We start from the raw sequence: 72,089 nt of genomic DNA, 5'->3' as shown, positions 1-72,089 counted from the left end.
GCTCCGCAACAAGAGAGGCCGCGATAGTAACAGGCCCATGCACCGCGATGAAGAGTGGCCCCACTTGCCGCAACTAGAGAAAGCCCTCGCACAGAAACGAAGACCCAACACAGCCATAAATAAATAAATAAATAAAAATTTAAATAAAAAAAAAAAAAAAGAAGAAGAGGAAGAAGGAAAAAGAGATGATTACATTATTTATGACATTTATGGGACAACTGGAAATTTGAACACTGGATATTTTATACATTAAGGAATTTTATTGTTACTTTTAAGCGTGGTCAAGGTAATGTGGTTATGGGTTTTTTTTGTAAAAAAAAAAAAAAAAGTATCCAGATACATGCTGAAATATTTACAGATGAAATGATGTCTGGGATTTGCTTCATAATAATATGGGGGGTAGCAGGTGATAAAATAAATGAAACAAGACTGGTTATGAATTGATAGTTGTTGAAGCTGGTGATGGATTTGCATGGTTTCATTATACTATTTTCTCTGATTTTTGTGTATGTTTGAAATTGTCAAGAACTCAGATACTTTTTGTCTATAACCAACATATCTTTATATTTGTCTATCTCCACCCTCCCCCTTTGCAAGCAAGGAAGAAAGAAATAAAAAAAAAGAGAGAGAGGAAGGAAGGAAGGAAGGGAGGGAGGGAGGGAGGGAAGACAGTATAAAGGTATTACCAGTAACCAGGAAAAAATAAAATTAGTCATGGCAGGTTAACCTTCCTCAAAAAACAGAAACTTTGCCTGTAAAAAATACGTTTAACGACTTCAAAAACAGACTTTTTATAGAAGAGGAAGAAGGAAAGAAAAAAATGGCAAAAAAAAATCGAGTTGTGGTTTTATGTGAAACTGCCACTCCTTCCAGACAAAATCACCTGCTCATCTTCCTTGTCAATCTCCATTGTCACCCCTGATCATTTCCAGGAGCTGCCACCAGTCTGTTCCTCCGGGAGTAGAAGATCCAGTAAATTTCGTTATTTTCTTGATCACCGCCAAGGCTCCAGGACTTATGGGACAGGCAGAATTGGTGGGATCTTCTGTCCGGTGTGTGCTTGACCTGGCAGATAAAATCAGCAAGGAAGATATGCATATGCCCAAACAATCAGTCCCCACAATGGGTTCTCACTTTGTGCTTAGTATGTGCTGGCTTTGTATGGGATGTAGTGGTGATTTTATTCCTAGCCTCAAGGAACCCACGATCTAGTAGGATGGTGTGGTGAATACACACAGAATTAATGCCTTAGCCCATAGAATAGGGCTTTTGAGCTTACCAAGTGTTTTCACAGATACGGTTTCATTTGATCCTTACAACAGGTCCTGAAAGCAGCACAGAGTGACTATAGCAAAGTCAATTCCAAACTTGGAGTTATAAAATGACCTTGTGATAAACTAGAAGAAAATCCCCCTGAATTTTTTTTTATTGAAGTATAGTTGATTTACAATGTTGTGTTAGTTTCTGGTGTACAGAAAAGTGATATATATATATATATTCTTTTTCAGATTCTTTTCCATTATAGGTTATTAAACGATAGTGAATATAGTTCCCTGTGCTATATAGTAGGTCCTTGTTTTTATCTATTTTATATACAGTAGTGTGTATCTGTTAATCCCAAGCCCTTTATTTATCCCTCCACCTCCACCCCCTTTCCCCTTTGGTAACCATAAGTTTGTTTTCTATGTCTGTGGGTCTGTTTTTTGTTTCATAAATAAGTTCATTTGTATCACTTTTATAGATTCCACATATAAGTGATATCATATTATATTTATCTTTCTCTGACTTGCTTCACTTAATGCGATCATCTCTAGGTCCACCCATGTTGCTGCAAATGGCATTGTTTCATTCTTCTTTATGGCTGAGTACTATTCCACTGTATGTATGTACCACATCTCCCTGACTTATAATCATTCATTGGGTGCTAAGAGATGGGTGTCTATCTGGGGTAGGCAAGAAAGGATTCTGACTACACTTAAGAGAGCTTAAATCCAACCAGTTACACAAGATATGATATGAAAAAAAATGCTTCTAAAATATGTTTTTTTAAACTGACTCCCACTTAATATGTGCTGTTTTCTCTGTAAGACATACTGATCTCACTAAACACTTCTGGCTGGCAGTCTTTTACACCTACTGATTATGTTGTAGGCTTTCCTAGAGTCAGTTAGTTGGGTTTGTTCCCAAACCTGTTTATGCCAGTTGTGCTATTTCATAATTATGCAGTTAAAAAGAATATTATGTTAACCCATGAAATAATGAGTACAAAAAATAATGGGATTTTTTTAATGAAAATTAATTTGGGTGCCATGGAAGAACTTGACAAAAGTATTTTTATTAAATAAAGTTCCTATTGAATAATATGTAAAGGAGACAACTTTGTGATGAAAATTGTAAAAATCTAGATGGATTCTGCTCTCAGATTGCTTTGTAGCTGTCTTTATGTTGTTGCTCTACTTTAAAAAAAACTAAACTGGAAATTGTAGATGATACCTTATGAGTGGGCTTTACGCAAGGGAAAGGAGGTCTATTTTAAAGAAAACGTCTTTGTCCTGTATCAAAAAATTGGCACACAGGGTCCAGTGGTTAGGATGCTGCGCTTCCACCACAGGTGGCCCAGGTTCCATCCCTGGTCAGGGGACTAAGATCCCACAAGCCACGCGGCTCAGCCAAGAAAAAAAATTGGCACACAAAGGCACATTTCAATGTTTTAGAATAAATGCTAAATGCATTCTTTTTTATGATTTCCTCAGTTTTTTCAATGAATTTGGTTTTTTAAAAATGTATTTATTTTATTTATTTTATCTTTGGCTGCGTTGGGTCTTCGTTGCTGCGTGCGGGCTTTCTCTAGTTGCGGCGAGCGGGCTACTCTTTGTTGTGGCGCGCAGGCTTCTCATTGCGGTGGCTTCTCTTTGTTGTGGAGCACGGGCTCTAGGCACCCGGGCTTCAGTAGTTGTGGCTCGTGGACTCTACAGCACAGGCTCAGTAGTTGTGGTGCACGGGCTTTGTTGCTCTGTGGTGTGTGGGATCTTCCTGGACCAGGGCTTGAACCTGTGTCCCCTGCATTAGCAGGCGGATTCTTAACCACTGCACCACCAGGGAAGCCCCAGTGAACTTGTTTTCAATTTACTTTTTAAACATATTGTCCTAACAAACTACCTTTCTCAATTTGGTTAGATAAGAGGGCTTGTACTGAACTACATCTGCATGGAGCCTAAACAAAGAAGAAGAGTCAAGGAGAGTCAAGGAGAATGAAAAGTTGATGGTGTTCTCCAGGGCTGTCCGCGAGAGAGAAGAGCAGACTCATGTAACTACTCCTTGGAGTTCTCTCCGAGTGGAGGGCATGGGTGGTTGAGCTCATCTAGATTGATGTCATTGGCCACTGGGGTTGTTTAACATCCCCCTTGTTCTGATTTCCTCTTCACCAAGAAATCCTCTGTCTACGATCTGGCCATCCATGTACATTTCCTCCTAGAAGAGAACGTGCTGATGAGAGAAGACTTGAGTCCTGATTCCTGAAGCTGTTAACATTTTTCATTGTAAATTAGCGAAGTATTACAGTGGTATATAATTTATAGGAGACAGTACTGCCTCTTCTGCTACTTCTAGTGAAAACATACCTTGAAGCAGGTGGAAGTCATCCAACAGTGTTAATATATCTGCCAATTTTAAAATATTGACAACAGATTCAAAATGTTTCAATACCCCCTGTGACCTAAATGAAACTGCAGTTTGCAATCCATGCCCCAGAATCCATGATGCAGAAGAAGGAGACATTCTTTTTGTGGTTGTTGTTTTGCTATTCAACTTAGAGTCTGGGTCTCTTTGTATCAGCAAATGTGTTTATTTGCCATGGATTGAGGACCTACTATGCATAAGACACTGTTCCAGGTGACTTACATACATTCAAATAATCCTCATAATCTAGCAAAATTTTCATTTTATAGATGAAGAAGCAGATAGAGAAGTTAGTTAACTTTCCCAAGCATGCACAGCTAAATAGAGCTGATATCAGAGGTCAGGTTTCTCTTGCTTCAGCATTCTTCTTTTTCACTGAAAAATATCACATTATTAAATTCATCAGTGTTCTCTTTTTCTGCAATTAAAAATTTTCTGTCACTCTAACTGTGAATTTTTTTTTTTTTTGCTTCATTTGATAAACAATTACCACAAGTTAAGACTTCCAGGAGAAATAAATACTCCATATTATCAGGAGACATTCTGAAAGAAGCCAAGGTCAGCCGCATGGCTAAATAAATGGGCAGCATCAATGGGTTCTGTGCTTGTGTGACCCCCCCGCAATGCAGAGGTGCTAACATCAGGTTACACAGCAGACAGTTGCCCCAAGGAGAGTTAAACTTGTGACATTTCAACAGCCAACACATCGAAATTGATTATTAGCTGTTTACCATGTGCCATGTACTGTGCTAAGAATTTGGAATGCCTTTAATTCTTACAGCAAACCTATGAAGAATTTGAGGTGCAGAGATGTGAGGTAACTTGCCCAAGGTCACATAATAGTAAATTGAAGAGACCAGATTCTAGTTCAGGTTTAGTCTGGCTCCAAAGTCCATGCCATTAATCACCTTGAGAGTCTATCTTCCAGTTATATTAACCATTTGTTGGATGAACATTTCGTGCCTGGCACTGTGCTCATGATAGACACCCATAGTCTTTCATGACTTACCTTCTCTTTTCCTTTAATTTTTTGGGTGGCATAAGGCAGGCAGTTTATGCTACATAGTCTGGCCCCTCCTTGAAGATGCTCAAATAACTTATTTTTTGAGGAATCTAGCAACTGTTATGCTAAAGAGAGTAAATTAAGGACTACATGGTACCATGATGATGATAATTACAGTTTACTGAGTGCTTACTCTGTGCCAGGCATCTTACTAAGCACTTTATATGTAATATCCTGTTTTATTACTTTGCACCAATGCTATGAGGCAGATACAAAGTAACCAAATATCTCCAAGAGCCCTTAGCCAAGGTAAGGATAAAGGCATGACTTCCCTACACTGATTGAGACACAGTTGGCAAGAAGCTATAGAAGGGAGGGATTTTGAGTAGTGAAACCAATGGAACAGAATAGATCTCAGAAGACATTCTCATGCACGAGTGGAAACGTCATCGACAACAGAGTTGGCATTGCAGATTATTGGAAAAATTAGAGACCATTCAATAGTTGGTGTAAGGGAAATCAGATGTACATGTGGAAAAAAAACTGGATACCTACCTCACACCATATACAACAACCAATGAAATGTGCAAAGAAAAGCTTCAAAACCTTTAGTAGAAAATATAGGAGAATATCGGTGTGATCTCAATGTAGGAAAGAATATTCTAAACAAAGAACAAAAGTGCAAGTCATGAAGGAAAGTTTTGTCAAACTCAGCGCCATTAAAATTAAGAAATTCTGTTTATCAAAAGGTGGCAGAACGAATGTGAAAGACAAGCTACAATCTGGGAAAAGAAATTTGCAAAACATATAACCAACAAAAAAAATTTATCCAGAAAGTATGTTTTATAATATATATATTGTATATGTAAAACACATATATGCACTTATAGCAAACATATCTATAACACACATCTTAGAAATTAATTTTTAGAAAGGCAAAATCTAACAGAAAGGCATTTGACTGAAGAGAAACCGTGAATGTCCAATAAATACATGCAACCATGCTCAATCTCATTTATAATTAGGAAAATGGAAATTAAACCTGAATGAGATACCATTTTACAGCATCCAAACTGATAAAACATTTTTAAAACATGTTGGTGAGGCAACTGTGGAATAACATAAATTCTTAAATACTGTTGATGGGAATGTAAATTATTCCAACCACTTTGAAAATAATTTGGCATTATTTAGTGAAGTTGAACATACACATAAAATGTTCCGTTACCCAGCAATCCCAGGGATGTGTACGCACACGCACACGCACACACGCACTTACCCCAGATCAACTCTTACACGTACGTGTACAACACAAGGCATGTACAAATATGTCCATAATAGCGTTTTCTTTGTAGTAGCAAAACAATAAGAAACAGTTTAAATGGCTACCAAGAGAAGAATGGGTCATTTCTGCCATACTTACACAATACCTTACTGCAATGAAAAAGAATGAACTTTAGCTATATGTATCAATATAAATGCATATTTCAAACAAAATGCCAAGTGAAAAAATCACATTGCAGGAGAATACATGCAATATGATAACATTTATGTAAAGTGCAGAAACAGGCAAAACTGAACTGTATGTTGCTAAGGCAGGTGTGGAAGTCTATATATTTTTTTTTTTTTGAGTGATGGAATCATATACCCAAACTTTAGAGCTGTGCTTACTTTGGGAGAAGGAAGGTCAGGAGAATGGCATGAAGATGGGGCACAGAGGGGATTTCAACAGAACTGGGAACGTTCTCTTTCATGAGCAGAGTGGTAAATCCATGAGGGTTCATGTTATTATTATTATTATTAAATTCCTTATACATTTTTGAAAGTTTGAAATAAGGTAGAATGGAGATAAGAGATGAGAAGATGACTGGAATTGTTGGCTACATATTTAATAACACAAGGAAATAATATCTCTTGGAGATACCAACCCAATATTCTCTTTTATCTTCTCTATCAACCTTTGCCATCCCTCTTACCTCCTCCTGCCAAAAAAGAAAACAAAAACTAAACAAATTAGTGAATGAATAACCCATAATTAGAGTGAAACCAGTTATTTATTTTATTTTTTTGAAATAACACATGGAAATACAATAGTTTGGTACAGTGCCTGGTACGAGGTAACTGATCAGTAAATGTTACTTTTTTATTATTAAATTTATTTATTTTTGGCTGCGTTGGGTCTTCATTGCTGCGTGCGGGCTTTCTCTAGTTGGGGAGAGCAGGGGCTACTCTTCGTTGCTGTGCGCGGGCTTATTGCAGTGGCTTCTCTTGTAGCAGAGCACAGGCTCTAGGCGCACGGGCTTCAGTAGCTGTGGCACGCAGGCTCAGTAGTTGTAGCTCATGGGCTCTAGAGTGCAGGCTCAGTAGTTGTGGCCCACAGGCTTAGTTGCTCCACAGCATGTGGGATCTTCCCGGACCAGGGCTCGAACCCGTGTCCCCTGCATTGGCAGGCAGATTTTTAACCACTGCGCCACCAGGGAAGTCCTAAACCAGTTATCTAAAAAGCAAACCCAATAAAAAACTGATTGGTGAAATGAAGATACCAAAGATATTCTCATAAAGGCAGAGGGACAGGAATTTCCTGGTGGTCCAGTGGTTAGGACTCTGTGCTTCCACTGCAGGGGGCACAGGTTCCATCCCTGGTTGGAGAACTAAACCCCTCATGACGCGCAGCCAAAAAAAAAAAATGCTGAGGGAGGTGTTCTGTCATGATATTTGGTCTTCAGACTTTTAATTTTTTTTCTGTGAACTTTAAAAAAAATTTTTAAAACTAGGTACAGCTCATAATTTTTATGTTTACATCTAAAACTTTTCATAAGTTTAAGAAGAAGACAATTCCCTATTTATTAGTAATACTGACATTTTAGAACAAGCTTTGTATAATTTTAAAAATGTTTCCAGTGAAATCTATGTACTATAGTAATTTGATATATAATCATCCATTTAAAATATACAAGAACAAGCTCTCTTAAAATACTGACATTTAAAACAAGACTTTAATATATTTTTAAAAATGCTTCCAATGGAATCTATGTACCATAGTGATTTGATATCATTATCCGTTTAGAAATGGTAGAATAAGCTCTTCTAAATGTTGCATCATTCTTTCTTCTCTTTGATTCATATTTTCATTCCATTACCTTACAGAACTTTACCCTTATGAAACATACTTTGTGTCATATTTTTCTACAACAAAAAGATGTATATAAACTTAGAGTCCTTAAGTATCTAAGTGCTAAAAAATTTCTTCTGGATTGAGTCATACAGTGGTTAATGGTATACAATGGATAAAAACACAAATATACGTTTTGGTAGTTATTATTATTAAACACAATTTTTATTGGAAATGAATCTCTTCATGAGATGGATCAATTTTTTTCTTTTTTTAAAAAATATTTATTTATTTATTTATTTGGCTGCATTGGCTCTTACTCATGTCATGCAGGATCTTTTGTTGCAGTGCACGGGCTTCTCTCTAGTTGTGGCACACGGGCTCAGTAGTTGTGGCACGCGGGCTTAGTTGCCCCGCGGCAAGTGGGATCCTAGTTCCCCAACCAGGGACTGAACCCACGTCCCCTGTATCGAAAGGCAGATTCTTTACCACTGGACCACCAGGGAAATCCCCAGTTTTTTTTTCTTTCCTTTGTTCTACTTCTTAAAGACAATAAAATAATATATCCATGTTGACAATTACTTACTGCTAAAGTGGAATAGGATTCAGCAATGTCAAACAATACTCAGCAAAGAATAATTTGTGATCTTAAGATATGCAATTCAGGAGACACAGATTCTGGTAAAACCAAAAGAATGTTCCAAGGGAGAGTGTCAGGGGCTTATAAAGGCAAAAGCCGCAAGGTTGTTAGCTGTCTGGCAGGACTTACGATTGACTCTGATGTAGGAGAGGAAATATTTGTCCTTAAGGGATAGGCTGTCATGAGTTATTTTAAGGTAAGGGTCCAATAAGTAGCTTGAGTTTCTGGATCATTGGGCAGGTGTTCTGGATGCCTGCATTAAGAAAATAAGTGGTCAAAGTTCAGATTCTATCAGGAGTAAGACGTGCATAAGTCCCACTTCCTCACTGGCCTCCTAACTCCATTTTAGAGAGCTCTCTTAGCAATACCAACTCCATTTTGATTTTCCTTTCACAAAATCAATACTCACCCTATTTTTTCCTTTTTTAGTAGATGTAAACGCTGAGAAATTTTGTTCCTGTTTAAACAGTGGGATTGGAAGTTTTGTTATAGAAATGTCATTTAATTCTTTGAATTCTTTTTGCATAAATGCTAAAAATCACTTAGTGGTTTTTTCCTCAAAATTATTTTAAAATAACTACCAGTGGATAATTCACATCTCCTTCAACTTTGTTGGGAGCAATGAATCAACAACATTTGACTTGTGAAAATATTTGTAACCAGTTATTAGAGTTAGTGACTTTCTCAACAATAACTCCAATATTTCAAATTGTTTCTTTTCTTGGGAATCGGGTGGTTTTTGCACCCTGAAGCAATGCACCAGTGTAAGATTTGAGATGGAAGAGAGGAGAGAAGAAAAGTAGAAAGAAGTCTACGGTAAAGGGGATCATATAGCTTTGGTCTGACTCTTTCTTAGACAGATTTTAGGAAACAGTGAAAATGGGTTTTGAGCATCTGGAAATTGATTCCTTTAAAACTTCTCAAGACTCTACATGGAAAGTTTTCCAGACTCTTCTTGGAGTGTAGTCTGTGTACGAGCAACATTGGCATGGCTGGGAGCTGGTTAGAAATGCAGAATCTCAGCCCCTCTCCAGACCTAAAGAAACAGAATCTGCATTTAACAGAAATCTCGGGGTGATTCATTAACACATTAAAGTTTGAGATGCACTGGACTAGACCATTACCACTCCCCCGTCCCCCAGACCTCATAGTTCATGCATTGGCTCTTGTGTGGGTTCCTTCCAAGTGTAGGCAGGGACTTCCCTGGTGGCACAGTGGTTAAGAATCCGCCTGCCAATGCAGGGGACACGGGTTCAAGCCCTGGTCCGGGAAGATCCCACATGCCGCAGAGCAACTAAGCCCGTGCACCACAACTACTGAGCCTGTGCTCTAGAGCCTGCAAGCCACAACTACTGAGCCCACGTGCCACAACTACTGAAGCCTGCGTGTCTAGAGCCCGTGCTCCGCAACAAGAGAAGCCACTGCAATGATAAGCCCCGCAACGAAGAGTAGCCCCCGCTCGCCGCAACTAGAGAAAGCCCGCGCGCATCAATGAAGACCCAACGCAGCCAAACAAACAAACAAAAAAAGTGTAGGCAATCCTTTAAATCCCTCTCCAGCATCTGCTGCTCATGATTCTGCCTTTAGTTCTCCAAGAAGTCCCATTGTTCAGTTTCCAGCCACCTCTGAGACTGAGCTGGGCTTCCTGACTGCAAATAATTTAAAGACTATTTATGAAAAACCAGATGGTCCCTAAGGGACCCCTGGTAATAAGTGGCAGCTGATGGTCTCACTTCCTTCTCATTAATGATCAGATTTGGGAAAGAGATTCGTTTTCCTCTCTGAGTGTCACTTGGGCCTGTGATTTTGAATTACGGGATGTTAAGATTGGCAAGACCCGCCTGTGTCACAGAGAGGTTTCCTCCTATCATCCCTGTGAACATCGTGACCTTGTCATTAGTAGAGTTACAAATAGTTGGGGTTTTTTTTAAGGAAAATAAAAGCCTATTCAAATAGAGGGTCAAAAGCTACTGGCTCTAGCAAGAAGAAAATGGCAGTGATTGTATCTTTGAAATGTTTTTGCCTTTCCCTGTAAGTATTTCTGCTGTGTTGACAGTTGTGCCATCCAAGCTTGGCCTGGTCCCCCACCCGCCCCTGGGCTCTGCGTTCACTTTTCATGTGTGTGAGATTCCAGATCTATAAACAAAGGGGCCCGGTGCCAAGGTCTCCCTCTTGGGCGCCAACACCCAAGTGTCAGTGGTGTTTGGAAGCAGACAAGCCGTCCGTGGCAGGAAGCATTTCCCTGGCATCATTCTCGCTTTGCCCCTGCAGCGGGAAAGCCTGCGTTACGCTGGACAGAGCAAGAACGGCTCAGAGTTCAAACCCTGCTCCATCACTCATTGGCTGGGTGATGTGGGCAAGTGACCTAAACTTTCTGAAGTTTGAAAATGGCATCAACTCAAATGGTTTCAGGAGAATTAAATGAGACTTAGAACACAAAGTACGTAAGTGGATGCTCTATAAAAGTTACTTTTCTCCTCCTCCCAAAACAAATGGATGGTGTTGCTTAAAACCATTGCTTCATAAAGTCATGGGATCTTAGGCTGGAGCAATTCTTAAAAATATCTTATTTGCTCTTGAAGAAACTGGAGGGAAAAATAATCTGCGTGGATGAGCCAAGATTCAGATTTTACAAAAGGGCTAATTGTGCTAATGATAATTTAAGATGACGGTGGCCAAGAAGGGACACATTTCGCTACAGCTGGTTGGCCACAGAGCTGTGCTGTGGGTTACGAGAACTAAGTCAGAATGCGAATAGACAAGAAGAGAGAGGAGACAGGAGGGCAGAAGGAGCACAGCCCTGAGAGTCCTCCAATGCACTGTATTTGCTGCTTTGAACAGCATTTTGAGTAGTGAAAGTAGGTGTTAATATCAGTGGTTCTCAAAGCTTGGTCCCTAATCAGCAGCACCAGCATCACCTGGGAACGTGTTAGAAATACAAATTCTCTGGCCCCAGCCCAGACCTACTGAATCAGAAACCCTGGTGGTGGGCCCAGCAGTGTTTTAGCAAACCTGACATGTGATTCAGCTGTATTATACACTAGAGGTTGGGAATTACTGGTTTACATTATAGCACATTATCATCTTTTCTAAAGCAAAGTAAAATAACATCATAAATGTCTTAGCATTTGAAATTCCTCACCTCCTTGACATATGCTGTGAAAATTCCCAGATATTATTGTCTGCTGATTCTTGCACAGTCACCAGATATAACTTCCTCCACTGCCTTGGGTGGGATTTGTTTAATCAGGAAACAGTAAAAAAAAAAATAAAACAACAATGATTTTGAAAATTAAGCAAACGAATCTGATCTCACTTCTATTCTCTAGAAATACCTTTCCTCTGCTGTTACAATATATTTATAACTTTATTGCAAATTATACAAATCACCCAGTTTTCATTTCCACACCGTAACAATCCCATCTCTAGAAGCAGTCACGATGAAGCCCTGTGTTGTCTGGAACGTGGCGACATCTGTGATGATGTTGTGGTGACCCACAGGCAGAGACTCTGGGCCCCTCCGAGGGGCGTCATCACTCGGTCCCACCTTCTGCTTATTCAGAATTTCCTGTTTGGTGGTTAATAGTCGAGGAAAAAGCCAGAAGTTAAAGGCTGTAACACATTCCACCTCTTTTCATATTCTGTCATCATCGGCTGTTTACCGATGTGTCTCTTGTCATGTGTTTGCCTCAATCCCCCGGATGGGGGCTCCTCAAGGGGAAGAGTCATCTTCTAATCCCCTTCTACAGAGCAGGAGTGAAACAGACGTTCATGAACGTGTCTGAAACAGATGCCCAGCGAGGCCAGGAGGCTCTCCCAAGGCTTGGGACTCTTCTGAGTGCCCACGGCTATTCCCTATGGCTCCCTTTGTTACCCCACCTCTATTTATTCTGTGGGTGTTTATTACGTTATTTCCACGTGGCGTTCTCTAGAGACTTTGTAAATGATTGACTGCGTTCATCCCCCCAACTCTGCAGAGATCAGGCTCTGTAAATACATTGGAAGCCGGCGATTCACAGCTAAAAGCTTTCTAATGAGGACAACTCCAACATGTTATTTTCAACATTCAACTCCCCAGTTTGAATAATTCATGGGGAAAAAAAAAAAATCTGTTGAACTAGAAGTGACTGGGCTATTTTAATGAAAGTCGAGATTCGGAATGTTTTAGAGCTGGAGATTCTATGAGGGGACTGAAGGCAGGAAGTGATTGCCCTGCACCCAGTGAACTGGTGAACCCAGGTCTTCTCTGGCCGACACCCTCGCCGGCCAAGGTCTCACAGTGGCTGGTCGTCAGCCCAAAAGCAGCACTCAGATCTGAAGATGCACACGCCCAGCGCTTGGCCTCAAGCCCGGCAGCCTGCCACACAACGCCAGAGGTCAGGTCCAAGGGCCTTCTCCCTCGCCTTGCTGGGCCACAGAAGAAGACCCAGGGAGATTGTATGTCCTTTTCCATCTTCAATCTAGCCCAGTTGGTCTCAACTGGCTGCACATTAGAACCCCCTGGGGAGCTTTTGAAAAATTGGATGCCCAGAACCTACCCCAGACCAATTACATCAGTCTCTGGAGGTAGGGGTGGGGCTGGGACCTCAGTCTTTGTAAAGCCTCCCAGCTGATTCCAACCTGAAGCCGAGTTTGAGAAGGGTTGAATCCAGCCCTTCCTCTTGTCTCGTATTCTCCTGAAGGCCAGGACCCTCCTCTTGTTCCTTCTGTTTTCTTTTGCTAATCCTCGGGCTTTAACACCGTAAGCACACAGTTTACATTATGGGAGCCCGGGCTGGGCAGCAAGCTCCAGGGAGGCTGCTCCTAGGATGATTGGTCCCAGAGGGAATAATTTTTGCAGCAGCTCTTCTTTTGTTCTTGCTGGCTAAGTGTGTGGGCGTGCAGCAGGCATTTGCTGGGGAACGTCGGCAAAAAATAAAACTTTTCAAGCTTCAGTTCTGTAGACAGATTGAGAGGCCTCCCAACAGTTCAGAATTGCCGAATCTGGATCCATCCACCCACTTACCCCCCAGGAAGTGGTAGGTCGAGTTCGATGTGTTTTGATTTGTTAACAGTGGCCTAGCTTATGGGACTTTACATCAGAAGGGTGATGCTTGAAGATAAACCAGTCAACAGGTGATTTTTGAACACTCGCTGCATGCAGAGCACTGTGCTAGGCACTGATAAAACCAAGGGGGAATTCACCTCTGCTCAAGGAACTTTATGGGCCTTGGCCATGGGGAGGAGTCGAGGTTCGGGGGAGGCAGCAGTCAGTCTGAAGGTCAAGTAGAACAGAGGCCTGAGCTGCAGCCCCTGACTGGGCAGGGACAGGAAGAAAGTAAAAAGAGCCATAAAAGGGGGAGGGGGTGGAGATGGCAAGATGACAAGTATGTGTTTAACTTCCCAGGATTTAAAGTCCTGCAACTGTTTGCCTAACCTATGCTCACCAACCATACTGCAGCCTCCACATTGTTTCAATCTTGCCGTTTTGACCCCTAGCACATTCGGACCCTGCAGAGAGCTCAGCAAACACTATCTCGAGACAGCTGCAGCTTCCTTCCCAAGTTATCTCTCTCCCTCTGCGTGTGTGTCTCTTCCTCATTCTCTGGCTCCCACCATGCCTCTCCCTTGCAATCTCTTAGATACAGAACATTTTTTTTTCCTTGGATAAGTAGAGAAATAAATCCAAGCTCGAAGCCTTTTATCAGAGTGAGAATGAATACAACTGGTAGAAATAATCAATACAAAATAAGGTTAACAACAGCTAACACTACATACAGGGGAAAAAAATAGCTATTGAGTGAAAACTACCTGAAGAATCAAACCTTGACGAAATGTAGACATCCAAATCTGTTTGGGAACAGTTAGATTTGGTCGAAGTAATGGCCACAAAATGAAACTCACAAAGGCAGATGTTATAATGGATAAAATTGGACCTGGACAAAAACCTGAAAGTGAATCAAATTTCACTGTAAAATTTAAACAGGAAAAGAATCGACGCCAATGACGATAATTCTAACAAACTTTAATAAAAATGGTAAAAGCTGGAAACTAATTGTGCTGTAGGGAAAACTGATCAATGAATTTCATTACTTAATGACACTTGTTCTAGAAGTTCCTTTCTTGATGGAAATCTATCAATGTTGGCATAATTCTGATTAAAATGTGTAAGGCCAAACTTCCATTGGGGTTTAAATAACAATCAAAAATTATCGTGACCCCCCAGAGGCAGCAAGGTGGGAGCTAAACCACCACTCCAGGGTGGGGCATTGGAATCTGCATTTCAGAAAGAATATTCCACATTTTGAACCTTAATTTAAACAAACCAACTGTTAAAAAAATGTATTGGGGGGCAACTCTGGAAGTTTGAACATGGACAGGATATTGGATGGTATTAAGCAATTGTTTCTATTATTTTTAGGCAGAATGATGTTATGAGCATGTTTGTTAAACATGGACAGAACTGTCTTTTCCCAAAATTCATATGCTGAAGCCCTAACCCCTAATGTGACTGTATTTGGAGATAGGACCCTTAAAGGAGCAAATTAAGGTTAAATAAGGTCATAACGGGGGGGGGGGGGCCTGATCCAATAGGACTGGAGTCTTTATAAGAAGACGAAGAGAGGGACTTCTCTGGTGGCACAGTGGCTAAGAATCTACCTGCCAATGCAGGGAACATGGGTTCGATCCCTGGTCCAGGAAGATCCCACATGCTGCGGAGCAACTAAGCCCGTGCGCCACAACTACTGAGCCTGTGCCCTGGAGCCCGCAAGCCACAACTACTGAGCCCAAGTGCCACAACTACTGAAGCCTGTGCACCCAGAGCCCGTGCTCTACAACGAGAGAAGCCACCGCAACGAGCACACCACAACGAAGAGTAGCCCCCGCTCGCCGCAACTAGAGAAAGCTCACACGTTACAACGAAGATCCAAAGCAGCCAAAAATAAATAAATAAATAAATAAATAAAAAGAAGGGGAAGAGACACTGTGAGTGCACGGTACAGAGAAAAGGCTGTACCACAAAAAGCCAAGGAGAGAGGCCTCAGGAGAAACCAAACCTCTCCGCGCCCTAGACTTCCAGCCTCCAGAACTGTGAGAAAATGAATTTCTGTTGTTTAGGCTACTGAGTTTACGGCATTTTGTTATGGCAGCCCTGGCAAACTAAGACAAGTCTTTACATAGTAGAGATACCTACTGAATTATTTATGAGTGGAGCAATATGAGATTTGCTTTAAAATACTCCAGAAATAAAAATAGACAGTAAGGGAGGATAGATGAAACAAGACTGGCTAAAAATTGACAATTACTGGAGCTGGGTAACAGGTACAGAGAGGTTCATTACACTCTCCTCTTCTACTGGAGAGCATGTTTAAAAATATCCAAATAAGTTAAAAAAATTGCCATGGACAATTGTAAGGTGATTTTGATGCACATCCAAGTAGATAATTACTGAAAGGGTTTCTCATTATCTTGTGTTCTAACCTGGGTTGATATGGCCTGGAATAAATGTGTTACTAACATGTATTTATAAATAACATTTTAACTAAATATAATAAGGCAGTAGGGAAAGGAATGAAAGTGCCAACTGCAGGCAGTGGAACTGTGGGCAAGGGAGAGCAAGCAGGGAAAAAGGAGTCAGCATTTACTGAGTACCTAATGCACACTGGGTGCTTTGCAAACGTTAACTTTGGATGCTCATACTGGTTTAGGAAGTAGACTTTTAAATTTTTTAATCTTTTAAAAAAGCTGTAACATGAAGAAACGAAGGCCCAGAGAGGATGAATGAATTTCCAAGATCACATGCAAGGAAGTGACTCAGCTGGGACTTGAATCCCATCTGTTTGCCTCCAAAGCACACATTCTTTTCCCTGGCCATTACCTCCTCCCTAGATGTTGCCAAATGACAGATCATAAAGGGCAGAGGAGTTCTGACGAGGATGAGATCAGGAAGACGTGGGTCCAGTACACACTAACAAAGGACTTGAGCTTGGAGGTAGGTCCTGGAGGTGGAGTGAAGAACACGAGGGCATCCCTGGAGTGAGGAGGGACAGCAAGATACAAGAACCTGGTAGCGGATAGAGAATGAGAGGCCACTGTGGCTCCTGTGGACATGTGGTGAGGGCAGGAGTGGGGCATGGGCAGTGGACTCGAAAGAGAAGCTGTCCCAGGACTTGGACCTGGACAAGATTGGTAAACATAACAGATCTCAAAACGAGGTGGGAAAATGAAGCCACCATCAACAGGTCAGGGAAGCCAGGAGTAAGTTGTTTCAGGTGGGGAGAGGAGAAAGGGATTAATTCAGTTTAGACATGTAGAATTGGAGATGAGAGTGGAACATCCTAGTGGAGAAGGCCAGATGGCAGTTGGGTTGACAGAATGTTGGATTTGAAAAATCATCTGGTCTACCTCTTCGATCAAGAAATGGGAATACAAGAAGTAACCAGGGAGTGCCCTGGGATACACAGAAGATTTTGGCTCCTTAAGTCTGTCTTACACCGTGGTACAGAATGTAATCATCTGTTCTTTGCTCGCCTATGTGTTCCAGGCACTGTTCTGGGTGTCGGGGTGCAGCAAGCCTGGAGGGACGTAGATGCCTGGATTATTACAAAGGACTATTGACTGGTCTTCCTGCTTCCACCCTGGCATCCCCTCCATTTTTTTCTCAGACAGTAGCCATTAGGGTTTCTATGTTACTCGGAATAGTCTATGTAAATGGGCTAAATGTAAAAGGAACCTCCTAGATGGTGGTGGAGTGCACACCCTGTGCATCTACACGAGACGATCCTGGGAAAGTGATCCTGTAAAAAGTCAGATCCCGTCACTCTTCTGCTCAGAATGATCCAGGAGCTCCTCTCTCTATTCCCTGAACACATAAGCCACACTCTAGCCTTAGAACCTTTGCATTGGCACTGCCCTCTCCCTAGAAATCTCTTCTGCCATATATCCGTCCACAGCTCCCTCAAGGCCTTACTCAAATGCCACCATCTCAATGAGGCCTTCTTTGACCTTCTGTTTTAAATGGCAACTCTCTGTATCTTCCCCGCTACATTCCTAATTTCCTATACCCTGCTCTGATTTTTGGGGGGGTCCTTATTATTTTTTTCTTTTTAATGTCGTGTGTATTTTAACAAAAAATTTGACTGTCTACTCTCATTGGAATAGAAACTAGACAAGGGCAGGGGTCTGTGTCCCATCTGTTCACTGCTCTAACCCCTGATCAAGAACAGTGCCTGGCACATAGCAGGTGCTTAATGAATGAATTACAGCCTAACAGGGTGATTGATAGAATAAAGACATGGACAAAGTGCCGGGAAATTAAAAAGTGGCGCCAATTCCACCTACCTTAGCGTGTCAGGGAAAGTTTCCCAGAAGAGGTGACAATTGAGCTTGGACTTGAAAGAGAGGTAGGTGGGTCAGGGCAGATGTGGTCGGCTGAGTAATGGCCCCCAAAGATATCCAGGTCCTAATCCCTGGAGCCTGTGAATGTTACCTCATAGGATAAAAAAGGTTTACAGATGTGATTAAGTATCTTGAGATGGGGAGATTATCCTGTATTATCCTGGTGGACCCTAAATGCAATCACAAGTGTCCTTATAGGAAGTTGATGTAGCAGCAGCAGAAGTCAGTGTGACAAGGAAACAAGGCACTTTGCTGCCGCCTCTGAAGATGGGGGACAGAATCACAAGCCAAGGATGGCAGAGAATGCAGCTCTAGAGGCTGGAAAAGAGGAGGGAACCAGCTCTTCCCCAGAGCTTTCTGAGGGAGCATGGCCCTGCTGACACCTTGACTTTGGCTTAGTGAAACTGATGTCGGACTTCTGAGCCCCAGACCTGTAAGAGAATAAAGATGTGTGTTGTTTTAAGCCACCAAGTTTTGTGATAATTTGTTACAGAAGCCATAGGAAACTAATATAGCAGGTAAAGGCATCCTAGTAAGAGGGTAAGAGCATGTACAAATCATGAAAGTGGCAGCACACTCAAGATGTCCCTGAGAAGTTTAATGTGTCTGGGTTAGGCAATAGGGAATGGAGAAAGATGGAGCTGGAGAGGTAGCAGGGGCTAGAGTGTGGATCCCCGATCAGGACTGGAGAGTTTATTCTCTCAGCTTCAGGGAGTGCTGCTGACAGACAGCCCTTACTGTCAGCCCTCCTCCACTTTTTCTGAAGATAACCACCTTGTCCAAGCTCACACCAGCTTCCTGGGGCAGCCTACATCGAATGATTGGTCTGCACAGGAACATAAAGACTCTGTCCAGCTCACTCTATTTCGGGAGAATTCTGAAGTGTCACCCAGCTTCAGAACCACCCCTTCCCCCCACCTCAGGGATTAGCTGAAGGTCTGTTGTGATGATTTCTCCTGTGTTCAATCCTGCCTCCTTCCCTCCCTTCCACAGGTGTTAATTTCAAGATCCTCCCCAATAGACATCCCACATGCTGGTCCTTGCGTCATTCTGCTTCCCTGGGAACTCAACCTGCCAGTGTGAGCTAAGAGGTCTTTAAGGGAGAGAATAAAAAGTAAGATGGGTTGGGGTGGTGGTGGTGATAACTCAGACTAGGTTGGGAGGAGAGGTCGGTTAGGAAACTGGAGCAAAATTCCAGGTGAGAGACAGTGACGTCCTGGATGAGTGTGGAGGCCAAGGGAACTGTGTGTGTGCTCATCAGCTTCTCCATAACAGCCGCATGGAGAGAAGGTCAATATTCCTGGAGAGGCCTCGTCCACTGCATGGACTTAAAAGAAGTCCTTCCTCATGATATGGCCCAAATCATTGCATTCTTGCCCTTCGTTTCTAATCTGATTTTATAGAACGAGTCTGCTTTCTTACCAAAAATATGTTCTCTGTTTCCCTGGTGAGCAATCAGCTTTGGGAAGCAACAGATTTGATCAATCATTCTTCCCCAAACAAGAGACCCACTGTCCTGGGAAGCCTACCCTAGGAAGTGTTCTTTCCATTTTTCCTTGAATACCTCCAACACCAAGGGCTCATGACCTTCTTGCAAAACAGTATATTCTCACTCTTAGCAGAGATCCTTATGTTAAGCCTGAAACTGCCCAGAGCTTTCACTTGGTTCTGGTTCTGAGGCCTGATTATTGGCATGGAATAAAGTGTTTTGTGGCCCTAGGTTTGGAGTCAAACAGAACTGGGTTTAAATCCAAACTCTGCTCCTTTCAGTGACCTCCATCCCTTTATCTCACCTAGTTTGCTCAACAGTAAAATGGGGATAAAAATACAATCTACCTTATGAGGTTGAGAAAAAAATGTTGAAAGCATACCTGGCACATGGTAAGTGCTTAATAAAGATAGATATTATGGATGTTAGATGTCAATAGAATATATCTCTTCAAAAAGCACTATATGGTACTTCCCTGGTGGCACAGTGGTTAAGACTCCACGCTCCTAATGCAGGGGGCCTGGGTTCGATCCCTGGTCAGGGAACTAGATCCCACATGCATGCCACAACTAAGGAGCCAGCGAGCCGCAGCTAAGACCCGGCGCAACCAAATAAATAAATTAAAAAAAAAAAAAAAAAAACACTACATGATGACATGTGCCCTCTTCAGAGGAGAGAGAAAGAGATAGAGTTGTGTTGCCATTGAGTTGTGAGTGGATGTGGACCGGGCCTTTTTGAATTAAATGTATGTTAAGCACAGATATGGTGCGTGGACTCTCGTCAGGACATGTGGAGGGTATAATCAAGGTGTCTCCCAGGGCTTATTTCTGCCTACTTAGAAGAAGAAAGTATTTGCTTTCCATTTACCAAACAGCAGGCTAGCATAATAAGGGATTGATTTTCTCAGCATTCCATTAGCTCGAGTCTTTAAAGAGAGCATAATGCACTCCAGTGGGAAGAGGAATTGCATCATCCCGGAGCAGGAATGGGATATGGAGAGGAATCTGGCTAGTGTTGCAGCTTTCAAAGGGGATAATCCTACTCTTCTCCACATTTCCAGTATATGTTTTTTTAAAAAATTCTTTAAAGTCCGGCAGTTTATACCCACATTTCCGATCCAGACACACGTTTCATAACCAGCTCAGCTGCTGACCAGTTAAATAATAATGAGTGATTTTCATAAATCTAAACTTTCCCTCAGAAGAACCCAGTGGAAGAGTCTGCAGGGTGGTGGTTGGGGACAAGTCATCAGCAGTGGTGTCAAAACCCATTTAATTGATGGCATTAAACACCAGCTGTCTGCACACTATCAAACCACTGGTGGGAGAGAAAGAAAAATCCAGTTACTCCTCTGGTTGTTTTGTCCACCTGGAATTTACACAAGTGAATGTTAGAAACTGGGAGAAGGAAATTCTGCTTTCTGGAGAATTCAGTGATTTTTTTTCCCCTATTGAAGAAAGGCTGCTTACTGAAGGTTTTTGTAGGAAATATAGTATAACCAGTTGGCAAATGTATAACAACACACAGGGGAGGGGCGGTGGTAGGGTTGGGGAACGGGGTGTCCTGATTTGTAGAAGTTGCTCATTTCTGTTGTGTAGATACTTTCACATAGCCTATATGAAACTATCAACTTGACATCACTGAATGTGATCTTGGGAAGAGATGGCACGCCATTTTATAGGGTTTCCACCATCCAGATACAATAGATGTAAACAAACTCAAGAGCATAGATAATAGTGAAATGTAGTAAAATAATTGGGAAGTGGAAATTTTGAGTACTTATTATCTTTTTAAAAATATGTTTATTTAAGTGTAAGTTTATATAACTTTTTTTTAAAATTAAAGTATAGTTGATTTACAATGTTGTGTTATTTCAGGTGTATAGCAAAGTGATTCAGTTATACATATATATTCTTTTTCATATTCTCTTCCATTATGGTTTATTACAGGATATTGAATATAGCTCCCTGTGCTATACAGAGGTCCTTGTTGTTTATCTATTTTATATATACTAGTGTGTATCTGTTAATCCCAAACTCCTAACTTATCCCTCCCCCCAATAATTTAATTTTTAATTATGGCTGTGTTTAATAGCCAGCTCTCAGAATTCCTGAAATTATAACAACTACTAGTTCCTATGAACCCATACAAGTGGCTCCAGCTCACCATGACCCTTGTGGCACTTGAAGACAAAAGAACACATATTCCTTGGGGATCGGGGATGCAGGCATGTCAGCTTCTCTCAGGTCCAACCCCGTGCCTAATCACTCACTCACTCACTCATTCATTTTCTGTTTATTCAACAAATATCTACTGAGCATGTGTTGGACACTGCAAATCCTGACATGACCAAGAGGAGCTCGGCGTGGACAAGGGAGCTGATTCCAAGAGAGTGTAATGAGATATGTGGCAGAGATGGAAATGGGCAAGGCAACAGGAAGGAAGAGTGGGCTCCTGGACTGGAGCCCGGGGGAATACCGGTTTGACCTCTGAGCCATTCTAACACAGTGGATCTTTCCCCTTATTGATACACTCTTCTCCCTCAGCTCCCAGAACACTGCCCTCTCCTGGTTTTCCTGATGCCTTGTTAGCTGCTCTTCCTTAGTCTCCTTTGCTGGCTCCTCCTCACCTCCACGACCTCCAAATGTTACAGTGTCCCAGATTCTAATGCTTGCACTTCTTCTCTTTCCTACCTCCCCTCCTCAATGGTAATTTATCCAGTGTCATGGCTGTAGAGCACCCACTTCCAGCTCTGACCCCTCCTCTAAACTCCAGGCTCATCTCTCCAATTGCCCACTTGAAAACCCTACTGGATGGCTTATAGATAAGTCAAACTGACCATGCTGCACCCCTGACCTTCTGTCCTCTAAAACTTGTTCCTCTCCATCCCCCCATCCCAGGAAATGGCAACTCTAGACTTCTAGTTGTTCAGGAGCTCAAAACCTGTAAGACATTCTTGACGGCTCTCTTTCTTTAATCCCCCAAATCCAATCCATTGGCCAAGATTGGAGACTCTACCTTCAAAACACCCAAAATGCAACCACGTCTTAGCACCTCTACCACCTTCACTGTGGACCAAGCCATCATCATCTCTCACCTGGATATTGCAATAGCCTCCTAATAAAGTCTCCCACTTTTCACTATTGTTCACCCCCCACCCCATCACCTACAGTCTAATCTCAACATAGCAGCCAGAGTGGTCCTGTTGAAAAAAAAAGATCATTTCATTTACCTCATAGAATTTTCATGCATATTACAGTGTTTGGCATATAGCACACATTTGATTTTTAGTAACTATTATTGTTGCATTTAAATTCACAGGCTACCATATGATTTCATGATTTCTAATACAGGCACACCACAGAGATATTGCGGGTTCAGTTTCAGACCACTGCAATAAAGCAAATATCTCAATTAAGTGATTCACACAAATTATTTTTGTTTCCCACTGCATATAAAACTTACGTTAACATTACACTGTAGCCTATTAAGTGTGCAACAGCATTATCTCTAAAAAATGTACATGCCTGAATTTAAAAACATTTTATTGCTAAAAAATGCTAACTATAATCTGAGCCTTCAGTGAGTCGTAGTCTTTTTGCTGTTGGAGGGTCTGGCCTTGCTGGCTGCTGACTGATCAGGGTGGTGGCTGCTGAGGGCGGGGGTGGCTGGCAGTTTCTTAAAATTAGACAACAATAAATTTTGCCACATCAACTGACTCATCCTTTCATGAACGATTCCTCTGTAGCATGCAATGCTGTTTGATAGCATTTTACCCACAGTAGAACTTCTTTCAAAATTGAAGTCACTCTTCTCAAACCCTGCCAGTGCTTCATCAACTAAATTTATATAATATTCTAAATCCTCTGTTGTCATTTCAACAAGCTTCACAGCATCTTCACCAGGAGTAGTTTCCATCTCAAGAAATCATTTTCTCTGCTCATCCATAAGAAGCAACTCCTCATCCATTCAAGTTTTATCATGGGATTGCAGCAATTCAGCCACATCTTCAGGCTCCACGTCTAATTCTAGTTCTCTTGCTGTTTCCACCACATCTGCAATTACTTCCTCCACTGAAGTCTTGAACCCCTCAAAGACATCCATGAGGTTTGGAATCAACTTCTTCCAAACTCCTGTTAGTGTTGGTATTTTGACCTCGTCCCATGAATCATGAATGTTCTTAACATCATCTAGAATGGTGAATCATCTCCAGAAAGTTTTCAGTTGACTTCACCCAGGTCCATCAGAGGGATCACTCTCTATGGCACCTATAGCCTTAGGAAATGTCTTTCTTAAATAATAAGACTTGAAAGTTGAAATTACTCCTTGGTCCCTGGGCTGCAGAATGGGTGTTTTGTTGGCAAGTATGGAAACAACATGAATCTCACTGTGCATCTCCCTCAGAGCTCTTGGGTGACCAGGTCCATTGTCACTGAACAGTCATATTTTGAAAGGAATCTTTTTTCTTCTGAGCAATAGGTCTCAACAGTGGGCTTAAAATATTCATTCAGTAAATCATGTTGTAAGTAGATGTGCTGTCATCCAAGCTTTGTTTTTCCATTTATAGAACACAGGCAGAGTAAATTTAGCATAATTCTTAAGGGTCCTAGGATTTTAGGAATGATAAATGAGCACTGGCTTCAACTTCAAGTCACCAGCTGCATCAGCCCCTAAGAAGAGAGTCAGCCTGTCCCTTGAAGCTTTGAAGACAGGCATTGACTTCTCCTCTCTAGCTACGAAAGACCTAGATGGTATCTTCTTCCAGTGGAATGCTGTTTCATCCACATTGAAAATCTGTTGTTTAATGTGGCTACCTTCATTAATGATCTTAGCTGGATCTTCTGGATAACTTGCTGTAGCTTCTACGTCAGCACTCACTGCTTCACCTTTTACTCTGATGTCACAGATATGGCTTCTTTCCTTAAACCTCATGAACCAACCTCTGCTAAGCTTCACACTTTTCTTCTGCAGCTTCCTTGCCTCTCTCAGCCTTCATAGAATTGAAGAGAGTTAGGGCCTTGCTCTGGTTTAGGCTTTGGTTTAAGGCAATGTGGTGGCTGGTTTGGTCTTCTATCCAGACCACTCAGACATTCTCCATATCAGCAATAAGGCTGTTTCACTTTCTTACCATTCGTGTGTACACTGGAGTAACACTTTTAATTTCCTTCAAGAATTTTTCCTTTGCATCCATTCACAACTTGGCTAATTGTTTGGTTCAAAGGGCCTAGCTTTTGGCCAAACTGGGCTGTTGACGTGCCTTCCTCACTAAGCTTAATCATTTCTAGCTTTTGATTTTAAATGAGACATGTGTGACTCGTCTTTTCACTTGAACACTTAGAGGCCATTGCAGGGCTATTAATTGGCCCAATTTCAGTATTGTTGTGTCTCAGGGAATAAAGAGGCCCTCAGAGAAGGAGAGAGAGCAGTCAGAACACACACAACGTTTATGGATTAAGTTCACCACCTTATATGGGCACAGTTTGTGATGCCCCAAAACAATTCCAGTAGTAACATCAAAGATCACTGATCACAGATCACCATCACAAATACAATAATAATGAAAAAGTTTGAAATATTGCCAGAATTGCCAAAATGTGACTCAGAGACACCAAGTGAGCAAATGCTATTGGAAAAATGGCACCAATAGATTTGCTCAACACAGGGTTGCCACAGACCTTCGATCTGTAAAAAACACTATCTGTGAAGCATAAAGAAAGCACAGGTATGCCGTTATCAGATTTTGTTGGTTCTCAAAGATGAATAGCTTGTGCTTTGAAGAGGTGCACCCATGATTGTGCAGGCAGCTGGGTGGGTCTTTAGTTTCAGAGCAGAGCTGATGCTGGGCTGCAATACAGACAATGCCCTCAGAAGAGCTATCTTAATAACTGAGACTAATTTAGTTGTTTTGTTTTTGAGAAAATTTTCTAATTTAGCAACATGAAGAAGAAAGTCTCCTTGTCTTTTTTTTCCTTAGCAAACATTTATTCAATGTCTGCACCCATCTCTGTGTCCATTTTTTTAAAATTAAGGTATAATTTACTTATGGTGAAATTCCCCATTTTTAGTATACAGTTCTATACTTTTTGACAAATGTATAAATTCAGGTAATCACCACCACAACTTGATTGATAGAGTTTACATTTCTCTTGAGTAAAATAGGGATTTCTGGGTATACCTGTGTTGTTGAAAAGCCTGTATTTTAGAATATTCTTGAATAAATGCAGAAAGTTTACTCTCTAATCCCTAACAAACACCGATGTAAAAGGTGTTGACAAATCACTCTATGCCTCGGAGGGTCTTCTGTGCTTTCATCAATAGGAAGAATGATTCGTAAATGAGCAAAATCATCATTTGGTCAAATGGCTCAATTCAAAATAATTTTCCAGGTACTTAAAAATAGTTTGTTGGCTTTCCTTCCTAAGAATGATAAACTTTTCCCTTATTTACATACGGTAAGTCCCGTACATATGAACGAGTTACATTCCAAGAGCGCATTCATAAGTCCAATTTGCTCGTTAAGTCCAACAAAGTTAGCCTAGGTACACAACTAACACAATCGGCTATATAGTACTGTACTGTAATAGGTTTATAATACTTTTCACACAAATAATACATAAAAAACAAACACAAAAAATAAAACATTCTTACTCTTACAGTACGGTACATTGAAAAGTACAGTAGTACCTGCTACATCACCGCTGTTTTTACGCTTGCTTCTGGACAGCCTGGGCTTGAAATAGAGATACTGTACTACTGTACTCTATACAGTACTATACAGTACAGTACACAAAAGCACAACCACTTGTAGAGGATGCACGCACATGACAATGTACGCCAGGCATGTGAACGAACTTACGTGATTGGACATGCGAACGCACGTTCGCATCTTTGAATGTTCGCAACTTGCAGGTTCGTATGTAGGGGACTTACTGTATTGATCTGCCTTATAAGCATTCTTCCCCACTGAGAGTGCAGAAGTCCAGCCTGCTGGGTCATCACCTTGCCATCCTCTTAAGGTAAATTTGCCAGGAGCAAATCCTGCCCCGGGTCTTCATCCAGGTTAAGGTGCTCCCTGCTCATTTTATTTTTGTTTTTTTTAAGCAAAATAGTTCTTTATGGGTGCACAGAATACACTGACTTAATGATAATAATTGGAAAAGACACAAATACTGACGTTCAACACCTTGGCGTAAATACAGCCTGCTCCTCCTTAACTAACATGGTCTTTTACTAGCAAAGTTATTATTGTTGTTACTGTTATTATTCAGGGTTCGCAACCTTGGCTGCACATAATAATCATAGAGGAATGTTAAAAGTAAATAAACAGAACTGTTTCCAGGGCCCATCACGGAACAATTGATTTAAAATGTCAGAGAGGGGGACTTAGGAGTTAGAATATTTAAAACTCCCTCAGGAAGTCTAATGTGCCACCTAGATTGAGGACCACTGGCCCAGCTGTTCAGAAAACTTCCTGCTTAGCTTTGAAGGTCTTTCCTCGGAAGGGTGGGCAAAGCTGGAGGCAGCCCACTGTATGGGGAATGTGTCAGATCAGGGGTTAGAGGATCTGTGTTAGTACCAGCTCTGATGCCGACTAGTCAGGTGAACTTGGCCTTTTGGGACATCAGTTTCAGGACCAGAACAAGGGTGAGGCAAGTGAGGTAACTAGGGTACAAAATTTAAGGAGGCATGCTCAGGGCTGAGTGTACCTACCCCATCCTGAGAATATGTGCCTCCTTAAGTTTTGCACCCCCAGTGTGTCCTTCAGATGACGTGGGCTTGACTGCTTACTGTCTTTCCCAGTGCCAACATTTCACATCCCAAACCTAAAACTTAGGCCAACATAATACTAGTCAAAGGAAGACTTGTATAATTATCCAACTGAGTTTGGTCAATAGCCAAGCTGGATAATTCAGACCAAAAATACTCTCTCTTAAAACAAATATCGTATATTAACGCATATATGTGGAATCTGAAAAAATTGGTATAGACGATCTTATTTACAAAGCAGAAATAGAGACACAGATGTAGAGAACAAACGTATGGATGCCAAGGGGGAAAGGGGGGTGAGTGGGATGAATTGGGAGATTGGGATTGACATATATACACTACTATGTATAAAATAGATAACTAATGAGAACCTACTGTATAGCATAGGGAACTCTACTCAGTGCTCTGTGGTGACCTAAATAAGAAGGAAATCCAAAAAGAGGGGATATATGTATACATATAGCTGATTCACTTTGCTGTACAGTATAAACTAACACAATATTGTAAAGCAACTATACACCAATAAAAATTAAAAAAAAAAACCCAAAACCAAAAATACTCTCTTTTCCTGCAAAAGGAGGGTGGATTTTCTTTGTTCTGCACTTCAGGAAGGTTAGATGAACAATGCTCAGTCACCTTATACCTTAATTATATCAACAGTCCCTTGCCCACTGGCTCCAGGACTTTGAGTTTTAGCCCAGACCATCCACAGATGGCTATGCCTTCACCTGCACAATCCAAAAATTCTCAAAATGTGTGTTGGTTGGGGAGGGTGGTGTTAAGGCCTACAACTAGTGGTGTCCCCTGGGGGGTTGATATTTATTTTATTTTAAATTTCAAAGCACTTGAAAGGAGAGCTTGGGTCAGTGGCATGCAGTGTTGGTTCCCACAGATTGGTGAGAGACAACTGTGAAATTTCCAGGAGTTTGGTGAACTGCTTATTAAATACAGCCATTATTAAAAATTAAATTATATACACTTACAGTTAAATAAATTATACTTAAAAACAAAGTAACAAAAACTCTAAGTTCTTAACTTCCTAATTATTCTACTACATTTTATTATTATCATGTTCTTGAAGGTATGGCTATTATATCTGTATGTTACAAGTACTAAATAATTTTCTGCTACTGTACATCTCTTCCCAACTCTGATGGCATTCAGTGCCATCACATGGTAGCTGGAAATCAGCTGCAGTGGGAGTATTTACACCATGGAGATTGGCAAGGGCGTTTTCACTTGGAGATCCAGTTGTTAAACACTTACCATTACAGATAAAGAAGATGTGGTACATATATACAATAGAATACTACTCAGCCATAAAAAAGAATGAAGTAGTGCCATTTGCAGCTACACGAATGGGCCTAGAGATGGTCATACTAAGTGAAGTAAGTCAGAAAGAGAAGGACAAATACCATATGACATCACTCATATGTGGATTCTGAAATATGACACAAATGAACTTATCTACGAAATAGAAACAAGTGAACAGACACAGAGAACAGACTTGTGATTGCCAAGGGGGAGAGGGGTGGGGGAAGGATGGATTTGGAGTTTGGGGTTAGCAGATGCAAACTATTATATACAGAATGGACAAACAACAAGGTTCTACTGTATAGCACAGGGGACTATATTCAATTTCCTAAGATAAACTGCAATGGAAAAGAATATTTAGAAAAAGAATGTATATATATGTATAACTGAATCACTTTGCTGTACAGCAGAAATTAACACAACATTGTAAATCAACTGTACTTCAATAAAAATTTTTTTTTAATTTACCATTACACCACTAACTTGGGTTAACTAAAAAGTTGAAAAATACAGTGCTCGTGAATTAGCCTTGCTCTGTATAAAGCAGCTTCGTGTAGTGGAGAGACCTTGCATTGACTAGTTCTGCTAATAATTTGAAAACATCATCTCTGTCCCTCAAGATCCTCAATCTCTTAAGCAGGCAAAAACATAATACTCACTCCATTGACCCATAAGATTATTGTGAAAACAAAAATTCATTTTAACTCCAAAAAATTGTTCTGTGGTTTATGATTTGTGGTTTAATAAAAGGGCTTAAAAAATGAATATCTTATATAAACACAGGGCATTGTGACAAAGCATTGTGCAGTCTCAAGAGAACAGACAACAGATATAAAGGCATATTTTGCTATTTGCTTGACCTCAGTGTCTGGCTGGATGTGAGGAGTGATAAGACAGTGTTTCAGTGCCCATTGATGGAATCTGTGCGCCCTTTTGGGGGAAAACTTGATACACTGAAGTAGCTTTTAAGGTGGCACATTTTGGTTATGCTGGGATACTTGAGTGAATAACTCATGGCTAAAATTAAGGGTTATTAATAACTCAGAATTTTATGGTAAGATTATTCATTTGTATGCATTTTTTTCCACACACACACAAAAAATGTGTGAACAAAATGTAAAGGGATTTATTTAGCACTAAATGCTGTGATCTGTTTGTTGGGGCAAAGTGCTAAGTGCACTTCCTTCCTTCCCCAATTCTCACTCTCGATCTGCAGCTGTGAACTGAGTTTGGGGCAGAGAGGGACAATGTCCACTCCTGATTGTTGCCCCCTTGTGGCCATTAGACAGAAGCTTGAGTGGCCTGAACCACCTGCTGTGGACTACAGACACTTGGGGAGGGGTAAAGTCTTGGCAAGAAGTATCTGAATCCTTTTCAATTCCCAAAGCTTTGTCTGTTGAATAAACAATGACTATTTTTCAAAAAGAATGCCTATTTTTCAAATTCATCTGGACACCATTGTTATGAACCAAACACAATCTCATTTCAAAGCCTTACTGAACCTATAGCGCCTTTGGGTCATGGGGGCCTCCATATGGTTGCATTGGTTGTCCTCTGGCAAAGGGTGCCCAACTAAGGGGACTCATACAAGAGCTGAAAACCAGTCTCAAGTCTCTTTCATGGGCCAACTGTCCTACTTTGGGGCTGAGCCAGCCCTGAGAAGAAGTGGCACCACTTTCTAATTGATCCATCTAGAAAGCCCTCTTTTACCTCAATTTCATAAAGGCATAGAAGTATACCAGGGGTATTACATATGTTCTCAACTGACAGATACTAGTAAACAATTACGAGAGTTATACAGCTGTCCAAGTATTTTTGCCATCAGAAAAAGAGGTCTTTGTGTCCAAAAGGGTTAGAAAATCCTGAGTGAGATCTTCAGTCTGTCTGGACCAACATTTCCAGTTTTCCCCTGAGTTGTGTGCATGTGTGTGTGTGCGTGCGTGCATGTGCGTGTGTGTGGTAAAATCCAGCTAATCTGGTCTCTGTTAGGGGGTGAGCTTTGTAACTTCATTCTTACACACACAGATACACACAGATACAGTCATAGGCACACCAAATACATACACATCACACTCCTGCTTTTGAGACACAAACTATTTCCCTTTTCCTTTGCCCACTGGGTCTACTTCTATCTCTGATTTCCAAAGCCTTCTATGATTTAGCCTTTGCGCGTTCATTCCCACTGTTCTGCGTTGGTGCAGCCTCCCTTCTCAACCCACATGCATTCATTGTTAACCTGGGAATTGAAAGACGTATTTCCTTCCTGCACTGCCTACCCTTTGGGTCTCGGTTCATCAACTCTTCGATATATATGTGCTCTTCTTTCTTTCCTGGTGGAGCTCCATCTCCAGGAAGGTGGTCAGGTTCTCTGGAGCAAGAGCTACATCAGTCATTTCTCTCTTATCTTCCCACACAGCACTCTGTACAGCTCTTTCTTGGCAGGGGGAGCCCAATAAGTCAGTGACCCAACTGAACCGACATCAGAGGAAGGATCAAGGCTGCTCAAAAGAAGGTCTAATGTCACGGGGGACATTGGATGATGGCCTCCAAGGAGCCCCCTTCCTCTGAAAGGGAAGGAAAGCAGCTGGCTGACCACGTGATGACGCTACGGGCACAGGGCAGCCTGGTACATCAGAGGCCCTCAATAGCTGTTTTGTTGTAAGAATGGCTCAACTGTACTTCTAAGTCAATTTGAACCCAAAGCAGGAAGGGATTGACAGACTGCCCACCACTCCCACAAAACTGACAGACAGTATTTTGAAAGCATTAAGTAAATTCTGGGTGTAACCTTGGTGGCAGAATAAAAATGGATATTAATGATTAGCAATTAAAAACTGCTCAGTCTCTGATTTTTTTCCAACACTATATCTATTTTTCTATCTGAAAAGAGTATATTTTCCAACTCCTTTTACATTCCTCTGGTGGGAAAAAAAAAAAAGCATAAACACCACTTCACTGCTGATTGATCCTTTCCAAGATTTCACCTGTTTTTCTGTTTGAAGAAAGTATGTTTTTCAGCTTCTATTGTTTTCCTCTGATGAAACACTGGAGCGGTTTGGTTCTTGAGTTATTCTTTTGCCGTGTAATTAAGCTGATTAGTATCCCATATGGAGTGGAAACAATTGGTTTCACGTATGCTGGTGTACAGTTAGCCACAGAGCTGTAATTGTTTACATGTTTCTCATTTCCTGGTGGACATTTTTAGACTTTGTTAGATAAAGATCTGGCAGACTTGAACTCTGTGAATATTACAGCCTTTGGTTACCAGACGTGGCTGTATCCTGTTCAGATCTCCAGGATGAAGTTGGTATTCTGCAGTTTTGTACGTAACAAACTTTGAAGATGCATGCCTCCCCAGCACCCCTTTCCTCTTGCCTGGTTCTGGCAGCGCCCTGGTTTTTGCTCAGGGATACTCTGCCCCCGTGCAGGCCTGAGGTTTAGGGAAGCTGACTCCACCTCTGGTTGCAGGGTGAGCTTGACTGGTCTATAAGTAATCTTGCCCCCTTGCCACAGAGATTAGTTTAAGAATCCAGATCTTGATAATCAGCACGTGGCATTCCTCAGGCCAAGGAGATGGTTTAGAAGTGGGTGTGTGCCCAAATTCTGGCCCATGAGATGAAACAGAAGGTTTGATAGGAGTTTCTGGTCAGGAGGGCTTCTGATTTTAAGAGTGGAGCTACTGGACAAGATGATCCTTCTTCTTATGGATGTTGCTATGGCCAGACTACAAGGCCAGGAAATGCTACAATCACCTTGCTGTCAGCCTGGGTCTGTTGCCAATCCACAAAAGAAGAAGGGGACAAGCAAATCATAGAGAGGCAGATTGGGGGGCTTATGGAACCACACCTGATGGCTACCCAGCATCTGGACTTTTTCAGCTACATGAACCAATAAATCTCCTTTAGTGTATAAGCCAGTTAAAATGGAGTTTTCTTTTACTTGCAGCCAAAAGCATCACTACCAGTACACACAGTTTTACCAAAGAAATGTGAATCAAAAAATAAGAACTCAGTCTTATGAAAGATAAACATACATATATGTGTACATTTAGAAAATAAAATACAGAGCAGTCCTGGATATAGTATAGACCTCCCTCTTCTATTTTCCAAATGAAGAAATAAGTTCACAGAGTTTTGACAAAGCTTTAAGTAGCAAAGCCAGAATAAGTGGAAAAACCCTAGATATCAACAAAAAGCTATACTTGGCCAAATTTCTTCAGAGAAGCCCTATGGGCGACATGGTACCAGGCCCACCTTCACCTAAGTTTAACAGCTAAGCCCAAGGCCTCCTACTCTTTTGCTGTGGTTCTTGTAAACTATTTGAACAGAAAACAGTTCTATGTGTCTTCTGGTTTTCTATATAATATTCTGTCTTGATAACCTTGCCACTTTCTTTTAGGTGTTTGGCATTTCTTTGTGAGGAAATGGTGAAGAAGATAAACCCCCAACTTCCCTGGACATGAGCACAGTGCCCTGATACACATAGTGTAGTCACATTCTATCTGAACCTCACTCTCTATCCCCAAGCAATTTGTCAAGATATTTTCCTAAATATAGAGAGTTCTCCTGCCAAGAATTCTGGTGACAGTTGTTGGGCAATAAAATTTCAATCTTCTGACTATGAATGAATGAATGAACAGTCTCTCCACTGATACATCAGATTGTATAGATTCACTGGCAGTCTTTTGAAGAATCTGCTGCAGTCTTGCTTTAATAGTGCTACTACCTTTGTCTTTTGAAAGGACTCCGAACTTTCTGAAGTTTAATAATCAGAATGGAATTTTTTTAAATTTCCTCAATATTGAACAATGGGTATTATATCATTATTTACCATGTAAGTATTATTGTGGCATATTACAAAGCACTGGTAATATGGCCATAGGAGATTTACACTTGCCTAATTATTTAACCCTGAAGTTTCTTATTAAAACGACTCATAATTCCATAAGCATGTAGGATTTCAGAGGAGAAAACACTCATTGAAGCCTAGGATATTTAAGGAGATTTCAGCAGTGAGACATGAGTTGGCCAGGTAGGACTCAGAAAGGAGAAAGCAGAAAGGTATTCTTATTTGGGGGAATGGTGTGGTGATAGAAATGCATTAAAGCATACTTCAGGGAACAATGACTCAACCAGTCTGGCTGCAGCAGAAAATAATGGGGAATCCTTTTTAAAAGGTAATGTGTAGAAAATTTTAAAACCCAAACTAAGAACTGTAGATTTTCCTCCTGTAGGAATATGGGAGCCTCATCCTAGACCACAGAGAGATGAGACTGCAGGCTTTTTTAAGAAGGTGAGTCTGGTGGAAGAGCATATGGTACTGTAGGCTGGGGCCCGTTTTAGATGAAACGAAGAGGTCCGTGTGCACCTGGAACAGCGTGACTGAAGGAATAGTAAAAAGGGTGAAATGGTGTGCCAATGTAGGAGCCATTAGGAAGATGAAGATTCAGCTGCTCTGGGGACCAACTGGATAAGGAAGTTCAGACCGAGAGGGCATCGAAAATGATTCTGAGGGTCACAGCCTCTATGATGGGTGGATGGATGAAACTGCCACTGGAAAAGTCGAGAAATGCAGAAAAAGGAGCCATCTATTAGATGAGAAAATGAATTTTTTTCCCTGAAAGATTGAGTTTGAGGCAACAGGACAATAAGGTAGGTACTTCAGGCAGTTGGAAAGGTGCAGTTGGAGGAGAGAATAGTCAGGGCTGGAAATAAGGATTTGGGAGCTGTTGCCCCCTCAACAGCTATTCCTCCTTCCTTCTGAACAGAATCCCACCTGTGTTTGGGTTGCGAGGGCCCAGTTGGAGGGGAAAAATCATGATGGTCCTGAGTCCAAATGTGGTACCTCGCTTCCCTTTGATTGGTCCAGGGGCGAGCCATGTGATCCTATTCTAGCCAATGAGACGCACGGGTTTCTGGGAAGGATTTTCTTTCTCCAGGAGGAGAAGGCCTGCTTTGCTTTCATCTCCTTCCTTCCTGCTACTGACTGTCAGGAGAGAATGGGATTATTGGAGCAGCAACTTGAGGGTTGTGGCAGACACACTGATGGTGACAAAGCAGGAAGATGGTAAGAACTTTGGGCACTGGTGCCCTCATTGATGTGCTGATCAAAGTCTGGATTTGCCAACCTCCAGACTTCTTGTGACACATACATTTATTAACTGTCTTTATTTAACTCTCTGTTGGTATTTTATTATTTTCACCTGAAGATATTTTAACTGCTATGGATGTAATTATTAATGCCTGTGAGAATAGATGTGACCTGAGAGGAAAGGAGTAAGAAAAAGACAAAGCCTGGAGAGATATACCCATATTTAGGAGGTGAAAGCTTTTCACTAACTAAACCTTACGGTTTCATAAAAATAAGCAACACAAAAAACCTGTTTTAATCATGAAAACACACAAACACACACCCCTACAACCTCCCTCCTGCGAGCCACATTTTCCATAGAGCATATGTTTCAAACGAAGAGTCAAAAAGGAGATCAATTTCAGCGTGGAGTTCCAGGGGGGTGATTATTTCTCTGATGTGCTTTCTATTGCTAAAACAGAGTCCCTCTGAATGAGATTGTTTGCTCAGCGAGCACCTCATTCCTCCTTCTCCCTGGATGAATTAGGAAGCAGGAGGAATCAGGCCGCGGTCTCTCCCTGTGATGGGTGAGGAGCTCTGTTTATTCCTGGGGATAGTGGCCACAGGCTGGAGTGAGAGCTGACTCACAGGGCAGCGAGGAAATGGCCTGGATCTTTGACCGAAGTAAGCAGTGTCCGATTCCACCTGCGGGGAGAAAGGAGAGGTTATGACAAAGAATGCCATATCTATTCCACTGAGCAATTAAGGCCATTATTTTTCTTGAAAAAGCATTCTCTTAAAACGTTAAGGATAATTTAGCTCCCATCTTGACAGAACATACTGATGACTGCTAATGGAAACATTCTTTTAATAAGTGAAGAGGCACAAGAAAATTGCCAGATATTAAAGGTCCCACACATCTTATCTGAGTCTATAATGGCCCTATCAAGTGACCCAAGTGAAAGAAATGTGACTCTTCAGGGATTAAAGGAGTCTATCTTTCCTTAGTGCAATATAAACTCACTACTAGGAAGAACAGTAATTCATTGGTCTATCCTAGGAAATGTTTGAAAGGGGGACCATATCTCAAGTTAAATGATGCATTTCCTTTTGGTAGAAAGAAAATATGAAATAGAACCTCTGTGCACTGTGGATTTATGTAAATAGCCTCTTACTGGCAATAGAGCCGAAAGTTCTATTGGGTCTCTGAGCCTTGGAATCTTCAGCCAAGAAGTCAAAGAGCCTGTGTAATATGTTGTTAATCTTATTTGTTCTTTTTTTTAATACCTTCCATGGTGTTTTTGTTAGTTGGTTTGGTTTAGTAATTTTAAACTCTATCCTTAGAAATGTTTCTCAAGATTCAAGTAATTCCTAGTACTCTAATCTTGGGGGACACTTCTTAAAATTTATAAAGAATTCCAACAAATAAGAAAATGACAAACAACCCCAGAGATAAATGGATAAAGGAAATGTACCAGGAACTCAAGAAGAAATGGCCAATAATCATATAAAAAGATGAATGATTGTACAGTAGTCTCCTGCAACTTGCTGTTTTCAGTACAACTAAGCCTCCAAGCTTCATCCTTCCATGGTATTGTGCGTGGCAATGTTTATTTTCACTGTTGGAATGATATTTCACTGGGTGAGTTTTCTATAATTCCATTCTCCCTACAATACATAGAGCGTGAATCTATATTTATAAAGCTCAAAAACAGCTCAAAGAGATAAAAGGGATTGCAAAAATTACATATCTGATGGAACTATTAAAAACAAAGTAATGATAAAAACAAATTTTAAGATCTTTCCTTGGAAGAGGAGGAGATTGACATTGGGGATGGGATAGGAGAATATCAGTTATCTATGGCTGCATAGCACACCACCCCAAAACTTAGTGACTTAACACAAAAACCATGATTCTATGGTCAGGACTTCAGGCAGCGGTCAGTCAGCAGGGCTGCCTTGTCTCTGTCCCACTAGAACTAGCTGCCTCTCTCATGCGGCTGCCTTCACTGAAGAGTCAAGATGGTCCCACTCTTAGGCCGGGCACCTCAGGCCTTTTGCACATGGCTTCTTTCTTCATGAGGTGTCTCATCCTCCAGGCCCTCTCTTTCCACGTGGCCTTTCCCTCCAGTAGGATGACCTGGAGTTCTTGACAAGGAGAAAGCACCCACGTAATACTTGTGTCATTAAAACTTGATGGCAAGTAAAATCTATTACCTAATGCAGGAGTGCCCTGTGGTTAAATACTTTTTGGAAATACTGCACCTGGCATCCACTCTTAGAGACTCACAAGGCAAACAATAAGCTTGCTAAAGGCTCTGGGGGGTCCTGCAAGGAGCAAAAAAGAAAGGCTTTTTTTTGGTAAAGGGAGCTGGTGAGAAAAGGCAGAGGCCCTCCATCTTCTTTTTCCTCAGGGAGGTATGGAGGGAGGGCTGGCTTAGAGAAAGCTATTAGAAGGGTTGGGTCTGCCTGATGAGAACATCCGAGCTCTGCTCTCCCTGCTCCCAGGAGAGTACCGTGTGACTGCATGGGGCTCTTTGTGATCACTGAGGCCTGCTGCACACACGTAAGGCCTGTAGGAAGTGGGTCACTGCAGAGGTCAATGGTGCCTCTCCTGGAATCAGGTCTCCTGTGTCTCTGCCCGTCCGCACTGCCCTGCCCTGGTCTTGAACTAGCTCACCTTCCTGATTCTTGCCTTTCATTTGCTTTAACCCCTGTGGCCTGATTTGGATCAATTATCCCGACCTGTTTTGTCCACCTTCAGTTTGTCCCCGATGCACGGTGACCATAAGCTCCTCGGACTTTCTTTTTTCTCTTTTTTTCCCTTTACTTAATTTGAAAGTTAATCCACACTGGTTTTAACAAATTCAAATAATACCCCAAAGTGATAGTGTCCCCTTGTCTATTCCTATCCCAAGTCCCAACTGCCTGTTTCCTTCCAGATGATTTTCTATATTTATATAAACACACGTGTGCATATATTCGAACAAAATGGGTATCAATATGTGCATATTGTTCCGTAATCTCCCTTTCCATCTAGCGTTGTATCATGTACATCTTTCCAAGTTGGTACACATAGACGAATGCAACTCCTCTTAATAGCTGCAGTTCCAAAGTATGGAAGTGCCTTTATTTATTCAGCTGTTTCCCTCTGATCAACACTGACATTGCTCCTTATTTTCTGCCGTTGGAACCGATGTGGCAGTGATCTGCCTCGTACATGAGTCTTTGCACATTCAAGCTCTTGTTCTGAGGACCAAGTTTCCAGAAGTGGTAGTGCTGAATCTTAGGGCTTGCCTGGCCTCCCCTGTCTCATTGTCCTCTTGACCCTGATGTCCTGGAGACCCCTGCGGTCACGTGCCTGGCTGCTCAGGCCATCCTGGGGTTCACCCATTCCAGGGCCCGTCTGCCTGGCACCCTCCTGGAAAGCAGTCCCTTATCTCCTGCACAGTGAAGCTCTGCCTCGGCAGCACAAGTTAGTCACGTTGGTTGATAACTATGCGTCAGTACAGCACCTGCCACGTTGTGTTAGCATTATTTTTCTACTTGTCTAATTTCCCCAGTAGATCAGAAATTTCCAAAGGCATCACTGTTACCAAACACAAGTTTGCGTGTGTAAGGCCAGATAAACTGGAACATCAGAGTTTGGAGCAGAGAAACATTTACTACAGGGCCAAGCAAGGAGAATGGGTGGCTTGTCTCAAAAAACAAGAACTCCTTGGAACGTTTCAGCAAAGCATTGTTAAAGGCCAAGTGAGGGAGGAGCATCCCAGGGTCTGTGATCAGCTCATGCACAATTCTCTGATTGGATGATGGTGATCAAACCTTAGGCACCAAAAGGTCTGGGGGCTACACGCTCATGATCATCAAGTAGTTAATTTCTTCCACTTGGTGGTGGATTTTAGCCTCTGAAAAGCTCAGGAAATAGGCATGAGATACTATGATCTGGGCACTTCAGAGAGGAGCTACAGCAGAGGATATGGGGGAGGGGTCTATCCTGGGGAGGCCCCATAGGGTCTTGCACCATTATATCATCAGTGCGTGGCATAGGGCTTAGCACTTGGTGAATGAATGAACGGATGAATGAATGAATTCATTAACAAATTTAATTGAATTCACGCTGTGTGCTAAACACTGGCACTGTGTATATACAGCTATGAACAAAGCCAAACTTCCTGCTCTTGAGTGGTGGAGACACAGTAAACACATTATAAATAATTGGTCAGGCGGTAGTAAGTGCTATAAAGAAAAGTATGGCAGACACCTCTCCTCAGTCAGCCATTAGATACTGGCCACCACAGAAAGGGGTATGGTATGGTCTTGGGCACAATGGCTCTCCTCAGCCATCCCCAAAGGGGTCACCACTGAGGGCTGTGGGCAGCACTCCTAGCAGCTGAGGGGGTGAGGCCTTCGTTCCTGAAGGGGTTTTTCTCAGCGAGATAAAGTGGCCTGTTCTGACGGGGAGCTCAGCAGGTTGGGGGCTGGCAGTCAGTGGGCCCTGGTTCTGAGCCCGGTTGCTTTGGGGAGAGAAAGTAAGAGGAAAAATCGCTGAAAGGATTTCCTGGGTCTGTTTGCTTTCCCTTCCCCAGCTCCGCTCAAGGTGCTCACACCTGCAGGCTGGATTTCTCCAGCTCCCCGGCAGCTCTTTCTGACCAGGGCTGGCCAGTAGGAGCCACTAGTCAGACATCATTAGCAGGAGGAAGGGCAAGGTCAGGTATTTCTTTCCTCCTCTGCCTTGCGCAGAATCTCCATTAAGAGCCTGGCTCCAACTCCTCCGTTCAGACCGAGGGTGGGTCCAGCCTCCATCAGGGAACCTCTGCCCCCTGGGCTCTGGCGACACTACTGTGGGAGACATGAGACGCTCAGGTCCCCTTCAAGGAAGGACCTGCTGCCCGACGGCAGGGGTGAAGCTGGCAGCCCACCTCCAGCCATCAGCTCCTGCAGGGTCAGCCTTGCGGTGTCATGCTCTTCCCAACCAGCCCACATCCCCTGACCAAGGGGGTGGGTATTAAGTGCCCAGCCATTTTGGCTGAATGCAGGACATGCTGGTGGGCAACACTCCAGACCTGGCTGAGGTTTTGTTTGGTCTGCATCACAGGGCAGCTTCTTCCTCTGCCATCCTGTTTCTCCTTTCCCTCCCAGGAGCTGACCCCTAATAAACACCATGAACCCCAAACTATGCCTGTCTGCTTCCAGAGAACCCAAGCTGGGCACCGCTTCTTCCTCTGTCCTGCCTCAAAGGCCAGTGGCTTCCTGTGGCATTAATCTCCCCAGGGCCCTTTTGAACACTCAGATTTTGCATCATCTGTGTAACCAGTTCACTGCATCATATTCCCATCTGTTTAAATACTTAAACTGGGTTCTGTTTTCCTGCTTAGACACTGCCTGACAGAATGAGTTTTACGTCTAAATTTAAGTTTATGTTCTGGCCTCCCCTCCTAAGCTATTGTGTTATAAAAGGGCCTCTTAACTCACACAAAAATATTACAAAATACAGTCCTTTAATGGCCTCAGGGCCACCTGTCAGTGGGAGGCTTGTAACACTGTCTTTTGTTTTGGTTTTTTGGCCCTGGAATCTGAGCTCCCCACCAGGGATTGAACCAGCATCCTCGGCAGTGAAAGTGCAGAGTGCTAACCACTGGACCACCAGGGAATTCCCTGCCCTTTGAAAGAAAGGACATGGCCAGCCGTGGAGGTGCCCCTTAAGCAGGTAAAACCAGCTAGCAGCTGATGAGTGGGAGTCCCCCACGGTTCCCAGACCGGCGGCCAGCGCTGCTCCTCACCTTCCCCTGCTCTCTGCTGTCACCTGTGACTCCAGCTGAGGCTGGACATACTGGGCACCAGCACTTCCGGAGCTGGGCTCCCGCTTCTTTGCACCGACCTCCCCCCTCCCCTCCCCCTTTGTCACTGGCTCTGAGCTTAGCCGATCTCTGGTCTACACCTCCCCCGTCTCTACCCTGAGGGCAGGGCTGGGACTGGGGTGATGACAGGAGCCCGGGGTACACATGTCAGGGGGATTCCCTTGGAGGGCTGGCTGCGCAGGGCCCGGGGGGAAGCTCTTTTTGGAAGAGTAAGATGGGAAGCTGGCCAGAGGCCAGGAGCGGCGCGGGAACCCCCGTGTCAGCCAGGGTACAAGCAGGAGACAGAAATCTAAGCAGCTTGTTTTTAGAACAGAGAGGATGCAAGAGCAAGACTTGTTAACGAGGTAACTGCAGAGGCCAAGCAGAAGTCTAAAGCATCACGGAGGCAGCATCTGGGAAGCAGCGGCCCCCCAAGCTGGGGGGACACAAGATAACGGGAGAGACTGAAATTACGCAAACTTGGAAACTCGGAGGAGGGATCTGGTGGCTGGGACTCCAATCTCCGTGGAGTGGGTGCTGTTCAGCGGGTGCTGGTGCCTCTGAGGGGCCCCAGGAAGCTGGCTCTGCGAGTGTCGAGGAAACTGTAGACTGGATTCAGCAGCTGCCACGGGGACTGGCGCAGCTGGGGCGAGCCAGTGAGGCTGGGTTGGTGCGAGCAGGAACCGGGAGGAAGCGGAGGGAGCAACCCCGCCACCTCCAACCCTGCAGCGCGCTCTACCGCCCCCTGTCGGCAGACCCCGGCAGCGCGCGGCTGACAAAGCCGGGGTTGGTCCGCGGAGTCCCAGCCCCAGCATCTCACAGCTGAGGACAGAAGGGAAGGCTTGGAGCCAAGAGACTGAGAGCGTTGAATAACGGGACATCCTTTCCTAAAGAGTCCACATCCGAGGAGCCTCAGACAGGAGTGGCCTGGGACCTGACCAAGAACACAAATCAAAGGGAGAGGTAAGAGCGGCTCCGGGCCCTGGCGGGTGATGGGGTATTCAGTTTGCAAACAGGAATCAGAGTTATGATAGCAGGATTTCAGGAATGTTTAGCGACAGGCAGGAGCATTTCTAGAGCTCCTGAGAACTTGGCAATGTTGATGCAGTAAAGCACCAGCCTCCATGTCTTTCTTCCTTCCCAGCCCCCAGCCGCCCATCACCACCCACGCTAGCCTCCTCGTTGGCTGCTGGGTCTGCGCGGTCGGATACAACGGTTAGACTTTTCCCCACTCTCTCAGTGACATACCACAGAAGTGCAGTCCTCAGGAAGTGACCGTATTCTTTTATCTGTTGCTGCATACAAATTACCCCAAAGTTGAGCAGTGTAAAACAACCAACATTTAATATTAATGAATTATTATTAGTAGTAATGATGATCTTAGTTTCTGTGGGTCAGGATGCCTTTGGTTTGGAGCTTCTCACAAGATTCCATGAAGGTTCCACGAGGGCTGCCTGCATCTCAAGGCTCAACTGGGGGTGGATCCTTTTCCAAGCTCACTCCCTGGCTGTTGGCAAGTCTCAGGTTCTCATTGGCTGTTGGTCAGAGGCCTTGCTAGGGTCCAGGCGTGTAGGTGTCTCCATAGGGCAGCTCATGACATGGCAGCTGGCTTTTCCCAGAGTAAGAGAGAGTGAGGGACTGCAAGAAGGGCAGAGGGCACAGTCATTTTACACCAGCTTCAGAAGTGCCATCCCATCACTTTTGTTGTATTCTATTTGTTAGAAGCGAGTCACTAGGCCCACTGTACCCTGGAGGGGCCAGATTACAAAAGGCATGAACGCTGGGAAGTGGAGGGTCATCGGGAGCCATTTCAAAGGCGGCCTTCTCACCATGACTCAGCCCATAGCTGCGCTGAATTTCTCAGAGCAGGAGAGCTCCATCCTGCATGAGTAACAGACTCCAAAGGCTCAATTTGACACATGTTGAGTCTCCTGTTCCAATCAAATTACACTTTATAACAAAGTTAATTTAAGGCATATATTATGATACACATAAATATTATGGCACCATATGGTAATTAGGCATCCATGGTAGAAGGCTCACCAAAATGACTATAATAAGTGTTATTTCGACATAGCCAAACTCATTTAACTTTTCTCGTTAGTTTAGGCCGCCAGTATCTATCGTCAGCTTCCGTGTTGATAAGTTTTCCCCAATACCATCTACCACCTACCACCCCACATGCAAACTCTGACACTCACATAAATGCAATTACAACGATCCTGGATCTCACCCTGCAATAGTTGGGTGCTTTGTCTCTGCCGCCTATCCCCCGTGTTTTCCATTTCTTCCTGTTCCCCAGATGAAAGCACCTGAGTGGCCGCAGGCTTGGGTGGCAACCATTGGATCTGGAGGCTGCAAGCTGGATTTCTCCAGGGAGGTGCCTGCCAACAAAGTAGGGGGCCTGGTGTGAACAGTTTACACACTCCAGCACTTCAAAAGGGGCTGCTTGAATTATTAAAGCAGTTGTCCCTATATCTCCCCTCCTCGGTTGTATATTGCTTGGGGTAATTTTAGCAGGAAATAAAGTCTTTAAACTTTGGACAGCCACAAAGAAGTAAACATGCAAATGGAAGCAAGAGAATATATCAGTATTGAATGAGCTCCAGTTATTTGGGACCTGCTGTCAGATCCTCTCTTGTATCACCGGGGAAGAATGAGAGGAAGAAGGAGGGCCAGAGAGGAGGAAAGGGGAAAGAAAACACCAGGGACAGGGGTGGGCTGGGACACCAGGTGGAGGAACTGGTGAGCTGGAGACATACAAGGAAGATTAAATGCAGGACATCCAGTTACATTAAAATTTCAGGTAGACAATGAAAGAAATTTTTAGTATATCCCATGCAATACTTGGGATATAGTTATACTAAAGTAATCTTTTTTTCTGAAATTTAAATTTAACTGAGAATTCTGTATTTTAATTTGCTAAATCTGGCAACCCTATTGTAAAATCAATCTCTCTCACTTCCTTTTCATCCCAGAACTTGCCTTCAGCCTTGAGGGTCATGTCACTGTGGGCCCAAAGTGACTTTTTGCCCCTTCTGATGGCTACGATCCTGGCATTAATCCTGCCCTCTCTGGCTGCTCTTTGCCCCCTGCCCTCAGACCCCCAGCCCCAGGCAACTGCAGGGGCAGCACATGACAGAGATGCAGCGCACTCATCTGAGGTCCCCCTGCCCCGCTCTCCCCAGTGTCTCGGTAGCACTTGCCCCCATCCTGGCCTCCTGAAGCACCATGCCTCCAAGTCTCTAGGCCCCCACGATGCGAGTGTGTGTAAATCCAGCGTGACAGACAGATTTGAAGACTACAGGGAACTCTGAGTATGGGTTTAAATGTGGGCAAAACATTTCTTGCTGAGCAGTTCATGTTAAAAGGAACTTAGTTTGCCCCTTGGTGAGCAGCCTGGGGGTGGTAACTGGAAATCTACCACTGCCACGCTTCTTCCAAAATTGCCCTTTCAGGTTTTACAGCATCACGGATCCTATTTTAGTGGCCAAGTTTTTAAATTAACAAAGCAGATGAAACCACAAGAAGTATTCGAGTTTTCACTGTGGAAGGGGAAAGCAAAATTTGGGTCTCCGAGGTTTCTAATAAACCAGAAAAAACCCAGGTTCTGTTCAATGCTAATCTCCTCCTCTAACTGGCTGTCTGTCCTTCCGTCTAATTGCAGGGTGGGTGCAAGTGTTGCCTGCTCCTGGGAGGAAGCTGCCTTCCTTGCCCGTTGTCCAAACAATGGAATTTCCTGGATTCCTTGCTGCAGTTCTTCAAAGTTCATGGACATATGCTGACTTTTTAAAAGCTCGCTGTTACCAGGGGCAAAAAGAAGCATAAGAGAAAAATGCTTACCTTCAGACTCTCCAAGGTAGTCAAAAAATTCTTCCCAAAGAAATGACCAACAGCGACAAAACTGCTCACCTGTTCGTCGTGAATCTGGATCCTGGCTGTCACACAGCAGGTTACTAGTTCCTGGGTGGGATGCGGAGATGGGAGGATAGAAGGAACAAGAGAGGATCTAATCATCAAAACTGGGGTCCAGTGTTGTACCAAATGGGTCCTACTGCCAGGCTAACCTCACCCCTTTCCTCGTTCCCCCTCTATCCTCCTCCCCCCGACCCCCAGCGGCTTCTTGTTCTCTGACTGCTCAAGATGTTTCTCCCCTTTGTGCCTGTACCCTTGCTGTCTTTTCTGCCCAGCCACCTCCATTCCATTCCTCTGTCCATTAACATTCAACATGGAGAATGCCTCCTCCAGGCAGCCCCCCACCCTGACCCTCTCAGATTGTATTCATGCAGTGATGGAACTGGGCAGAGGAACACACTGCAAGGACACCAAATACAATCTGAGAGGGTCAGGGTGAGTGGGCAGCAAGGAAGGTGAGGATGTTATGTTTAAGCTGACACCCAATGACAAATATAGTAGAATAAAGAGCAACATCAAGAAGACGAAATCAGGGACTTCCCTGGTGGCACAGTGGTTAAGAATCCACCTGCCAGTGCAGGGGACATGGGTTCAATCCCTGGTCCGGGAAGATCCCACATGCCAAGGAGCAACTAAGCCCGTGTGCCACAGCTACTGAGCCTGTGTGCCACAACTACTGAAACCCATGCACCTAGAGCCCGTGCTCTGAAACAAGAGAAGCCACAGTGATGAGAAGCCTGTGCACCACAACAAAGAGTAGCCCCCGCTCGCCACAACTAGAGAAAAGCCTGTGCGAAGCAACAAAGACCCAACGCAGCCAAAAATAAATAAATAAATAAATAAATAAATAAATTTTTTAAAAAAAGACGAAATCAGGGACTTCCCTGGTGGTCCAGTGGTTAAGACCCCGAGCTCCCAATGCAGGGGGTCCAGGTTTGATCCCTGGTTAGATCCCACATGGCACAACTAAGAGCCAGCACAGCCAAATATTAAAAATAAGAAGATGAAACCATGCAAAGGGCCCCTGAGGCATGAACAAATGCAGCACTTGTATTGTCCTTGTATGTTTATCATCCGTCTCCTCCACCGAGCAACAGTCTCCATGACAGGAAGGACCATGTCTATTTTATTTACCAACATATGCCCAGTGCCCAGCATAGTGCCTGCCTGGCACATAGTATGTGCTCAGTATATATTATTGAATATTGAGTGAACCACTGCCCACCATTCTTCCTGCCTAAGACCTGGACCGTTCCTACAGGTCTGGGTCATGGGGCCCCAGCTTGGGAAAACAGAGCAAGGCAGAAGCTGCTTTCCTTGTAGTGTCTGACAGTGAGAGAGGGCCAGAGACTCAGGGCCCAAGTGAGTGAGCCCCATCTCAGCCACAGCTTTCAAGGCTTCAAGTTCGGGCTGCTTATTTTCTGTGCTTATGGGAATCTGAGAACAGTCTTGGCTGACTTCATTCTTATCTCTCAGCTGCATGGTAATTTCTGGGGAAAAGGAAGCTTCTAATTAAGAGTTCAAATCCCCCGAAAGCTGTATGCCAAGCCACATAGGGGGAAAAATCCCCGGCTGCCTTCTTTAGTATAAGGATGATAGCAGCTAACTGGCATGCTGATCTGGGCCAGCCAAGCCTTTAACTCAATCAAAACAACAACAACCACAGCAGCGATAAAAATCCTGCTGTGGCTGTTGGTTCTAGGGACCCATCTCCCACCAGCTGCTTTGCATCTTTTTACTTGTTTGTTTGTTAGTGCCTAAGATATTTAAGGTCTTTGAAGGCTCTGGGCCTATTTCACTCTATATCAAATATCTTAAATTCTAACCAAATCTTACATTAGATGTAATGCATTTTGCTCTTGCTCTAAAACATTTGAAAGGGTTTTTGTTTCAGCTAGCTAATGCTGCATAACAAATCACCTCAAAACTTAGTGGCTTAAAACAACAGTATATTATCTTTCATGGGGTGGTTCTTCTGCTCCAAGTAGGAGTAGCTGGGACAGTGGGTAACTGTAATCATCTGAAGCATTGACCAGGAGCTCAGCTGAAGTTGAAATGTCTGGGATGCCTGGGCATCTGGAATCAGTTGGTGCTTGACTGGGAGCTCAGTTGGGGCTGTCACCTGGGGCACTTGGTTCTTCTCCATGTGGACCTTTCTAGGTGACCACTTGGACTGTCCCATGGCATGGTGGCTAAGTTCTAAGTAGGACTGTGCCAAGAGGAAGCCTTCCAAAAGGAAGGCAGTAGAAGCTGCCAGATCAATTAAAGTCCAGTTTTGGAATTGGTATAGCATTGTTTTGTCTATATTTTATCAGTCAAAGCAGTGACAGGCCTGGCCCACAGTTAATGTGGGAGGGGACACACAAGGGCATAAACACTGGGAGATGTGAACGTCTGGGTCATCAAAATGATCATCTAAGTTTTAAAATAATTATTATTGTGGTTCCTCAAAAAATTAAACACAGGAATATCAGCAATTCCACTTCTGCATGTATACCCAAGAGATTTGAAAGCCAGGATTTGAATAGATATTTGTATATCCGTATGCAGAGCAGTGTTATTCACAATAGCTAAAAGGTGGAAACAACCCAGATGTCCATCGATGGATGAATAGATAAACAAAATGTGGTCCATCCATACAATGGAATATATTATTCAGTCTAAAAAAGGAAGGAAATTCTGATCCATGCTATAACATGGATGAACCTGAAGACATTATCCTTAGTGAAATAAGCCAGTCACAAATGGACAAATATTGTATGATTCCACTTATATGAGGTGCCTAGGGAAGTCAAATTCATAGAGACAGAATGTAGGATAGTGCTTGCCAGAGGCTGGGGAGAGAAGGGGATGGGAGTGATTGTTTAATGGGTACCAAGTTTCAGTTTGGGAACATGAAAAGATTCTGCAGATGGGTAGTGATGATGATTGTACAATAACGTAAATGTACTTAATGCTAGTGAACTGTGTATTTGAAAATGGTTAAAATGTTAAATTTTATCTTATGTATGTTTTATCATAATAAAAACATTATTTTTTTAAACATCTTTACTGGAGTATAATTGCTTTACAATGCTGTGTTAGTTTCTCCTGTATAACAAAGTGAATCACTATACATATACATATATCCCCATATCCCCTCCACCTTGCGTCTCCCTCCCACCCTCCCTATCTCTAGGTGGACACAAAGCACCGAGCTGATCTCCCCATGCTATGTGGCTGCTTCCCACCAGCTATCTATTTTACACTTGGTAGTGTATATATGTCCATGCCACTCTCTCACTTCGTCCCAGCTTACCCTTCCCTCTCCCCGTGTCCTCAAGTCCATTCTCTATGTCTGCGTCTCTATTCCTGTCCTGCCCCTAGGTTCTTCAGAACCTTTTTTTTTTTTTTTTTTAGATTCCATATATATGTGTTAGCATACAATATTTGTTTTACACTTTCTGACTTACTTCACTCTGTATGACAGTCTCTAGGTCCACCCACCTCACTACAAATAATTCAATTTTATTTCTTTTTATGGCTGAGTAGTATTCCATTGTACATATGTGCCACATCTTCTTTATCCATTCATCTGTCAATGGACACTTAGGTTGCTTCCATGTCCTGCTATTGTAAATACTGCTGCAATGAACATTGTGGTACATGACTCTTTTTGAATTATGGTTTTCTCAGGGTACATGCCCAGTAGTGGGATTGCTGGGTCATATGGTACTTCTATTTTTAGTTTTTTAAGGAACCTCCATACTGTTCTCCATAGTGACTGTATCAATTTACATTCCCACCAACAGTGAAAGAGGGTTCCCTTTTCTCCACACCCTCTCCAGCATTTGTTCTTTGTAGATTTTCTGATGATGCCCATTCTAACTGGTGTGAGGTGACACCTCATTGTAGTTTTGATTTGCATTTCTCTAATAATTACTGATGTTGAGCACCTTTTCATGTGCTTCTTGGCCATCTGTATGTCTTCTTTGGAGAAATGTCTATTTAGGTCTTCTGCCCATTTTTGGATTGGGTTGTTTGTTTTTTTAATATTGAGCTGCATGAGCTGTTTATATATTTTGGAGATTAATCCTTTGTCCGTTGATTCATTTGCAAATATTTTCTCCCATTCTGAGGGTTGTCTTTTCGTCTTGTTTATGGTTTCCTTTGCTGTGCAAAAGGTTTTAAGTTTCATGAGGTCCTGTTTGTTTATTTTTGTTTTTACTTCTATTTCTCTAGGAGATGGGTCAAAAAGGATCTTGCTGTGATTTATGTCATAGAATGTTCTGCTTATGTTTTCCTCTAAGAGTTTGATAGTGTCTGGCCTTACATTTAGGTCTTTAATCCATTTTGAGTTTATTTTTGTGTATGGTGTTAGAGAGTGTTCTAATTTCATTCTTTTACATGTAGCTGTCCAGTTTCCCCAGCCTCACTTATTGAAGAGGCTGTCTTTTCTCCATTGTATACTGTGGCCTCCTTTATCAAAGATAAGGTGACCATATGTGTGTGGGTTTATCTCTGGGCTTTCTATCCTGTTCCATTGATCTATATTTCTGTTTTTGTGCCAGTACCATACTATCTTGATTACTGTAGCTTTGTAGTATAGTCTGAAGTCAGAGAGCCTGATTCCTCCACCTCCATTTTTCTTTCTCAAGATCGCTTTGGCTATTTGGGGTCTTTTGTGTTTCCATACAAATTGTAAAATTTTTTTGTTCTAGTTCTGTGAAAAATGCCATTGGTAGTTTGATAGGGATTACATTGAATCTGTAGATTGCTTTGGGTAGTATAGTCATTTTCACAATGTTGATTCTTCCAATCCAAGAACATGGTATATCTCTCCATCTGTTTGTATTATCTTTAATTTCTTTCATCGGTGTCTTATAGTTTTCTGCATACAGGTCTTTTGTCTCCTTAGGTAGGTTTATTCCAAGGTATTTTATTCTTTTTGTTGCAGTGGTAAATGGGAGTGTTTCCTTAATTTCTCTTTCAGATTTTTCATCATTAGCATATAGGAATGCAAGAGATTTCTGTGCATTAATTTTGTATCCTGCTACTTTACCAAATTCATTGATTAGTTCTAGTAGTTTTCTGGTAGCATCTTTAGGATTCTCCATGTATAGTATCATGTCATCTGCAAACAGTGACAGTTTTACTTCTGCTTTTCTGATTTGGATTCCTTTTATTTCTTTTTCTTCTCTGATTGCTGTGGCTAAAACTTCCAAAGCTATGCTGAATAATAGTGGTGAGAGTGGGCAACCTTGTCTTCTTCTTGATCTTAGTGGAAATGGTTTCAGTGTTTCACCATTGAGAACAATGTTGGCTGTGGGTTTGTCATATATGGCCTTTATTATGTTGAGGTAAGCTCCCTCTATGCCTACTTTCTGGAGGGTTTTTATCATAAATGGGTGTTGAATTTTTTCAAAAGTTTTTCTGCATCTATTGAGATTATCATATGATTTTTATCTTTCAATTTGTTAATATGGTGTATCACATTGATTAATTTGAGTATTGATTGATTTGAAGAATCCTTGCATTCCTGGGGTAAACCCCACTTGATCATGGTGTATGATCCTTTTAATGTGCTGTTGGATTCCGTTTGCTAGTATTTTATTGAGGATTTTTGCATCTATTTTCATCAGGGATATTGGCCTGTAGTTTTCTTTTTTTGTGACATCTTTGTCTGGTTTTGGGATCAGGATGATGGTGGCCTCATAGAATGAGTTTGGGAGTGTTCTTCCCTCTGCTATATTTTGGAAGAGTTTGAGAAGGATAGGTGTTAGCTCTTCTCTAAACGTTTGATAGAATTCGCCTGTGAAGCGAATGGTCCTGGACTTTTGTTTTTTGGAAAATTTTTAATCACAGTTTGAATTTCAGTGCTTGTGATTGGTCTGTTTATATTTTCTATTTCTTCCTGGTTCAGTCTTGGAACGTTGTGCTTTTCTAAGAATTTGTCCATTTCTTCCAGGTTATCCATTTTATTGGCATAGAGTTGCTTGTAGGAACCTCTCATGATCCTTTGTATTTCTGCAGTGTCAGTTGTTACTTCTCCTTTTTCATTTCTAATTCTATTGATTTGAGTTCTCTCCCTTTCTTTTTTTGATGAGTCTGGCTAATGGTTTCTCAATTTTGTTTATCTTCTCAAAGAACCAGCTTTTAGATTTATTGATCTTTGCTATCGTTTCCTTTATTTCTTTTTCATTGATTTCTGATCTAATCTTTATGATTTCTTTCCTTCTGCTAACTTTGTGGGTTTTTTGTTCTTCTTTCTCTAATTGCTTTAGGTGTAAGGTTAGGTTGTTTATTTGAGGTGTTTCTTGTTTCTTCAGGTAAGATTGTATTGCTATAAACTTCCCTCTTAGAACTGCTTTTGCTGCATCCCATAGGTTTTGGGTTGTTTTGTTTTCATTGTCATTTGTCTCTAGGCATTTTTTAATTTTCTCTTTGATTTCTTCAATGATCTCTTGGTTATTTAGTAGTGTATTGTTTAGCCTCCATGTGTTTGTATTTTTTACAGATTTTTTCCTGGAATTGATATCTAGTCTCATAATGTTGTGGTCAAAAAAGATGCTTGATACAATTTCAATTTTCTTAAATTTACCAAACTTTATGTGTGACCCAAGATATGCTCTATCCTGGAGAATGTTCCATGAACACTTGAGGAGAAAGTGTATTCTGTTGTTTTTGGATGGAATGTCCTATAAAGATCAATTAAGTCCATCATGTTTAATGTATCATTTAAAGCTTGTGTTTCCTTATTTATTTTCATTTTGGATGATCTGTCCATTAGTGAAAGTGGGGTGTTTAAGTCTGCTACTATTATTGTGTAACTGTTGATTTCCCCTTTTATGGCTGTTAGCATTTGCCTTGTGTATTGAGGTGCTCCTATGTTGGGTGCATAAATATTTACAATTGTTATATCTTCTTCTTGTATTGATCCCTTCATCATTATGTAGTGTCCTTCTTTGTCTCTTGTAATAGTCTTTATTTTAAAGTCTATTTTGTCTGATATGAGAATTGCTCCTCCAGCTTTCTTTTGATTTCCATTTGCATGGAATATCTTTTTCCATCCCCTCACTTTCAGTCTGTATGTGTCCCTAGGTCTGAAGTGGGTCTCTTGTAGACAACATATATACCAGTTGTGTTTTTGTATCCATTCACCCAGTCTATGTCTTTTGGTTAGGGCCTTTAATCCATTTACATTTAAGGTAATTATTGATATGTATGTTCTTATTACCATTTTCTTAATTGTTTTGGGTTTGTTTTTATAGGGAATTTCCTTCTCTTGTGTTTCCTGCCTAGAGAAGTTCCTTTAGCATTTGTTGTAAAGCTGGTTTGGTGGTGCTGAATTCTCTTAGCTTTTGCTTGCCTGTAAAGGTTTTACTTTCTCCATCGAATCTGAATGAGATCCTTGCTGGGTAGAGTAATCTTTGTTGTATGTTTTTTCCTTTCATCACTTTAAAGGAAAGTGCCACACCCTTCTGGCTTGCAGAGTTTCTGCTGAAAGATCAGCTGTTAACCTTATGGTGATTCCCTTGTACGTTATTTGTTCCTTTTGGCTTGCTGCTTTTAATATTTTTTCCTTGTATTTAATTTTTGATAGTTTGATTAATATGTGTCTTGCCATGTTTCTCCTTGGATTTATCCTGTATGGGACTCTCTGCACTTCATGGACTTGATTGACTAGTTCCTTTCCCATATTAGGGAAGTTTTCAACTATATTCTCTTCAAATATTTTCTCAGTCCCCTTCTTTTTCTCTTCTTCTTCTAGGACCCCTGTAATTTGAATGTTGATGTGTTTAATGGTGTCCCAGAGGTCTCTGAGACTGTCCTCAATTCTTTTCATTCTTTTTTCTTTATCCTGCTCTGCAATAGTTATTTCCACTATTTTATCTTCCAGGTCACTTATCCGTTCTTCTGCCTCAGTTATTCTGCTGTTGATTCCTTTTAGAGAATTTTAAATTTCCTTTATTGTATTGTTCATCATTGTTTGTTTGCCCTTTAGTTCTTCTAGGTCCTTGTTAAATGTTTCTTGTATTTTCTCCATTCTCTTTCCAAGATTTTGGATCATCTTTACTATCATTACTCTGAATACTTTTTCAGGTAGACTGCCTATTTCCTCTTCATTTGTTTGGTCTGGTGGATTTTTACATTTCTCCTTCATTTGCCGTGTGTTTCTCTGTCTTCTTATTTTGCTTAACTTACTGTGTTTGGGGTCTCCTTTTCACAGGCTGCAGGTTCATAGTTCCCATTGTTTTTGGTGTCTGCCCCCAGTGGGTAAGGTTGGTTCAGTGGGTTGTGTAGGCTTCCTGGTGGAGGGGACTGGTGCCTTTGTTTTGGTGGATGAGGCTGGATCTTGTCTTTTTGGTGGGCAGGACTGCATCCAGTAGTGTGTTTTGGGGTGTCTGTGAACTTATTATGATTTTAGGCAACCTCTCTGCTAATGGGTGGGGTTGTGTTCCTGTCTTGCTAGTTGTTTGGCATGGGGTGTCCAGCACTGGAGCTTCATGGTCGTTGAGTGGAGCTGGGTCTTAGCGTCGAGACACAGATCCCTGGGAGAGCTCTCACCGATTGATATTACGTGGGGCCGGGAGGTCTCTGGTGGATGAATGTCCTGAACTCGGCTCTCACACCTCAGAGGCTCAGGCCTGACACCCGGCCAGAGCACCAAGACCCTGTCAGCCACACGGCTCCCAAGTCTACAGTTGCTCCGAAAGTCCACCATCTCAATTTTGGGATGATTCGCTGTCTATTCAGGTATTCCACAGATGCAGTGTACATCAAGTTGATTGTGGAGATTTAATCCACTGCTCCTGAGGCTGCCTGGAGAGATCTCCCTTTCTCTTCTTTGTTCACACAGCTCCTGGGGTTCAGCTTTGGATTTGGCCCCGCCTTTGCATGTAGGTCAACCTCTTTTGTCTGTTCTTCACCCAGACAGGAGGGGGTTAAAGGAGCGGCTGATTAGGGGACTCTGGCTCACTCAGGCCGGTGGGAAGGAGCGGTATGGAATGCAGGATGAGCCTGTGGCGGCAGAGGTCAGCGTGATGTTGCAACAGCCTGAGCTGCACCATGTGTTCTCCCAGGGAAGTGTCCCTGCATCACGGGGCCCTGGCAGTGGCGGGCTGCACAGACTCCCAGGAGGGGAGGTGTGGATAGTGACCTGTGCTTGCACACAGGTTTCTTGTTGGCTGCAGCAGCAGCCTTAGTGAAAAACGTTATTTTGAGTTTTGTAAAAATAAAATATTCATCTATATTTTTGGTATCTCTTATATTTATTACTATGTAAGAATTGAATTGGCCTGCAGTTAACTATTCCTTTGCTGCTCACAGTGTGGTCCCTGGACTGGAAGCATCAGCATCACTTGGGCGCTTGTGGGAAATTCAGAAGCTCAGGCTCGGCTCTAGAGCTACAGAATCAGAATCTGTATGCAGACAAGATCCTCAGACCTTTTGTATCTTCATTAATGTTTGAGAAACACTGAGTTACTTGACATATGTTTTGTAGATATTCAATTAAACATTTATTGATTTTGATTATATAATTTTCTGTTTTGCATTTTGGAGTCATTACATGTTTTTATAAGCTCTCAAACATTTTCATAGGAATTTTTTTTTTTTTTAAAGTAAAGGGAAGGATTATTTATTTATTTATTTATTTATTTTTGGCTGTGTTGGGTCTTCACTTCGTGCGAGGGCCCTCTCCAGCTGCGGCAAGCGGGGGCCACCCCTCATCGCGGTGCGCGGGCCTCTCACCATTGCGGCCTCTCTTGTTGCAAGGCACAGGCTCCAGACGTGCAGACTCAGTAGTTGTGGCTCACGGGCCCAGTTGCTCCGCGGCATGTGGGATCCTCCCAGACCAGGGCTCGAACCCGTGTCCCCTGCATCGGCAGGCAGACCCCCAACCACTGTGCCACCAGCGAAGGCCCTTCATAGGATTTGAAGACCTTCCCAGGTCCCAGCCACCATGCCTAGAGAGCCTAGGGGATGAATTTGGTAAATCCTGCACAGAGTCACATCCCCTTTGGCTCCAATCTCTGGCTTCCCTCCACAGTTAACAATTCTTCAGGTCATCTACCTGGTGCTCATATGAGCTCTTCCCTGAGATCCGGCTATGATGATACCCATGGCTCTCAGGGCCACTGTCCATGGCTGAGGGACCCCAGTCCTCAAGGCAGGATTCAGGGATACCACATCCCAGGCCTGGTTTGGCTGGCCAGGGAGACAAAATCAACCTTGTCTTTTCCAATCACTACTTCTACTGAAGAAGTAATCTAGCTCCATTTTTTTTTTTTTTTTTTTTTTTTTTACTATTGACTAAAGTACAATATACATGTAGAAAAGTACACATACCAATTTACAGCTCAATACATTTTCATGCACTAAACATTCTCCCAAAACCAACCCACAGATCAAGGAATAGAACATTACCAACACCCAGGAAACCCTTCTAGTCACTACTGTTCCTTCTCCTCCAAAGTTAACCACTGTTTGGACTAATAACATAGGTTAGTTTTTAAACGATTTTTATTCTTTATATAAACAGAATGATACAGCATATTCTCTTTTGTCTACCTTCTCTCACTCAACTTTACATTTCTGAGATTCATCCATATTGTTGTGTGTAATTGCAGTTTGTGTTCTCACTGCTGTATAGTGTTCCACTGTATGAATTCAGTACAATTTAAAAAATCATGATATCATTGATGGGTATTTGGGCAGTTTCCAGTTTGCAGCTAGGCACATCTTAGTACTTTTCCGGGGGGAAACATACATACACCACGCTTCTGTGGGAATTATCTGGGAGTGGAATTGCTGGGTCATAGGGTATGTATTTGTTTAGCTCTAGTGATACTGCCAAACAGTTTCCCAAACTCTTTATTCTTCATCTAAAAATGAATTGTCCTGCCCCCATTCTATCCCTTAGAGTTGTGACAAATTTCAAACATGACATTCTTTCTCAACTGCAAGACTTATAAATTTCTACCAAAACATTGGTGCTAACATGTCTAAATAAATAAATGCATCCATGAAATCCTCAGCAGTGGCAGAGGGAAAATGCAAAGAATCCGGATGACAGCTATAATGCCAAGATGTGAAGACGGTTTTCTTTGTTGCCGAGAGGGTTGGGAGCCTTTTTGCAAAAGCTGCTGCCAATCACGCTTGCTGATCTTTGCAGGGCTAATTAACAGCACTCAGGCAAGCAAGTGGGACGGGCGGGCGCCTGCATGGTGATGCGAATTGAGCCATCCCAGGGCTTATGGCTAATTATAAACACAAAGAGCACTTAAAGGCTGTGATTTGAAGAAAAAAAAAAATCCCTGAACAAAACCAAGAAAACCTCTTTGGAATTCTAATGCCAGCATGCTTGTGATTGCATGGCTTGAGGGCAAGGGTGCCGGCAAAAATCTACCGTGGACTAAATCACACAGCACCCTATGTCACACAGCCACACTCCCAAACATGCCCAGGGGAAGGGCTTCCTTTGTGCCATGCGGGAGTTGGGGGAAGTGTGTCAATTCCATTTCCAGGGCGTCCCAGCCCTAGCATGATAAACCTGTTTACACCAAGCATGGAGAAGCAGACTGGGGTAATCCAGGGCCCTGCAGGGGTGGGTGCGGTGGGGTTATCTGTGCAAGCTTTGATCCCCATTAGCTACAAACCACAAATAATCCATAAAGTATGCAAATCAGATCCCAATGAATAGCACTTATTAGCATTTCCTGGAACTGACCAAGGAGAAGCTGTGAATGTTTGCCAAGGAGGAAAGCAATCCTTGTGCACCTCATTGCAAAAGCTTGTCTGATCAGGCAAAAAAAACCCTGGGCTTGCTGGGAGGGAAGAATAAAGCTGAAACTGAAAGGCAGCTTTGGTGCCCTCGGATCATCTGGAAGAGTGCCCTCACAGTTCAGGCATGTGGTGTGATTTGACGTGAAATGGAGGAATCAGATACGAATGAGTTTCCCGTGCTTCCCCGTCCCTGGGGGCACTGCCTGGTTCGGGCCCTAATAACCTCTGCATATACCCACACGCGTCTTCCTGGCAGCCTCTGAGCAGAGACCAGGACAACCAAGGGCCCCAAACACTTGAAGAACAGGGCTAGGGTGGGGGGAGGGGGCAAAAGAAAAAGAACTTTTACTTAAAAGGATGGTGGAAAGCTGTCTGCATGAATAATCTTGCACTCTCGAGCAGGGGATCTTGATCTTACCTGATCCTCGATCCTTTTGGCAATTTAGTGAAGCCTCTGGACTCCTTTGCAGAACAGATTTTGAAATGCATAAAATATAACACATAGTACATTAGGAGTTTGGGATTAGCAAATACAAACTACTATATATAAAATCGATACACAGTAAGGTCCTACTGTATAGCACAGGGAACTGTATTCAAAATCCTGTAATAAAACATAATGGAAAAAATTATGAAAAAAAAAAATTATGAAAAAGAATATATACATATGTATATATAACTGAATCACCTTGATGTACAACAGAAACTAACACAACATTGTAAATCAACTATACTCCAATAAAAATAAATAAATAAATAAAACACACAGTATTATATTAAAGTATGTATAACTATCAAAATATTTAAAATATAATATGGTACCAAATGTGCTTCTTTATTAACACATGAAATCTTGAGATCCAGTAGCAGATCCGCTGACTACAACAGTTTTAAAGCAATGATGAGTGTAAGGAATATTTTAAGATATCTACCACATAACTGTAATATAGCATAAAAATATCTGTGATTTCACTTAGTCACAGGTGCTGCTAACATCCTTATAGTGCAGGGGTCCCCAACCCCTGGGCCACAGGCCGCACAGCAGGAGGTGAGCGGCAGGTGAGCGAGCGAAGCTTCATCTGTATTTACAGCCGCTCCCATTGCACACAATTACTGCCTGAGCTCCACCTCCTGTCAGATCAGCGGCGGCATGAGATTCTCATAGGAGAGCCAACCCTACCGTGAACTGCACATGCGAGGGATCTAGGTTGCACACGCCTTATGAGAATCTAATGCCTGATGACCTGAGGTGGAGCTGAGGCGGGGGATGCTAGTGCTGGGGAGCGGCTGCAAATACAGATCATCATTAGCAGAGAGGTTTGACTGCACAGAGACCATAATAAATCAATTGCTTGCAGACTCATATCAAAACCCTATCAGTGAGGGGCTTCCCTGGTGGCGCAGTGGTTGAGAGTCTGCCTGCCAATGCAGGGGACACGGGTTCGAGCCCTGGTCTGGGAAGATGCCACATACCACGGAGCGACTAGGCCCGTGAGCCACAATTGCTGAGCCTGCGCGTCTGGAGCCTGTGCTCCGCAACAAGAGAGGCCGCGACAGTGAGAGGCCCGCGCACTGCGATGAAGAGTGGCCCCCGCTTGCCACAGCTAGAGAAAGCCCTCGCATAGAAACGAAGACCCAACACAGCCATAAATAAATAAATAAATAAATAAATAAATAAATAAATAAATAAAATAATTTAAAAAAAAACCCTATCAGTGAGTGGCAAGTGAAAACAAGCTCGGGGCTCCCACTGATTCTGCATTATGGTGAGTTGTAGAATTATTTCATTATGTGTTACAATGTAATAATAATAAGAATAAAGTGCACAATAAATGTAATGCACTTGAATCATCCTGAAACTATCCGTGGAAAAATTGTCTTCCATGAAACCGGTCCCTGATGCCAAAAATGTTGGGGACCGCTGCTACAGTGTGTAACTTACATCCAGAATTGAAGGAAATGTGAAATTTCAGTTACAGATCATTAAAGATAAAGATGTACTTTTTTCCCATCCAACTTTACAAACTTTCTGAATTCTATCCATAGACTCAAGATTAAGAGCCTCCATGGCATCAACTGAATTTTAAAAGATATATTCAAGGTTATTAATAAATGTTTCCCTTGCTTCAAAAGACTTAACAACAACAATTTAAAATAATTCTTAGGAAAAAAATTATTCTTATGGACATCGACGTTGAAAAGACTGATACAGCTATTGTCCCCATGAACGTTCAGCTTGCCAGCAACAGAAACCAATGCTGAGCCCCTGGTGTGGCACTGGTTCTCCCGGAGACCAGCTTGTCCTCACAACAATAGATCCTATTCTGGGTGTGGGTCTGTCTTTCATGCCTACAGAGCCTCATGGAGCACCATTTTCCAGGAATATCGTTTTTTTTTTAATCATTGGCGTTGTGTTTTCCACATGATATTATCCTCTATGCCATTGAGAGCTTTGGTGGCACAACATTTCTTAAAATGAATCCATAAAAAATCCAAAAGCCATTGGGGCTGGGCTCTTTTTAAGCTGAATTGTCCATTAGGTAGGGCCAGCATTCTGGGGTGGAAGGGATGGTGTCTCACCCCAATTCTCCTTCAGTAAGGAAGCCCTTATTCCCTCAGCTGCTAGGAGTGTTGATGGCAGACAGCCCTGACTTGTTAGTCCCTGTTGAGGACTGCCTCATTTGAAGAGGGTCACCTCACCCAAGGTTCTGCCTCCTTCTAAAAGCTGGCTGACACAGGGGTGGAAAGCCTTGGCCTCTGCCCCAACTTGGAACTACTGTAAAGGATCATCTCAGCTTCAGAACTCCCCCTGGGTTGGGCTGAAGCCTTCATTGTGACTACATCACAGCCCAGTTTTCCTCTCTACCCAGTTCTGTTCCCTTCCATAGGCTTGACCCAAGGACTCTTCCTAATAAATCTTCTGTATGGTTATCTCCTTGTCAGAGTCTGCTTCCTGGTGAGCCGGACTGACAACATGTACTTTTGGATCATGTTTGGCTCATAATTGATGGCTTCTCTCACCCACAACAACTTTACTCCAAAAGGTGGTCACTGCTTTTCTATTACTCTGATACTTTCTTCCAAGCTGTGACAGCCATCAATCTGTGAGTTTTGAAGCTGGTACTTTTGATTTTCACACATAAATGACAACTATGTGATGACTACAAACTGGCCACTGAAAGCGACTCTAAGAGGCCATTGACTGTGACTCTCATCCCATCCCAGAGATATTAAATGTGAAGAAAATTTTTCTCTACCAAGGTTGCCTTTCCCATTTTCCTGAGTTTCTTTTGGGTTTAAAAGGCTCAGATGACCTCATGGCTTTGGCTTTTACTGCACAGCCTTGTCCTGCTTGGTCTTTGGTGGTGGCCAAGGAAACCAAGGATCACAGCTAGTCTGTTTTCTTGCCCTGACCTGTGCCAGAGGGTCCTGGGGAGCCTTGGGCCTCACCTCAGCTCTGGCAGTTCTCCTGACATCTGGCTGTGGCTTTGGAGCATCCAGCCTTTGACTGTCTAATACAGGTCCCTGTACCCCTAGCCCTAGTGAACTCTCCCACCAACCTTCTTCACTGTCATTAGAGTCTCAACAGGGTCCTTGCTTTGTCTAGGTCAGCCCTGCTACCATATCTACTCCATGGTGGTCACCCCATGTTGGCAGAACACTTGGAGAGTTCCTTCTTCCTAGGGCTCCAGGGGAGAAGCACACTTTCTTCAGACCCTCAAACCTAAGTCTTCTCTTTCCCTTTTCAGTGTTCCAACATTAGAAGAAGGCAGGACCAGGGCCCCACTCAGCAATACTCACCTGTAGCTCACTTTCTTACCTGTCTCAATCCTTCTCCATCCTACCTCATATGCTTATCTGTTTGAGTATAGAAGACTGGTTTTCTATCATTTCTTGTGTCTTCTCAAGTCTAGGATCCATAGTATGAATCTCTATAGTTAGCTAGTCCCCCAGAATTGGCTCTTGATATTTAAGCCCTAGTTTCTGGAATTGTGAGCAACCTAACTTCCTTCCTTCCTCTTCCTCCTTGTCCTCCTCCTTCTCCTTCTTCGAAAAGCTCAACAAAGCCTGGCCCTTGCAATAAACACACACACACACACACACACACACACACACACACACTTTGCTGTGAGTTAAAAATTCCCTTTGATAATTCAGTGGACTTACTTGAATTAGGTTGTATCAAAATATTTTCCCAACTACAGATATGTGTCACACTTCATTCCCTGCAGAGAATCTATCCTCTGTTCTAAGCCAATGGAACATTTGCTAAGAGTGTCACCTATTAGGCCACAAGAAAAATTTTAACATATTCCAAGGAGAAGAGATCATGCAGGCTACAATCTTGGACCAAAATACAGAGAAACTAAATGTTAGTGCCAAAACCTTAAAAAGAAAGAAAAAAATTCCACCACACTCCCACATAACTTTTGGATCAAAGAGAAATCAAAACTGCAATTACGGATTATTTAGAAAACAATGATAACGAGAACATTACATAAGTGAGAGGTCAAGGTTGCACACATAGAACAATTAGGAGCTTTAAACAAGAAAAAAGAATATAAATAAACTGTTCAACTAAAAGTTAAAAAGAGAGCCAAGAAAATATGACTAAGAAAAGTAGGAAGAAGGAATTGATCAAGATTAAAACAGAATAGTTTTTAGAAAAGAGAAAATTAGTAAGTTTGCTAAGTAAATCAGAGATATTTGTTTAAAACACAAGAAAAAGAGAAAAAACCTTTTGCAAAGATAATCAAGAAAAAAAAAGAGGAAAAAACAAACAGTATGGAATGAGGAAAGGAATATAACCATAGATAAAGGGCAGATTTACAGGTTTTATAGGTAGATTGTTATTATATTTAATTTGTTTATTTTGTTTATTTATTTTTGGCTACATTGGGTCTTCATTGCTGTGTGTGGGCTTTCTCTAGTTGCAGCGAGCGGAGGCTACTCTTCTTTGCGGTGCACAGGCTTCTCATTGTGGTGGCTTCTCTTGTTGTGGAGCAGGGGCTGTAGGCACACGGGCTTCAGTAGTTGTGGCACGTGGGCTCAGTAGTTGTGGCTCACGGGCTCTATAGCGCAGGCTCAGTAGTTGTGGCTCATGGGCTTAGTTGCTCCGTGATATGTGGGATCTTCCCGGACCAGGGCTTGAACCCGTGTTCCCTTCATTGGCAGGCAGATTCTTAACCACTGTGCCACTAGGAAAGCCCTTATATGTAGATTATTATGTTGAACTCTGAGCTAAGAGTTGTAAAATCTGGGTAAAATGAATGATTTTCTAATAACACATAAATGATCAAAATTTATCAAGGATGAAGAAAGTATAAATATGCCCATGACTGTAGAAGAAAATTTAAAACTTGTCAAAGCACTCCCAGAATGTGTCTAGATTTTATAAGCTAATTCAATTAGAACTCCATGGATCACATAACTACTCTGGGATTTAGAATGTTCCAGAGCATAGAAAAACATGGAACATATTTCACTCAATTTTACTAGACTAGCATAATCTTGATATCAAAACTTGTAGCAGAAGTCTAATGCAATCTCAGATATGAATATACTCCCAAGATTCCAGAAAAAACAGTAACAAATCAAACTCAATAGAACATCAGAAGTGGGACTTCCCTGGTGATCCAGTGGTTGAGACTCTGTGCTTCCACTGCAGAGGGCATGGGTTTGATCCCTGGTCAGGGAACTAAGATCCCACACGACGCATGGTGTGGCCAAAAAGAAAAAGAAAAAAAAAAAGACAATAGTACATCAGAAGAACAATATAATATAAGTAAAGTTTTTTCCTAAGACTGCAGATGTAGTTCAATAATGAAAAAATCTCAAACATTATTGTGGGGGGGGATAAGCTGATACAGCTTTTTGGAAGGGTAACTTGGTAGAATATATTAAATTTAGAAATGCATCTAGTCTATGACTTATCAATACCATTTATAGTTATCTATGTCCTAAAGAAATATTCTCATACAGGCACAAGGATGTCTGCAAGAAGGTTTACTGTAGCAGAGTTTCTTTACAAAAAGAAAAAAGAGAGAGAAAGAGAGAGAGAGAAACAACTTAAATATTCATCAGTAAGGGAATGACTAAATCAGAGTGTTACTTCCATACTAAAGAAAAAGAGGAAGCTATTAGAAAAGAATATGTTAGGAGAAAGGGGGGAGGATAAATTAGGAATTTGGGATTAACCTATACACACTACTATAAATAAAACAGATAAACAAAAAGGGCCTACTGTACAGCACAGGGAACTATACTCAATATCTTGTAATAACCTATAATGGAAAAGAATCAGAAAAATAATATATATATATACATACACTATATATAAATATAACAGAATCACTTTGCTGTACATCTGAAACTAACACAACATAGTAAATTAACTATATTTCAAAAAAATTAAAAAAAAAAGAGTGTGTTACTGTACATGTACTGAAACAGAAAAATCTTTGGCACATTAAGTAAAAAAATAAAACAAAACAAAACAAAATTTGTGGGCTGAATCATATTATATAATGATCCTATTCATACTAAAAAACAGAACTATACACTTATGTATCTACACATACATACATAAATTAAAATAGAAAGATCTTTCTATAGAAGATAAAGAGGTTATAATTTGGGGGGTGAAACGGAGTCAATGGAGATGATATTAAGGGCCAAAAATGGAACTTTTGTCTTTTCTGTATAGTTCTGTACCATTTAACATTTTTACAATGAAAATATAATCAAATATTACTTGAGTAACTGAAATAATAAGAACTACAATCCTGCAGCCTGTGGAAAAAAAACCACATTCACAGAAAGAAAGACAAGATGAAAAGGCCGAGGGCTATGTACCTGATGAAGGAACAAGATAAAACCCAAGAAAAACAACTAAATGAACTGGAGATAGGCAACCTTCCAGAAAAAGAATTCAGAATAATGAGAGTGAAGATGATTCAGGACCTCAGAAGTAGAAGGGAGGCAAAGATCGAGAAGATGCAAGAAATGTGCAACATAGACCTGGAAGAATTAAAGAACAAACAAAACAGAGATGAACAATACAATAACTGAAATGAAAAATACACTAGAAGGAATCAATAGCAGAATAACTGAGGCAGAAGAACGGATAAGTGACCTGGAAGACAGAATGGTGGAATTCACTGCTGCGGAACAGACTAAAGAAAAAAGAATGAAAAGAAATGAAGACAGCCTAAGAGACCTCTGGGACAACATTAAACGCAATAACACTCGCATGATAGGGGTCCCAGAAGGAGAAGAGAGAGAGAAAGGACCCGAGAAAATATTTGAAGAGATAATAGTCAAAAACTTCCCTAACATGGGAAAGGAAATAGCCACCCAAGTCCAGGAAGCACAGAGAGTCCCATACACAATAAACCTAAGGAGAAACATGCCAAGACACATAGTAATAAAATTGGCAAAAATTAAAGACAAAGAAAAATTATTGAAAACAGCAAGGGAAAAATGACAAAATACAAGGGAACTCCCATTAGGTTAACAGCTGATTTCTCAGCAGAAACTCTACAAGCCAGAAGGGAGTGGCATGACATACTTAAACTGATGAAAGGGAAGAATGTATAACCAAGATTACGCTACCCAGCAAGAATCTCATTCAGATTCGATGGAGGAATCTAAAGCTTTACAGAAAAGCAAAAGCTAAGAGAATTCAGCACCACCAAACCAGCTCTACAACAAATGCTAAAGGAACTTCTCTAAGTGGGAAACACAAGACAAGAAAAGGATCTACAAAAACAAACCCAAACAGGGCTTCCCTGGTGGCGCAGTGGTTGAGAATCTGCCTGCCAATGCAGGGGACATGGGTTCGAGCCCTGGTCTGGGAAGATCCCACATGCCGCGGAGCAACTGGGCCCGTGAGCCACAACTACTGAGTCTGAGCGTCTGGAGCCTCTGCTCCGCAACAAGAGAGGCCGCGATAGTGAGAGGCCCGCGCACCGTGATGAAGAGTGGCCCCCACTCGCCGCAACTGGAGAAAGCCCTCACACAGAAACGAAGACCCAACACAGCCAAAAATAAACATAATAAATAATAAATAAAATAAAAAAAACACAAAAAAACAAAAAAACAAAAAAACCAAACCCAAACAATTAAGAAAATGATAATAGGAACATACATATCGATAATTACCTTAAATGTGAACAGATTAAATGCTCCAACCAAAAGACACAGGCTTGCTGAATGGATACAAAACAAGACCCATATATATGCTGTCTACAAGAGACCCACTTCAGACCTAGGGACACATACAGACAGAAAGTGAGGGGATGGAAAAACATATTCCATGCAAACGGAAATCAAAAAAAAGCTGGAGTAGCAATACTCATATCAGATAAAATAGAATAAAATAAAGAATGTTACAAGAGACAAGGAAGGACACTACATAATGATCAAGGGATCAATCCAAGAAGAAGATATAACAATTACAAATATATATGCACCCAACATAGGAGCACCTCAATACATAAGACAACTGCTAACTGCTATAAAAGAGGAAATTGACAGTAACATAATAATAGTGGGGGACTTTAACACATTACTTACATCAATGGACAGATGATCCAAACAGAAAATTAATAAGGAAACACAAGCTTTAAATGACACAAAAGACCAGACAGATTTAATTGATATTTATAGGACATTCCAGCCAAAAACAGCAGATTACACATTCTTCTCAAGTGCACATGGAACATTCTGCAGGATAGATCACATCTTGGGTCACAAGTCAAGCCTCAGTAAATTTAAGAAAATTAAAATCATATCAAACATCTTTTCTGACCACAGTGCTATGAGATTAGAAATCAATTACAGGGAAAAAAAGTAAAGAACACAAACACATGGAAGGTAAACAGTACATTATTAAAAACCAAGAGATCACTGAAGAAATCAAAGAGGAAATAAAAAAATACCTAGAGACAAATGACAATGAAAACATGATGATCCAAAACCTATGCGAAGCGGCAAAAGCAGTTCTAAGAGGGAAGTTTATAGCTATACAAGCCTACCTCAAGAAACAAGAAAAATCTCAAATAAACAATCTAACGTTACACCTAAAGGAACTAGAGAAAGAAGAACAAACAAAACCCAAAGTTAGCTGAAGGAAAGAAATCATAAAGATCAGAGCAGAAATAAATGAAATAGAAACAAAGAAAACAATAGCAAGGATCAATAAAACTAAAAGGTGGTTCCTGGAGAAGAGAAACAAAATTGATAAACCATTAGCCAGACTCATCAAGAAAAAGAGGGAGAGGACTCAAATCAATAAAATTAGAAACGAAAAAGAAGTTACAACAGACACCGCAGAAATACAAAGCATCCTAAGAGATGACTACAAGCAACTCTATGCCAATAAAATGGACAACCTGGAAGAAATGGACAAATTCTTAGAAAGGTATAACCTTGCAAGACTGAACCAGGAAGAAACAGAAAATATGAACAGAGAAAGCGCAAGTAATGAAATTGAAACTGTGATTAAAAATATTCCAGCAAACAAAAGTCCAGGATCAGATGGCTTCACAGGTGAATTCTATCAAACATTTAGAGAAGAGCTAACACCCATCCTTCTCAAACTCTTACAAAAAATTCCAGAGGAAGGAACACTTCCAAACTCATTCTATGAGGCCACCATCACCCTGATACCAAAACCAGACAAAGATACTACAAAAAAAGAAAATTACATACCAATATCACTGATGAATATAGATGCAAAAATCCTCAACAAAGTGCTAGCAAACAGAATCCAACAACACATTAAGAGTATCATACACCATGATCAGGTGGGATTTATCCAGGGATGCAAGGATTCTTCAAATCAATCAATACTCAAATTAACCAATGTGATACACCATATTAACAAACTGAAGAATAAAAACCATATGATCATCTCAATAGATGCAGACAAAGCTTTTGACAAAATTCAACACCAATTTATGATAAAACCTCTCCAGAAAGTGGGCATAGAGGGAACCTACCTCAACATAATAAAGGCCATATATGACAAACCCACAGCAAACATCATTCTCAATGGTGGAAAACTGAAAGCATTTCCTCTAAGATCAGGAATAAGGCAAGGATGTCCACTCTCACCACTATTATTCAACATAGTTTTGGAAGTCCTACCCATGGCAGTCAGAGAAGAAAAAGAAATAAAAGGAATACAAATTGGAAAAGAAGAAGTAAAATTGTCACTGTTTGCAGATGACATGATACTATACATAGAGAATCCTAAAGATGCCACCAGAAAACTGCTAGAGCTAATCAATAAATTTGGTAATGTTGCAGGATACAAAATTAATGCACAGAAATCTCTTGCATTCCTATACAGTAATGATGAAACATCTGAAAGAGAAATTAAGGAAACACTCTCATTTCCCATTGCAACAAAAAGAATCAAATACCTAGGAATAAATCTACCTAGGGAGACAAAAGACCTGTATGCAGAAAACTATAAGACACTGATGAAAGAAATTAAAGATGATACCAACAGACGGAGAGATATCCCATGTTTTGGATTGGAAGAATCAATATTGTGAAAACGACTCTACTACCGAAAGCAATCTACAGATTCAATGCAATCCCTATCAAATTACCAATGGCATTTTTTACGGAACTAGAACAAATCATCTTAAAATTTGTATGGAGACACAAAAGACCCCGAATAGCCAAAGCAGTCTTTAGGGAAAAAAACAGAGCTGGAGGAATCAGACTCCCTGACTTCAGACTATACTATAAAGCTACAGTAATCAAGACAACATGGTACTGGCACAAAAACAGAAACATAGATCAATGGAACAAGATAGAAATCCCAGAGATAAACCCACGCACCTATGGTCAGCTCATCTATGACAAAGGAGGCAAGGATATGCAATGGAGAAAAGACACTCTCTTCAATAAGTGGTGCTGGGAAAACTGGACAGCTACATGTAAAAGAATGAAATTAGAACACTCCCTAACACCATACACAAAAATAAACTCAAAATGGATTAGAGAGCTAAATGTAAAACCAGACACTATAAAACTCTTAGAGGAAAACATAGGAAGAACACTCTTTGACATAAATCACAGCAAGATCTTTTTTGATCCACCTCCTAGAGTAATGGAAATAAAAACAAAAATAAACAAATGGGACCTAATGAAACTTCAAAGCTTTTGCACAACAAAGGACACCATAAACCAGACGAAAAGACAACCCTCCGAATGGGAGAAAATATTTGCAAACGAATCAATGGACAAAGGATTAATCTCCAAAATATATAAACAGCTCATGAAGCTCAATATCAAAAAAACAAACAACCCAATCCAAAAATGGGCAGAAGACCTAAATAGACATTTCTTCAAAGAAGACATACAGATGGCCAAGAAGCATATGAAAAGCTGCTCAACATCACTAATTATGAGAGAAATGCAAATCAAAACTAAAATGAGGTATCACCTCACACCAGTTAGAATGGGCATCATCAGAAAATCTACAAACAACAAATGCTGGAGAGGGTGTGGAGAAAAGGGAACCCTCTTGCACTGTTGGTGGGAATGTAAATTGATACAGCCACTATGGTGAACAGTATGGAGGTTCCTTAAAAAAGTAAAAATAGAATTACCATATGATCTAGCAATCCCACTACTGGGCATATACCCAAAGAAAACCGTAATTCAAAAAGACACATGCACCTCAATATTCATTGCAGCACTATCTACAATAGCCAGGTCATGGAAGCAACCTAAATGCCCATCAACAGACGAATGGATAAAGAAGATGTGGTACATATATACAATGGAATATTACTCAGCCATAAAAAGGAATGAAATTGAGCTATTTGTAGAGACGTGGATGGATCTAGAGACTGTCATACAGAGTGAAATAAGTCAGAAATAGAAAAACAAATATCATATATTAATGCATATATGTGGAACCTAGAAAAATGGTACAGATGAACTGGTTTGCAGGGCAGAAATTGAGACACAGATGTAGAACAAACGTATGGACACCAAGATTGGAAAGCGATAGGGGTGTGTGGGTGGTGGTGTGATGAATTGGGCGATGGGGATTGACATGTATACAGTGATGTGTATAAAATTGATGACTAATAAGTACCTGCTGTATGAAAAATATATATTATTCAAGTAAAAAATAAAATAAAATAAAATAAAATGAACATATTGTTCAAAAGAATAAATTTCTGTTAAAGTGATGGTAACCACAAGGAACAACAAAATGATGAACATGAGGATGTAAAAGATAACATCAACATCATATAAGGTGGGGGAGGAGAGTAAGAAAATGTATATTTTTTCGTCTGATCTCAGAAGCTAAGCAGGGTCAGGCCTGGTTAGTACTTGGATGGGCGAAAATGTAGAGTTTTTTTCTAGAATATGTTTGAGCGTATATGACTACCAGTCTAGCAAGTATTGGGTTGGCCAGAAAATTTGTTTAGGTTTTCCGTAACATCTTACAAACATTTTGGCCAACCCAATAGATATAAGAAGTGGTTAATATAACTGAAAAACAGGGTAATCACTCATTGAAAACATACAGTAGATTTACAAAAAACAAAAATAGAACATAAGATAATACAAAAGAAAATCATTAAACCACAAAAAGAAAAACAAAAAGAAAAAACACAAAGAAAAAGAAAGGGACAAAGAAGAAATATAAAATCAATGGGAAAACAATGTTTAAAATGGCAATAAAGGATTACCTTAAATATCAATACACTAATTACTCCAATCAAAAGACAAAGAGTGGCAGATTGGATAAAAAAACAAGAGTCTACAATGTGCTGCCTACAAGAGACCCACTTTAGGACAAAGTACACACATAGATTGAAAATAAGGGGGGGTGGAAAAAGATATTTCATGCAAACAGAAATGACAAGAAAGTGGGGTCACAGTACTCATATTGGACAAAATAGACTTTAAAACAAAGGTTCTAAAGAAAGATAAAGGACACTATACAATGATAAAAGGATCAATATAAGGAGAGGATATTACACTCATCAACATATATGCACCCAATATAGGAGAACCCAGATACATAAAACAAGTACTAACAGACATACAGGGAGAAACTGATGGGAATACAATAATAGTAGGAAAGTTTAACACCACACTCACATCAATGGACAGATCTTCTAGACAGAAAATCAATAAGGCAACAGAAATCCTAAATGATCCAATAGGACAGTTAGACTTAATTGATATTTTCAGGACATTACACTCCCCAAAAGGAGAATACACATTGTTTTCAAGTGCACATGGAACATTCTCTAGGACTGACCACTTACTAGGGCACAAAACAAGTGTCAACAACTTTAAGAGTACAGAAATTATTTCAACCATCTTCTTTGACCACAGTGGCATGAAACTAAAAATCAACCACAGTAAAAGAAACAAGAAAAAAACAATTACATGGAGACTAAACAACATGCTAGTACAAAAAACCAGTGGGTCAACAATGAAATCAAAGAAGAAATAAAAAATACCTTGAGGCAAATGACAAAGAGAACACATACAAAATCTATGGGATGCAGCAAAAGCAGTCTTAGAGGGAAGTTCATAGAAATACAGGCCTTCTTTAAGAAACAAGAAAAATCTCAAATAAACAACCTAACCCACAACCTAAAAGAATTGGGAAAAAAAGAACAAAGAAAACCTAAAGTCAGCAGAAGGAAGGAGATAATGAAGATCAGAGAGAAAGTAAATAAAATAGAGCTAAAAACCAGTAACAAATTAATAAAACCAAGAGCTGTTTGTTTGAAAGGGTAAACAAAATTGACAAATCTCTGGCCAGGCTCACCAAGATGAAAAGAGAGAAGACCCAAATAAACAAAATAAGAAATGAAAGAGGAGAAATCACAACTGATACCACAGAAATACAGAAAAAAATAAGATAATACTGTGAACAATTATATGCCAACAAATTCGACAACCTAGAACAAATGGACAACTTTTTAGAAACATACAGACCATCAAAACTGAATCAAGAAGAAGTGAAATAGAATCTGTAATAGAAGTGAAATAGAATCACTAGAAGTGAAATAAAATCTGTAATAAAAAAGAAATCCCTACAAACAAAAGTCTACGGACAGAAGACTTCACGGTGAATTCTTCCAAACATATGAAGAAGAACTTATACTGATCCTTCTCAAACTCTTCCAAAAGACTGAAGAGGAAAGAACACTCCCAAAGATGTTCTATGAAGCCACCATCACCCTGATATCAAAACCAGACAAAGACACTACCAAAAAAGAAAATAACAGGCCAATATCTTTGATGAATATAGATGCAAAAATTCTCAATGAAATTTTAACAAATCAAATCCAGCAACACATAAAAAAGATCATACACCACGACCAAGTTGGATTCATCCCAGGGTCACAAGGATGGTTCAACATACACAAAACAATCAATGTGATACACCACATCAACAAAAGGAAAGACAAAAACCACATGATCGTCTCAATAGATGCAGAAAAAACATTTGATAAAATTCAACATCGATTCATGATAAAAAATCTTACCAAAGTGGGTATAGAGGGAACATAGCTCAACATAATAAAAGCTTTCTATGGCAAACCCACAGCCAATATAATACTCAACGGTGAAAAGCCAAAAGTCTTCCTGCTAAAATCTGGAACAAGACAAGGATGCCCACTCTCACCACTTCTATTCAACATAGTATTGGAAGTCCTAGCCATAACAATCAGACAGGAAAAAGAAGTAAAATGTATTCAAATTGGTAGGAAAGAGTTAAAATTGTCATTATGTGCAGATGACATACTATATATAGAAAACCCTAAAGACTCCACACAAAAACTACTAGAACTGATAAACAAATTCAGCAAGGTAGTGGGATACAAGATTAACATACAGAAATCAGTTACATACAGAAATCGGTTGCATTTCTTTACACTATCAAAGAAATATCAGAAATGTAAAGAAACAATCCCTTTTAAAATCACAGCAAAAAAATTTTTAAACTTAGGAATAAATCTGACCAAGGAGGTGAAAGACTTACATACTGAGAACTATGAAACATTAATAAGAGAAAGTAAAGATGATTCAAAGAAATGGAAAGATATCCCATGCTCTTGGATTGGAAGAATTAATAATGTTAAAATGGCCATACCACCCAAAGCAATCAATAGATTTAACGTGATCCCTATCAAATTACCCATGACATTTTTCACAGAATTAGAACAAATAAGCCTAAAATTTATATGGAACCATAAAAGACTCAGAATTGCCAAAGCAATCCTGAGGAAAAAGAACAAAGCTGGAGGCATAACCCTCCCAGACTTCAGACAATACTGCAAAGCTACAGTAATCAAAACAGTGTGGTATTGGCACAAAAACTGACATACAGATCAATGGAACTGAATAGAGAGCCCCAAATAAACCCACACACCTATGAGAAATTAGTCTTTAACAAAGGAGGCAAGAATATACAATGGGGAAAAGAGCCTCTTCAGCTAGTCGTGTTGGAAAAGTTGCATGTAAATCAATGAAGTTAGAACACACCCTCACACCATACAAAAAATAACTCAAAATGGTTTAAAGACTTAAATATGTCATGATACCATAAAACTCCTAGAAGAGAACATAGGCAAAATATTCTCTGACATAAATCATACCAATGTTTTCTTAGGTCAGTCTACCAAGGCAATAGAAATAAAAGCAAAATAAACATATAGGACCTAATCAAACTTATAAGCTTTTGCACAGCAAAGGAAACCATAAACAAAACGAAAAGACTGGGAGAAAATATTTGCAAATGATGTGACCAACAAGGGCTTAATTTCCATATAAAACAGCTCATACAGCTTAATATCAGAAAACCAAACAACCCTATCAAAAAACGGGCAGAAAACTTAAATAGACATTTCTCCAAAGAAGACATCCAGATGGCCAATAGACACATGAAAAGATGCTCAACATTGCTAATTATTAGAGAAATGCAAATCAAAACTACAGTGAGGTACCACATCACACCAGTTAGAATGGCCAGCATTAAAAAGTCTACAAATAACAAATGCTGGAAGAGGGTGTGGAGGAAAGGGAGCCCTCTTATACTGTTGGTGGGAATGTAA

General features: G+C 41.4%; 2 long non-coding RNA genes across 2 annotated transcripts; both read left to right on the top strand.

Annotated features, from left to right (window-relative positions):
- The first annotated feature begins 13,203 nt into the window (after positions 1-13,203).
- LOC309659528 lies at positions 13,204-22,496 on the top strand. The gene is made up of 2 exons (XR_014262865.1): positions 13,204-16,405; positions 18,010-22,496. It is a non-coding gene; the product is annotated as an uncharacterized lncRNA (long non-coding RNA).
- Positions 22,497-39,420: 16,924 nt separating this feature from the next.
- LOC309659108 lies at positions 39,421-47,252 on the top strand. Its single transcript, XR_014262608.1, has 2 exons — positions 39,421-41,253; positions 43,958-47,252. It is a non-coding gene; the product is annotated as an uncharacterized lncRNA (long non-coding RNA).
- Positions 47,253-72,089: the final 24,837 nt, after the last annotated feature.

The sequence above is a fragment of the Balaenoptera physalus genome (assembly GCF_965194825.1).
Source record: "Balaenoptera physalus genome assembly, chromosome: 4".
Taxonomy (NCBI): domain Eukaryota; kingdom Metazoa; phylum Chordata; class Mammalia; order Artiodactyla; family Balaenopteridae; genus Balaenoptera; species Balaenoptera physalus.
This window is presented reverse-complemented; position numbering and strand designations above follow the sequence as displayed.